Source organism: Rousettus aegyptiacus, unplaced genomic scaffold, assembly GCF_014176215.1.
Source record: "Rousettus aegyptiacus isolate mRouAeg1 unplaced genomic scaffold, mRouAeg1.p scaffold_m13_p_11, whole genome shotgun sequence".
NCBI classification, from domain to species: Eukaryota; Metazoa; Chordata; class Mammalia; order Chiroptera; family Pteropodidae; genus Rousettus; species Rousettus aegyptiacus.
The window spans coordinates 8,586,262-8,658,350 of NW_023416286.1; the positions used below are offsets into that span (position 1 = coordinate 8,586,262).

The 72,089-nt window shown below is 41.9% G+C and overlaps 1 protein-coding gene and 1 pseudogene across 1 annotated transcript; both read left to right on the plus strand.

Annotated features, from left to right (window-relative positions):
• The first annotated feature begins 16,709 nt into the window (after positions 1–16,709).
• On the plus strand, positions 16,710–58,072 carry KL (klotho). Its single transcript, XM_016118939.2, has 5 exons — positions 16,710–17,529; positions 49,632–50,142; positions 50,890–51,158; positions 54,633–55,734; positions 56,285–58,072. The coding sequence occupies exons 1-5, from the start codon at positions 16,717–16,719 to the stop codon at positions 56,626–56,628; spliced, it is 3,039 nt and encodes a 1,012-aa protein (XP_015974425.2). The 5' UTR covers positions 16,710–16,716; the 3' UTR covers positions 56,629–58,072.
• LOC118609894 lies at positions 35,697–35,815 on the plus strand (annotated as a pseudogene).
• Positions 58,073–72,089: the final 14,017 nt, after the last annotated feature.

A 72,089-nucleotide genomic window follows, 5' to 3' on the forward strand; every position in this document is an offset into this window, starting at 1 on the left:
TTGCTATTTAACCATTAGGAATATTTTGTTAGTATGACATGCATTCAAAATCTTAACTTTTTTCCCAAATGAATGGCCATATACTTTTTAAAAAACTTACTTTCCCCACGTTTTAGCTTATGTTGAAGTACTATTTCTATCTTTCATATCTATTTATCCATCCATCCACCCAGAGTTATTTTATACATTACTATATATTTTATTGCTTTTTCACTATTCTCATTCCAGTCATACATTACTTTGATTATATTAGCGTAAATTTTTCTCTTATTTTTCTTTTTGCAATCTTCTTAACTACTCTTGTATCATTTACATTTCTTCTATAAAAATGATATTGAATATTTTTCACATTTATACTGAATCTGCATTGTTCTCACATGAATTCTTTGTGTTTGTGTGCTATGCCAATTTAAGCATGTTGACTTTGGGATGGAAGCATGACATTTCCCTGTGGAAGAGCCAGGCAGGCACCGAAGGTGTGATGTGAGAGGTGTGATGTGAGAGGGCGGCGGGGGGAGGTCGTAGCGGAGGGATTGGACTTCATGAACCACTCTCAGAGCTAAAAACAGGGAGCAGTCTAGCTCTCAGAGGAAAGATGTCAGGAGACATGCATAGAGGGCCGAGGACTAAGAGACAGGGATAGGAAGCAAGGGGACTAGGAACTAAGCTAGAATCACAGAAATCACTTAAGAAAGCAAGCTATAAAGATCGAAACATTGGGGCCACATAGGAGGCTCTTGAGATATATATATATATAAAGACCTGCAGGCTTTCTGTTTAGAGAGAGATGACTGGAACCTTGAGTGCATAACATCAACACCGTTGGTGCGAGGATTTGTGGCAACCCTGATATCACCAAAGTCAAGGGCTCAGACCCTACCCCCAAAATTTTATCAGGCACACATGGAAAGTGGTCCATTTTGTGTCATTTTCCTATGCTGGTCATATATTCCAACTAATTAATTCACTTTCTGCTTCGAACTATGTCCTGATGACTCTGGAGACCAATATGGAACCTGTGGCCAGGAGCGGGGTGGCAGTCTGCGAGAGTGGGCCAGAGGGATGTTAACTGGGCCACCCAGGCTCTGAACTGCTGACTTTGGTTCTAATCAACCAAAAAGACTGACCGTATCCACAGAAACAGCAAGCCTAATTGTGTATTACATAACAGTACAACTGTGTTGTTATCTCAGTGAAAAATAGGTCACAAAGTTGTGTATTTTAAACATAGGCATATAAACAACCTGAAATACTGCAGCGTGTTTGACATACACGTGGTTTATAATACATACTGTAAAAATGCATGTGGTGTATCTTCAATCTTGCTGTTCAGCGATGTTTTAATCACCTTTTGCCGACTATCCAGGAAATTCACTACAGTGGTTCTTTTACTTTTTTCATACTCACCCAGTTTGCTTACTCTCAGCAGTTGATTTAAACTTCTATTCTACTAGAAGGTATAAACCATTAGTTTTAAGTTTTATGTCATTCCCCTGATGGTTCTCAGCCTGTCACTCCAAAATATATTTGTTCACACTTTCATCTTTTCTTCCAAATGTCTCTGTAGCCCCACCCACCTCTCTTTCTCTGCTTAACAATGTACAATCTTTTCTCACTTTGGACCAAAATTTATTGACATGCACTTCCTTTATTTGCACACAAGTTAAAAAGTCAAATAATGTTGAATGGTTTTATTCAAAAATCATCAGTCTCATGATTTTATTCCTCTCAATTCTTTCAGCTATTTTCTTCCCTGAAATTTCACTTCTGCATTTAAAAATAATATGCACATACCATCTCTTTCTCTTGAATCACTTACACATTGCCCAGTAGAGTTATAATCATAATCATTTATTCCATTCATATTAAGTGTGAATTTGTAAAGTTCATTCACAGCTGAGCCAAGTAGTACACTTTGAGAACACTTGTGTTATTATACAATTCTTTCCACTCTGCCAGTCCCCCCCGGAGAAGCGATTACTTCATTTTTGATTTCTTTGAGTCTGGTTCTAATGCTTGATTTATCTCTTTAGACTGTGTTTTTTTTTTTTTTTTTTTTTTTTTTTTTTTTTTATCATGCTCTGTAATTTTTGTTGAAAGCTGGACGTGATGTATCAGGTGGAAGGAACTGAGGCGAACAAGCCTTTATTGTGAGACGCTATGTCTATCCGGTTAGGAGTTAGGCTGTGTTTAGTAGTTGTTACAGCCGTGGTATTAGAGGCTAAAATCTCCTGTTCTTGTTTCTTGTCTCTCCTGTTGTCTTCAGATTTCCCTAGAGACCTCTTCTTCAATGGGGTCTGCGGCTTGCAGTTCTTTCAGCCGTAACCCCGTTGTTACACAGGTGCGCTCTCGACGTGATGATGCGTGGGTAAGGGGCATCATTCCATAGTCCCGCGATTGCGTCTCAGTCTGTCAGTGAACCTGAGTGGGGTATCTCTCTTCTTCCACGTCAAAGCTTGAAAGGACCTGGAGTTGGGTATTTCCTGTTCTCTGGATGGGTTAGGGTTAAGTTTTAGTAAAAACCCGGTTGGTCAGGCTCTGGTACCACAGTTTCCGCTGATGGAACAGGGAGCTTCTGAGGAGAACAGAGTGCTATGGGCATATTTCAGAATGGTTACTTTTCTCTTTCTCCTGCCAGGATGACAGGAGGCTTTTTCTCCCATCTTCGATGCGAGAATCTGGCAGGGCTCATGGAAGTAAAATTCACAAATGTGTGGGTGCCTCCTCAGGCTGGACCCCCTCATTTTTAACTCTCGGGCTCATCCACACTGAATCTCCAGCTGTGGGCTTCCACTCCAGGTAAACTGTGCTTCTCTGTGCTGCTCTCTGCCTGTCTTTTCAGTTTTGGGGGCCAGCAATTTACCCTATGACTTCACTTCTTTGACGAAGCTAAGAAGAAGTTTTGATTTGAAGTTTGTTCAATTTATCTTAGTTGTGAGGATGCAAGTGATGACAGAAAACCTGAAATGCTTCGCTTCGAATCTGTAGCTAAGCCTTCTTATTGCTAAAGTCCTGTAAAATCTCCCTCAGTGGAGTCGATGGGATATCTACCTGCTCCTTCCGTGTGTGTGTGTGTGTGTGTGTGTGTGTGTGTGTGTGTGTGTGTGTTTTGTTGCCTAGAGACATCGCTCCTGAAGCCCCTTCTCCTCCTGTCCCATCTGGATTACTCGTGCTCGAAATTGGCTGCATCCTGAGGCTTCCTTTTGCTACGATGCTGTGAATTCCCTTTATATTTCTTCTGCCTCTATCCTCCATTTCACGCAACCCATGTTTTATCTTTTTTTTGTTTATCTTCTCTTTTTCGTGGCACGCTTTTTTTTATAGGTTCAGAAAAAGTGCACGGAAATCATTTTTAAAAAATCTTTAATGTCTGAAAATGTCTAGTTCGCTATCGCACTTAACTGTTTGGTGGAATACAGAATTCTGGGTTGAAAATAATTTTCCGTCAGAATACTAAAGGCATGGTTTCACTGTTCTCTAATTTTCAATGTTACTTTTGAGAAGCTCAGTGCTACTTTGGTTCTTGTTTTTGGGGAGGGGTTAATTTTTTTTTTCCTTCTGAAAGCTTTAGAATTTTATCTTTATATGTGAGATTCTGAAATTCACAATGCTGTGCCTTACTTTGGATCTTTTATTATTATTGTGCTACTTAGATCTGTTTATCTGGAAATGCATGTCCTTCAATTGTGAATTTTCTTTTTTCCTTTCCCTCCCTCTCGTGAATTCCTATGAATTGGATATTTAATCTCCTAAATTTTTCTTAACCTTTATCTCCTATTTTTTAATGCTTTATTTTTTTACTAGTTGTTGGGAGCCATTTTGAGGCACTGAAGAAGTCACATAGCTGATAGCCATGGAGCAGCTGCTGAGACTGCTTAAACAATGGTTCTAGGAAGCAGGGTGTGGAGTTAAATGGTACTGACCCTGGAGGGGAGGTTTGCCTCCTAAAGAAATCCTTTTAAGATAGTGGATGTTCGTGCCCTGAGGGAAGGCTATATAGGAACTTATGTAAATGTCAGCATTCCTATGGTAATGTACATTGTGCTTTGCCATTGTACTGCGTACTTTGCTATTGTACTCTGCTATTGTATCCAAAAACTTATATAAAGTCTGTGCTAAATGAACTCGGGGCTGCAGCAGTGACTGTATGCCCTCCCGAAGCACTTTCCATCGTCGTCTTTTTTCTGAGGCTTCACCCCCACTTTTTTAGGGGCTGTTCGATCTCTGCTGGTGGGCTCCAGCAAGTGGCGCCCGAACAGGGACCTGAAAGCTGGGGACGGAACTTCGACAAACAAACGTTGAGGTGAAGACCGTCACAGCAGGAGAAAGGGCTCCCCCGCCCCTCCCAACCCCCCCCCCCCAAGTATAAAGCCGAGTAATTGGCAGAGGTGAGTGCGGTGGAACAGTCCGGGAGTAAGAAAGACACCGCGTGAAGTGAGCGCTCAGGAAAGTAAGGGTTGCGGTGTTTGTAAATACATAGAAAGAGAAGAAAGTCGACTTAAATAAAGAAAAATGGGAAATGGAAACGGCCACATGCTTTTTGTACATATGCTTAAGAATATGCTCCGGGCTAGAGGAGCTAAGGTAGGGCATCAACAGTTGTATGATTTCTTAGGTTTTTATAGAGGAAGTCTGGCCTTGGTTTCCTGAGGGGGGAACAGTGTACATAGGAACATGGAAAAAGGTGGGAGAAAAACTACAAGATTATTATGCTGTGCACGGACTGGCAAGGCACCTGTAGATATTTTTAGCTTGTGGACTTTAATTAGAGATAGTCTAGATCCCAGGCATGAGAGGGAAAAGGTGAATGAACATAGTCAGGCAACTGGGAAAGAAAATGAAACTACGCCTTCCGTGCCGCTGGCAGAGCCTGAGCCTTCCGTTAAGTTTTTCTTTTCTAAACACAGAGAAGGGCCTTTAGACCCTGGAGACGCAAAAACAATTAGAGGAAGAAGCCACGCGGTATCATAATGGAGGGGGTTATATCCCCTTCATGGCGGCCGTTAGTTCTGATCATAAAACTAAGACTTAGACAAAGTTGTTCAGGGATTGCAAAGTGCAGTGCAACAATTGACTTTGCAACTGGGAAATCAGGAGGAAAAACTTAATACCTAGTAGAGACCCCTGTAAGATAGACACCCCCTCCCCCCCCCCACCTCCATTTGTGGAGCCGCAACTGGTCATCGCTGTTGTTAAGCAACCTCGGGGGCCTAAACCTCTTTCGCCTTTACAAACTACGTTACATCAGGCAATAGAGAGAGGTGTTGATACACAGGGATTTCATTTACTGTACCTGTCACAGAACAGGAGGCTCAAGATGCGGAGGGTCAGCCAGTTCGTCTGAAACGGCATAACCCCATCCCTTTTAAATCTATTAAAGAACTGAAATTGGCTTGTGCACAATATGGCCCCATATTGGGCACACGTCCACGTGGATCTTAGGTTTGATCGAACCACAACAAAAAAGTCAGGAAAATGGAGAATGTTAACAAATTTACGAAGAATTAATACTGTCATTCGGCCTATGGGGACTTTGCAACCTGGACTTTCTAACCTAGCCTTAATTCCCTGAAACTGGTTTTTAAAGATCATAGATTTATAAGATTGTTTTTATACTATTCCTTTACAGCCTTAGGATGGAGAAAAATTTGCATTTTCAATTCCTATTCTAAACAATGCTCAGCCTACTTAGCAATATCTATGGAAAGTATTACCCCAAGGCATGCTTAATAGTCCTACCATGTGCCTAGCATTTGTGAATATGTCTCTGCAAGAAGGGAAAAGTTACCTCAGGGACTTGTGTATCAATACATGGGTGATATTCTTTTTAGAGGTTCTGCCAGTTAGATTAGCCCACATTTGGAACAGGGTGGCCATCAGAGGGGTCACTCGACCTACAAACAGCCTTTCAGATGAAGAAACTGAGGTACAAGGAGTTTAAATAATTTCCCAGTGATAGAAGTGAGTTTGTTTTTAATATTAAAAATACAAGAGTTAAAAAGGGGCCTGTTAAAGTAATCCTTTATATTTTATATTAGAGCAGGGAAAAGCAGTAGGAAAATGGTTGTGTAAGTAGAGACTGGAAGTGAGGATGTCATTGAAGGATAGTGGAGAGACGGTTGCGCATTTGTATTGGAGGTTTGAGTCTAGAGAGTAACTGAATGTGAATTTGATTAGAGAAGGTTCACAGAGTGTAGAGTCTCCTTTCTAACTGGTTCTTCGGTTTGGGTTGGAGTTTATATTTATGGAAAGGTGGATTTGCGGAAGAGCTCTGCTTTGGTTGGTTTAGAGAGAGATAAACACTTATAGATAAATTAAGTCTTCCTAAAATTGTCAGAAAAATAGAAGCTAATCCAAGTGTTTTGTTTTATCAAGTCTATATGATCTGAGATAATCTTTGGTAATAAAGATAGTTTAATGTTGTAGGTTGAGTGGGGATGGGTGTGTCTTCGGGTTGTAAGACACACAATTTTATTCTACCTGTGTTTATTGGTCAAATAAGTTTATGCTATTTCTACTAGTTGTTTAAATTTATAAAATTATAAATTCAACCTAAAAGCTTATAAATGACTCTTGATGTTTAAAAATAGTTTCCAAAATCTTTTTGGCAAAATACTTAGTTAAGTCTAATGATAGATATTCATTGACACTCTAGAGCATTTCCAAATAAGAAAAATATACTGAAACATAAATTTATCTACTTTTGGACTCTTATTACAGAATGCGTTCATAAATATATTCTTTTACCATATTTTTATAATTTTTGATAAATTCTATTATAAAAATATGCATTTAAAAATTATAAAATTAGCATATTCATAAATTGCTAATCTATTGAATGCTGATATATAAAACACAGTTTACAATTGCCTACTTCATTGTTTTCTCTAGGAATTAAGGCTACTAAGAGTTATGAATCCTAGTATATGTAAATAACTTATAGGAATAATTCAAGTAAAGGAAAAAATTCTGTATGCAGAGTATGTAAGAAAAATAAGATGCGTTTTGAGATATAAAGGAGGTGTTTTTAAGAAAAAGGGGAGTAATTTTATCCTATAATAGTTTCAGGTTATTTAAGTGTCGTTTGAGGCACAAAAGAAGGTATAAAGTGTGGAGATTTATTTTGAAGGGAGTTGAAGGAAAGGTGTTTGTCTTAAAGTGGTTATTTCTGAGTGAATGAGAAGAGGCAAACGGAAGGAATGAGAAAAGTAGTAGGTTTGTGAAGAGAAATCCTGAGAAGAAAGTAAAGGACAAGAACATAAGTCACATGGGTCAAGCTTCTTCCAGACTCGCTCCTCTGCAGTGTCTAATAATTTTCAAAAATTATTGAAAGACATTAATTGGCTCTGTTCTTCCCTTGATATCCTCACATGTGCTTTAACTAATTTGTTCTCTATTTTAGAAGGGCCCACTGCATTGGATAGTCCTTGGAAACTATCACCATTGGGGGAAAAAGAATTTTAAATACTGTATTTTTGAAAGACACTCTTGTAGTCACAAACTTGCATTGCTTAGGTTTCATTATTGTGTGGTAAAAGGGTCTTTTTCTAACTTAAAATTTAAAAACTATTAATGATTTCCTTTTTCTTTTATTAATTAGTCTAAAACTTAGGACATTTTAGCATGGAGTCAACAATGAAGATAACAGGATTTTGTATTAGAGATAAGAAAAGTAATGACTAAACTACTAATTCCAGTGCTTTTTAAAGGTACCTTTCTGCTTCTGTTTTTGTTGACCGGTCACCAGGGGTCCGTGGAGAGACTGGACGCAGTCATATCTCCCGGACCATGGCCAGGCTGCGGGACGCTGCCTCCTGTGCCCTGTTGTCAAAGTCTGTTTATTGCCTTTGGTCTTGTCTAGGATGTAGGTAGCAAACTTTTCTGGGTCCACCTACACCCCAGTAATTGTACTTCTCTGAGTGTCTGTTTTGTTTTCTCTGTTTTGTGTTCTCTGCGCAAGCGAAGGGGAGAAACCAGAGTTCACAAAAGACACCCTTGGGGTTTCTCCTGCGACATTTCCAAAAAAAAAAAAAAAAAAAAGCTTATACAACAAAAATGGGGAATATAAAATACCCCAAGACAAAGGCTTAATAAAGCATTATATACTTTTTAAATTTTTTAAATCAAGATGAACAAGGTAGCACAGCAGTTCATCGGCATTGGGTGAAACAGACCAGTGAGCCTTTGCAGCGGCCAGTATACTACAAGGTATAACAGGATTGGGTGCCTGCTGAGGTACTAAAATGGGGCCGAGGTTTTGCTTATATCTCTACAGGAACAGAGAAAGCTGCTCCTGATGATGATGCTGATAGGCCATCGTCTGATGGTTGGAGGAGAGCTGTATTGGGCCTATGTACCTGATCCACCAATTTTGCGTCCGTCCATTTGGGAAGGCCCAGAAATTGTGGTGAGAGTAAATGACACACAGCTGTTAGATCAGCCACCTTTGGGGCGGATGCGAGGAGTAAATGAACCAAGATTTATTATGCCGGAACGGGAGAAGGATTGCCCATCTGCTTTAGCAAGAACAACACAAATCCTGGATTGGTCAGGAGGAACCAACGGACACATTGGAGGTTATAGGTTAAACACCAGTTGGACAGTGGGACTATGGTGGACTGATGAGGAGTTTCCTCAAACTTATGTGTGGAAGTTGGGCGCAGCTATGGGTGAACTGCGTCCTGGGGGAGGGGCTCTAAGGGGAACGCCACGCACAAATGTAACAGCATGTGTTAATAGTTGGTAAAATTAATATCAACATAGAAGGAAGGAGATTTAATGTTACATGTTATAACTGTAATATAACTAACTGTATTTCTTTTGTTCCGGAAGGAACTACTGTAATGGTTTTTCATCAAACCTCTTTTGTGATGATTCCTGTTTATGTTACTGGACCTTGGTATGCTGACCAGAGTCTCCAGGCGTTAGAAGAAATCAATAAGGCTTTGAGTAGGCAGAAAAGAGTAATAGGGCTGATTATTGCTGGAATTGCCGCCCTTGTATCGCTTATTGCTACTACTGCTGCTGCTATTGCTTTGTCTCAAACTGTTCAAATTGCTCATTATGTTAATAATTTGTCTAAAGTTAACGATGGTTTTAGGGACCCTGGAAAATATTGATAACAAGTTAGAACAGAAGTTTGATGCATTATACAGTTTAGTTATGTATTTAGGAGTTGAAATTCAAGGTCTAAAAGTAAGATCTCATTTGGAATGCCATGCAGCATATCAGTGGATTTGTGTCACCTCAAAAATTTATAATGAAAGCCAACATGGATGGGATCGCGTGCGCTCTCATCTCCAGGGTGTCTGGCATGATGCTAACATGTCCTTAGATTTAATACAATTGCATAGAGAAATTCAGGGGCTGCAGGAAGTGGGACCCCTTCAGTTTGATGCAGCTGAAGAGGCTTCAAAATTTTTACATCTAAAAAGCTTTTTACCATCCTGGTCTCCTTTGTGTCATTTGCTTATTTCTGTTTTAGCCTGGGCCTTTGCATAACTATGGGCCTATGTCTGCTTCCACCTTTGAAATACTTATTCAATTCCCTGGTAATGATTCAGGCAGAGATGCATGGTCTCAGACTCCAGGCTCAGGCTCGAGCCAGTTATATGTTGCATCTCCCATTTGCAGAGGCTGGTAGTCAAAGACGGGTAAGAATCCTTCAGGGTTGGGACCAACCTAAGACAGGGCATGACTGCAAGACTTTCATGTGCCAATGATGGGTAAGGGCCAGACCTGTGGAGGGCCGCCTAAGACAGGCACAGTCGATCTGCGCCATAGCGGGGAAAGCTTTGGCATTTTAAATAATAAAAACGGGAGAGATGTTGGGAACCATTCTGAGGCACTGAAGAAGTCACGTAGCTGATAGCCATGGAGCAGCTGCTGAGACTGCTTAAACAATGGTTCTAGGAAGCAGGGTGTGGAGTTAAATGGTACTGACCCTGGAGGGGAGGTTTGCCTCCTAAAGAAATCCTTTTAAGATAGTGGAATGTTTTACAGCCCAGAAAAGGATGTTTGTACCCTGAGGGAAGGCTATATAGGAACTTATGTAAATGTCAGCATTCCTATGGTAATGTACATTGTGTTTTGCCATTGTACTGCGTACTTTGCTATTGTACTCTGCTATTGTATCCAAAAACTTATATAAAGGCTGTGCTAAATGAACTCGGGGCTGCAGCATTGACTGTATGCCCTCCCGAAGCGCTTTCCTGTCTTCTTTTTTCTGAGGCTTCACCCCCCTCTTTCAGGTGCTGTTCGATCTCTGCCGGCGGGCTCCGGCAACTAGTTTCTAACATTTTTTCTTATTTTCCAATACTTTCACCATTTCAAAAATATTTTATTTGTTATCATACCCTTGATTTCCAAGAATTCTTTTTTGGCTCTGTATTGTTCCTATTTTTATTCTTATCCTGTTCTTGTATTTTAGATGCAATACCATCTTTTACTTGAAAATATAATGACAGTTTTTGTACTCTTTCATGAGGGCATTCCCTTCATATATTTGGTGCTCCTTGGCTGCTCCTTTATATTTAAGAATGTCACTAAGAAGCTGCCTGGAAGCCTCATGTGCACAGACACGGCTTGAGTCAGGAGGGGCTCTCTGCCAGGTACTCGGTGCAGTCCCCGCGCTGGCCTGGGGGAGAGTTGGGGGTCCCGCTGCTTGCTTTGTGCAATTTTAGTTTCTCTCCCAATTTTTAGTCCCTGACTCACCCATATTCTCCACTTCTGCTGTCCCCAAAGCTCCAGAGAGAAGAGATTCCCCATGGAGCCAGGGGCGGGTAGCTCCAGACTGCGCCGAAGGCAGAAGATTGAGATGCACCCGCTCCTGTGTTCAGGCCGCCAGCCGCCTCTCCCTTTTCGCTATATCTCAGGTCTCGAGCCTTTCCGGAGGGATGCCAGGCAAAGCATCTTGCTTCTCCGCGCCTGTCTCCCTCCACCGACTCACCAGTCAGGCCTTCATCTTCCTTTCCTTTCTGCGTACTAACCCCTCTCAGTTTCATTGAAAATAGATGTGGCTCTCGTTCTCCTTGCTGTATTGGCAATAGTTTTGAAAGAAAAGGGAGTAGAGGCGTCTTGACCCCAGCATCTCCGTGCCAGGTGCCTGACAGAGCTCCCCGCTCCTGGGTGTGAGCCTCTCTAGTCAGCGCGCAGGTCCACTTTGGGCCGTGGAGGCAACTGTGTTCTGAAGGAGGATACCGTAAGGACTGAGAAGTGCAGGGTCCAAGCCCTCAGTGTCCAGAGCTCAGTGGGGCCGAAGCTTCCTAAGAAACCATTTGCCTGTCTCGAAGGCTTTCGGGACCTCCCGTCTGTCACCTTTCTAGTAGCTTTGGTCCACCACCCCAAAGCGCTTGCTTTGCTCCCCTTCTCACCATTATGGCTTTCCAGCTGCACGCCCTTTGTTTTTCTGGTCCTACTTTCTCCATGTTTAATATGCTGGGACTTACATGTCTCCAGTCAGCTGGTGCTGTGTGCCATCTTGCTTCACGGTTTCCCCCAAACTCCCAATTCTCCTCCTTAAACGTTCTTTCCTGGAGCACAAGTATGTGCAGGGTTCCTTGTCTTGAAACATTTTCTCTGAACTGTGCTAATCCGTCAGATGACCATCCCTTCTCACTCCTTCTCCTGGCCAACTTCTCAGAAGAGTGTACAGTGAGGCCTGCATCTCCTCACCTCACACAGACTCTCATGAGCACCTTCCTTATACTGTAATCTGGATTAAGCCCCTATTAAAGGATCTGTCTCCAAAGTCACCAGATGATCTAATTTCCAGACCAGTCCTCTTTTCTCATCGTTTGATCATTCCTCCTTTTCAAAATACGTATCTTTGTCTTGAAGAACGCATTGTCCCTGGGCTCCTGGCACCCACTCACCTGAGGGTTCCTCTCCTTTCCTTTTATGCCTCCCTTCCACCTGACCTCCCCCAGAGACAGAGACTTAAGCAAGGCTCAGCCCTTGGCTTTAGTTGTTTCTTTTGAATGCCGTCATCTTATCCACTGTCCTCGTCCACTATTTCTCCAATTTGCCTTCTGAGCTTCAAAATTGTGTGTCCAATTATTTGCTTAATGCTCTCACTTTTATCTTTTATGGGCGTTTCAAGTAACATAGTACTGAATTCATCTTTCATCAAAAATTGGCTATGCCTCCTGATGCACCTACGCCTGTCCCAGGTGCTATCGTTTTTATTTAAAACCATCACTTCGTTTTCCCTCTCTTACCTCCCGTGTTTAACCAGTCTTTTTAGTCCTGCCGCACATTGTTCCCTTGTTTTACTTTCCACTTTTCCTTAACGAATTATCCAGGTTCCTACAGTTGCTTTCAAGGAGCTCTTCCAGCCAAGTTCCATGATCCGCCCCTCCGTTTGTGTTCCTGACAAATGAATTGATTGGTTGATTAATATTGCCCCTTTCTTAAAACAAGTTCAGGCAGCCAGCCTGTTGTTCGCCCTTGTGACTCCGCTACGCAAAAACTTTCAGAGCCCCCTGAGTTGGGCTGGACCACAAAGGCCCTTATGGATTTGAAGGTCAACTCCAGGATTATAAATTAGTCCCTCCCCCTCTGCCCCTCCTGTCCACACCCATCCCCCCCCTTTTTTTTTTGCTGGCAACTAAGCAGAACGAGGACACCAGCGGGTGGGAACGAATCTTTGACGCCTTCGTAATTTTTCGTGAGGGCGCACCTGATACTTAGTGGCTCTGAAAACCTCTGTGGAGCGAGGACTTTGCTAGGTCAGAGACGTGCCAGCCCCTAATGTCGCCGCCTTTTCAATCTTTTCGGGCTTGTCAGGTGTGTAGTAGGTGTACTAGGGGAACAGGGGAGTGTCCGCACTTAAACACAGTGACATAGTTTTGTGTTCTAGTTCTTGTTGTAGCTTCAGACCTACCTGAGGTTCGAGCAGAGTAGGCTTGGGGCATGGCTGCCGCAGCACATATGCAGGATGTCAAATAAGGCACTATTGTGACCACTTCTCTTTCTCGTGCTCAGGGAAGATATTACTAATGAATCGTAACCTCCTTTAGAAGTTAGGATGTGGCTTCACAATTCTCAACAATGTGCTTTGGCCATTTCTTACCCATTCATTCATTCATTCATTCCACAAATATGTGTGGAACACCTACAATATGCAGGCGCTATTCTAGGTGTCAGAGATACAGCAAAGAAAAAGCCAGATGCCTGTTCTCATGGAACGTACATTCTAGCTGTGGATAAAGGAAGTAAATAAATAAACAACAGGATAAACTGAGATGGTCATAAGCCTTGTGTGGAAAATAATGGAGTGACTAGGGGTGACCGCTTTGGATGGAGAGGTCAAAGGATGCTGTTCTCAGAATGCAGCTTTTGCTCTGAGACCTGACTGAGGAGAAGCAGGCGGTCTTGGGAACAGCATTCCAGAGAAGGCAAACAGCCAGTCGGAGGCCGGAGGCTGGGAGCCAGTTGGGCTTTTTCCAAGGATGACCAGGAGGCAGTGTGGCTGGAGCAAAGAGTGGAAAATGGTATAAGAGGAGGTTCGGGGTCCTTCGCCTACTTCATTAAACAGCTGCCTTCACAGTGCCTAGATAGTTCTGATGAGTAAATGAAGGTAGAGGCTCTGACGCAATATGATGATAAAACCTATGAAAGACTCTTTATGTCTGATCCCTAGCTACCTTTTCAGTCCACTATTTCTTTGCACGAGTAGACTTTTATTTTATTTTATTTTACCACAGAAACACTGCAAACATTTTTTTCTTCCATGTTTTGCTTCTCTATTATCCTTGCCTCCAGGCCCCCTTGCAACTTGTACTCTTTAAACCCCAGATATTGTCACATCTTCTCCATGAAACTTTTCCAGCCCACTGAAAACGAGATGATTTCTCCTTGCCCAGAATTCTTCTAACAGCTAGCACGTGTCATTTGTTAACGTTCAATACAATAAACTAAAAAAAAAAAAATGTGTTTATTGTCAACTTTCTTTATCCTATTTCGTGACTCCAGTGTTGTCTTTGAGGGCTGCCGTCTATGTTTTGAAGTCTTAAGCGCCTCGGGGTTGCTCTGCCCGTGGGTGTTGCTCGGAGCGTTGCCGGTGACACCAGCGAGACTGAATTGTCCGTAGTTGGTAAGGTGAATCCCTGCGAGGTTGGGGCTGTGTTCGAGCCCAGGTGGGTCAGGAAGCCTCGTTCTGTTGTCTTGGCCAGGGAGACCTGTGCGGGTCCCAGGTACACACAGAAGGAGAACTGGTCAGAAGAGCATGTGTCAAGCAAAGGTCAGCTTGATGACCAAATTTAGGTTGTTGAAAATCATCGCCATGACAAAAGTCAGTAAGTTAAAAAATCTCCTTCTCTTTAATGCACCAATAACTTCGAATTCAAAGCACAAGTAATAAAACTCCTATGTGTAGGAGAACAAAGCATCGAATGAGACCCATATTTTAGATGTTTGAAAGTGGCTGTGAAAGGTAAGAATAAACCCAGACAAACGAGAAGCAGCAGTGGCAGTTAGTCACAATTCAAGAATCCAGATCATAATAACCATGAACAGAGCCTTGACAAACACCGAGTTCTGGAAAGAAAGTTTAATTATCTTGAAATCTTTATCATTGATTGAGCTGAATTAACCATCACCTCGGAACATGTCTGCAAATGCCAAAAGCTTTGATGTCCAACTTAGGGCATATATGTTCCCTTCAGAGAGAGATGAACTTCAAATGTGAAGCATTTGGTCAGCTTGTTCTTCCTTTTTCATCCATAACAATAACAACAACAAAAACTTGAATTTTTTTTTTTTTTTTTTTTTACTGTTGGTTAAATACAAGTGGCAATAGGTACAATCTGCCCTAAGCAAACAGACCATAGTGAACACTTAGCCTGAGCTATTTTCCATGAGGTCCATTGAAACTTAACAAGCTACAAGGCAGCAAGCCCTCCAATCTCTGGCTTTAGAAGGGAAATGTGATCCTGCATGCAGACACAGGAGCTTTTTAATTTAGCTTGAAGAAGGTGTGACTACGCAGTTGTGTGGCATAATTTTTTTAATTGCTCAAGTGTCATTGTTGTTTTATTTCACAATTATGAAAAATGTAAATGCCACATGTGACAGAATAGCAATAAGTCTTGTTCCGGTCTGATGGCTTAGTCTTGCTAATCATGATAATATATGCTAGCTGGAGCTGGGAATATTTAATAAAGTACTGGAATAAATTTGTCATGCTTACATTTTAAGGGGATTAACAAAAGCACCTTCATCTGTAACACTGAAAACGTTATTGATTTTAAATTTGTAAGAAACAGCCACGATGATCACTCGATGAGAATGGATGCAGCTCCGCGAGCATCTTCGTCATTCAACACAATGGCAAGTGTGCCAGGGCGCACGTACTGGAAAGGGAAGTAAAGATATTAGCAGCCTCTCACATTTGGGCTTTTCAGGTGTGAGTCATCTGCGTGCACATCTTTTCATTGGAGCTTCACAAGCCTCTGAGGTGGCAGAGCCGACAGGCATCTGCATATGCTGCAGGAGGATCCGGGGCTTGTCCACTGATCACAGCAGGCTTCATGTGTGCGCACATTCAGATGGACACCGTGTCCCCCAAGACTTCTGTCAAAGGGGCTCTGGCAACTGGAGAAACGTCATGACTATTGTGTTGCAAAGGAAGTGGTTGCTTGGGCTAAATCCCTCCTCCCCTTTCTCTTCACAGCCTAGGTGATATTGGTGGGACTCTGGGACCGCTGCCTCCAGCACAGCTGCGTGCGCGACTTTGCACAGATAAGTTACTTGCTAAGCCAGAATCGACAGCTAAAACGTGTGATTATTCCTAAAACGGATGAAAAAGGATAATAAATGTGAATGACACTTACTTCAAGTGGAAACCTTGATCTTTTTCTTTTTCTTCTGCCTCTCTCTCTCTGTCTCTCTCTGTCTCTCTGTCTGTCTCTCTCTCCCCTTCCCTCCCTCCCTCTCATCTCTCAAAAGAACAATCAACAACTGCCATTTGAAGCTCACCACTTATCTTGCAAGATTTAATTAAAGAACAGGCACGGTTTCAAATGGTTAAGAGGTAACAGTAAGAGGGAGAGTAAGAAGGTCCCAAGGCAACCCTCACATCTCCTTGAAGACACTTCGCTGGGGTCCGGAGGACCGCCGTCCGGCCCCGTGCGCGCAGGGCGCTCTGCGCGAGCATCTTGCCTAAAGACTTGGAGGACGGTCCGCCCCTAGTCCTCGGGCAACGAAATCGCGACCCAGCTCTCCCCACCTTGCCCTCCCAATACGACCCCAGCCAGTTCCTGCTCAGCTCTGGTCACGTCAGTCGCACGCTTCCTTCGACCTCCGAGGGCGAGAGGAGAGAGAGCAGGTGCTCACGGCCCGCGGGCCCGCCAGACCCGGCATGGACCCCGCGCCCGGCCCGGGGCCGCGGTCGCCCGCGGACCAGAAGCGCGCACTGACGGGCGAGCGAAGGCGGCACGCGGGGACCTCGCGTCGCCGGGGCGCCCTCCGCGGCCCTCGGGCGCCGCGAGGAGCAGGTGCCTTCCGCCCGACGCCCCTCGCCCGCCGCGCGGCCCCCGCCCCGGGCGCCGCTCGCCCTTTGCGCCCCGGCTCGCGGCTCGCGGCGGGGGAGGCGCGGGCTCGCGGGTAATCATTGCCAGCCGGGCCCGCCGGCGAAGCGGGGGTGGGCGCGCGGCGGGGGGCGGGCGCGGGCATAAAGGGACGGCGCGGGGCGCCGGCGGCCCGCTCCCGCGCAGCATGCCCGCCCGCGCCGCGGCCCGTCGCCCGCGGCCGCCGCCGCTGCCGCTGCTGCTGCTGCTGTGGGCCCTGGGCGGCGGCCGCCTGCGCGCCGAGCCCGGCGACGGCGCCCAGACCTGGGCCCGCTTCGCGCGACCTCCGGCCCCCGAGGCCGCGGGCCTCCTCCACGACACCTTCCCCGACGGCTTCCTCTGGGCGGTGGGCACCGCCGCCTACCAGACGGAGGGCGGCTGGCGGCAGCACGGCAAGGGCGCGTCCATCTGGGACGCGTTCACCCACCTGCCCGCCGCGCCCCCCGAGGACCCCCCGGGGGCCGGCCCGCCGTCGGGTTTTCCGCCGCGGTCCCCGCCCGCGACTGGGGACGTGGCCAGCGACAGCTACAACAACGTCTTGCGCGACACGGAGGGGCTGCGCGAGCTCGGGGTCACCCACTACCGCTTCTCCATCTCGTGGGCGCGGGTGCTCCCCAATGGCAGCGCGGGCGCCCCCAACCGCGAAGGGCTGCGCTACTACGGACACCTGCTGCAGCGGCTGCGGGAGCTGGGCGTGGAGCCCGTGGTCACCCTGTACCACTGGGACCTGCCCCAGCGCCTGCAGGACGCCTACGGCGGCTGGGCCGACCGCGCCTTGGCTGACCACTTCAGGGACTACGCTGAGCTCTGCTTCCGCCACTTCGGCGGCCAGGTCAAGTACTGGATCACCATCGACAACCCCTACGCGGTGGCCTGGCACGGCTACGCCACCGGGCGCCTGGCCCCCGGCGTCCGGGGCGGCGCGCGGCTCGCGTACCTGGTGGCGCACAATCTCCTCCTGGTGAGTTCGCGGGGCCAGGCGGAGGGCCACGCCGGGGACAGGGCCTCCGGAGACGCCGCGGGCCAGAGGGGTGCCTGAGCGAGGGGCTCAGACGAGGCTCCATTTGAAGCCATTTGTGAGGTCCCCTGGGATTCGCACAGGGGGTCGTGGCGGGTACGGAGCAGCCTGGGCTTCACTCGGAGGGCGTGGGGCTGGGACCGGGAGCGAACCGAACTCCCGCGGTGGGCGGGCGAGTGAGTGCCCCGTGGAGCCCGTTTGTCAGAAGGAGACCGGAATCAGTTCTCCGGTGAGAAAGGGGGGCTCCTTTCTCGGGGGCAGAGGAAACCCCGGAGGTAAGGCTGAGGGAGTCACTAGTAGCTCCGGGAGAATGAGGAGGGTGGGTGAAAGAAACAAGTTGGTGCGGAAACCGCGCAGACCGCGCTACTGTCTGCCAGAGTTAGTGGAGATGGCAAGAGTTCGATGCTAATCCAGTAGGATCTGTCTTGCTGTGGCTCAAGTTCACACTGCGGCAAATGCAAAGGTGTCGAAACCACGTCTACTGGAGAGCAGGTTGAAACTGTCTTTGGTAGTTCTTTCTGTGCAACCTACTTAATTGTCAGAGGTCTGAAGACCCCTAAAATCTCGAACAAAGCTAACCATAAAAATCCATGAACACCTACAGCGTGAGACAGATTGTGTTAACAAGCGTATTTCCACGATACTCTCTCCACTTGGAAGGATTCCTCAGGGAAGACATTCTTAGCCTGACACCTGTAATAAAAAAAAAAAAAAAAAAAAAAAAAAAAAAAAAAAAAGCTGAACACACTTTGACATCAGGAAGTGTTGCTAGGCCATGATGAAATTGTCTCCCAAATAATTCTTCCTCCTTTTTCTCCTTGACTTAGTGTTGGAGATTAGGTCCCATTGACTGGAGATCTCATTTATAGTGATGGCAGTTGTTGGTACACTTTGTACAGTGTTGTATCACAGAATACTTTATGTACATATGTAAACATTTTAATAAAAGTGTTTAAATGTATAAATTTTAATATTGTATTCTTGTGACTTGTGGGCCCACTGGAAGACCTATTTTTAAATTTAGAATTAAGTCACATATTTTGAACAACTTTAAGACAGAGACCACTTCTGCATGCTTTTTAATCGAAGCCATAGATAACTGAGGTGGAACAGTGTTGGATTATTGAGTTGACTTAGTGCTCTGAGCTGCTAGTCATGTGATAATGGCTAGGTAGATTGTATGTCAGCTCCACAAAACCTGTTTGCTACCACAGATCCTAAAAGAATGTTGGATTTGTTTGAAAAAAAAAATTTTTAGTGACTTCATATTGATATACACCTTATCATTAAGCTACTTTAGAGCAATGGTAATAAACTTTTTCAGACTGACAGTCGTTTTAAGGAATCAAAAGACCCTGAGCACCACCTCTTTATGGTTGGTGAAAAAAAAAAAAAAAAACTGTGTGAAGAGCTGGGCCCTCTTTTGAAGAAAACATGAGCAAATTTCAGTTCAGACCAGGAAAAAAAAAAATTCACAGGCCAGCTGAAAGACCTAATAGACCACTTCTGAAAAATCACTACTTCAAATTTTGCATGCAATACACTATATACGAGAGTCATCAGTTGCTATTTTAGCAACTTACATGGTCATTTCATTTCAAAGATGAGAAATTGGGACAGCAGGAATTTTCTAGTACTCTCTACTTTAAAGAGTTAACATGCTTGGATTCTTGTGCCCACTCTCAGCCCTCTGATTAACTTTTTGGTTACATTTTTGTATCCTTACACAAAAAAATTTGCCAAACACTAACCATTCTGCCCAGACATGCAGTGGACTTTGTAGTCATAAGAAATTATTGACAGGCAGACCCTTGGTTTTGCTGAGGCTGCAAAGTGCTAGTTGCTGTAAAATATTAATTTTGTTTTCAGATGTCTTTGGTTTGGAATTTAGTCATTTTTGTATCTTATGAAGTAAGTTGTCATTATCAAAGACAGTGTCTTAATTTTTTCATGAGATATTTTCATTCTGTTTCCAATGTTCTTGGTGTATGCATTGCGGAAAAGGGGATAGGGAAGCTTTGATCTTATTGGAAAAGATAAAACATTCTGCAGGTTTTGTTAATAAAACATTTCAGCTAGGGCTTAGATATTGCTGTTAGGGGCCACTGAGACCCTCTTGTATATTCCATTTGCACGTGGGGCTCTGATGCTGGTGAAGGATAAAGGTGGCCAGTGCCCCTCCCCTGCCAGGAGGGAGACCATCTGAGGACACTGGAAATTTGAACCACCCCAGAGGTTTAAGGAGCATTTTCCTATGGCCTGGAGGACAGACAAGAGGCGTGCCAGGCAAACTGCAGGATGAATAATGGGGGCTCTGCTCAGAATGGGGATCTCCGTGTTCTTTTGTGGGTTGCCGGTACTGGGATAACCCTTGACAAAAATAGCGTGTGTGTGATTGTGTGTGTGTGTGTGTGTGTGATTGTGTGTGCACGTGCATATGCTCATGCACCATAGAGAGAGAGGGATAAAGAGGTTTTTCCTGCAGAGCCCTGGAAGGCTGGGCTGCTTTGCTCACCTGAGTATAACCTAGAAGGAGAACATACCTTCTCTCTCTGACTAAAAGAGGGACTGCTATGCCTTCACAGCCCTCGAAAGATGGCTCTTAATGTCCCCTGAAAAACCAGCATTGAGGCTGGTCGTTGGGGGTCCAGCCCCAGTGGTGCCTTGGAGTGTGCATTCTGCCTATGAGTTTCCCAGAGGACCAGTACTGAGTTGAAGATGCAGTGGATCTTCCAAGGAGTCTCAACAGGGGTTCTGTGGGGAACCTGTGGGAAAAGACAACTTCTCTCACTCAGGGAGGCAGGACTAAGACACCCTTTGGGCACAGGCGTATAGCACAGACGTGACTGGTGCTGGGCCGGCCACGCGGTGAGATCCTCGTTTACCTCCAGCTGCTCTTCTGTCTTAACACACCTCCTCAGCTTAGCTTCCAGGACCCCGCCATCTCTTGCTTCTCCAGTGAGCTCACTGGCCAGTCCTTCTCAGTCCCCTTTGCTTATTTCTCCTCACCTTGCCTCTAAATATTGGTGCCCGGGACTTCATCCTCGGGCCTCTTCTGTAGATTCACTCCAAGTGATCTCTTTGAATAGTCTCTATATCCCAATGTCTCCAAATTTCGAGTCTCCAACCAGACAGATGAGTGCCTAGTCCATGTAGACGTCCAGTGGGCATGTCACTTTAACACACCCAAAAGCAAACTCCCATGTTTCCCATCTCTGTTATGGCAACTTTGCTCTTTCGGTTGGTCGAGCCCAAACCTTAATTCCCCTCGTTCTCTCACATCTTAGTTTCACCCCAGCAACAAATCCTACAGCTCCACCTACCTTCGAAAGGTATCCAGAACCCAACCACTTCTCCCCCTATCTACAGCTACAGCTCCAAGCCCCCAACGGAGTCTGCCTGGATAGTTGGAAGAGCTTCCTAGCCGACCTCCTAGCCTCTCCCCTCATTCCCCGCAGTGTGCCATGATGAATAGTCTCAACGTTATGGCGCTATGTGAACGAGATAAAGTCCGTTGTCCATTAAAATCCCACCTTTTCTTCAACGACCAGCTAATTTGCTCCCTTTAGCCTCGAGCCATCTCTTCCTTCTATGGAACCCCACAATGCTTCATTTCGATGACCTTTGCCACACTCTTCCTTTATGTAACTACTTGCCATCTTGCAACCACTCCACTTGCCAGGCGATTGCTTAAGGGAGGAAGCCGTGTTTACTTCATCTGTCCCACATGCCAGCTTGTCCTCGGTAGGTGCTCATTAAATGGCTTCTGGCTGTTTAATAGCCTGACTCTGCCTTTATAAACGGATGCTCCTGGGATTTGCTCTCTTTGCCAATCTTTCTAGCTGCTTTCTGATGGGACAGAAAGTAACCAAATCCTAACTAGATAGGAAAATCAGTAAACACGATGGGATGGAATCTGACATTTCGGGTAAAAAATATAAGATTCATCATCAAATTTATGACTCCATTGTAAAAATTTCCAAATTCTTAAAAACTATATGGTTCCTATGCAACACCGAAGTAGTTTTCAGATGAAGGTAGGAGACGGTCCTGCTGGCTTTAGGAGCAGGTGTTGGAAATGACTTCGTTCATGGGTTGAATTTTCATGCCCAAAGTGATAATGCAGGCAATTTATTTACTGGATGCATGTTCAAATTATATATGCGATGTGTACCAGCTTTCTTCTCACTAAAGTGTATTTGGTATGTGGATGGAATAATAAACTGGGCTGCAAGTTAATGTATTTTATAGAATACTACTGAATTCAATTATGTGTGTAATCAGAAATAGTCAAAATATCTCCCAAAGAGCCTGACTCACTCCTCTTTGAATATCTGTTTGAACACAGTGTTTTTTTTTTTTTGAAGGTTACAGTCAAGTTCAAGAAAAAGAATAGAAAAAGAACTCATAAAATTATTTTAAAATAATAACAATGTTTAACAATGCCATTTATTTTGAGTTGTAGAAAAGAGGGAACATACAGACCACTAAGCATTCAAATAATGTCAATGTGCACTTTTTAAGTACAAAATGAGTGAAGGCACGACTGTGTCACCTGGATATGTAGTCAGCCATGGCTTTTGCACATAGATGTCTTCTGAGTTATCTTAAATTTTCAAACAATGTGATTACTCTAAGCCAGAATTTTATTATAATCAATTTGTACAAAAGGTGCCTTTCTTTCAATAAATGTTATTTTTTAAGACACAAAGGAGATTTTAACTGTAGGAGGAGAACAGAATGCATATCTATCGGGAAGACAAGAAATAAAGAGTGAGTGAATAAAAATACACACTGTCACTGAATTCTCCAAGATGAAATCTCAGGAAACTCCAGAGTTACACCTGGAGACTATACTTAAATGGATAGGCATAACCTACCTTTTATAAACTCCATCTTGATGTGTTGTGGGTCGAGAGTTAATTGGAAGGATTACTAGATCTCTTCTCCCCTCTGTCATGGGGTAAACTCTTATTTATCCTCCAAAGACTTGACTCGAATATTCCATTTTGTGATAACAGGCAGAGTGGATCACTTACTCATTTGTGACTCCTTGAGGTCAGAGATTACGTATCATATTTACTTACAAATTTTTTGTGTTTATTTCAGCCCTCGGAGCAGAGGAAATGTTCAATATGATTTTTAATGAAAGAATATAAACATAGAATAACCTCTGCTTGTTTCAGTAATGCCCTTTCCCTTTCTTCTAAATTGGATACTTATGGTCTGCTTTGTCACACAATATCTGGGAAGGAGTTTTAAAGAGTGAGGAAGAACGGGAAAAAAATTCCTGCCTAGATAGGTATATGACCTTTGTACATTTCCAGGCAAATAATATCCCAGTCTCATCCAGTGCACAGGGAAAGGGGAAGGAGAAGAACATGGCCTGGTACGTACCTGACCTGGAGGCTGCCCATTCCTTCTACACGCATCCTGTTGGCAAAGCTCGATCACGTGGTATAAGGAGCTTGGGAATTGTTCTGTTACATTAAAATCAGGTAGGAAAAGTTCATTCAGGACAACCAGTGTTCTCTGTCACACTACCTACATCTCAGATATATTTTGAGGATTAAAACAACATCACATACGGCGACAGCTTTTGAAAAATGTAGAAAGCTCTACGAAGGTGAGATGTGAATTTATTGTTAATGATAATAATATAAGCAAAAGTATTTGAGACGTGGTCCTTTTGAGCTGTTTAGAAGAAAGGAATTAGACACATGCTTTAGAAATTGTTGGCTCATTTAACTTCTTCATTTGCAACCTGTAGCACTGAATGGAATGAAGACTGCAATTATTTTAGCAGCTTTGACCAATGTTTTAAAATTATTTTGAAATAACCTATTTTACATAAGACATAGTGTTACCAAGTAACTTTTCTGGCCACAGCTTGATGTTTAAAAGTGTACTCAAGTGGCCCACTCAATTTGATCTTTTATGTTAAGGGGAAACCTGCCTGATCCCTGGCTGTCTCTTGTTTTCTGAATCTCAAAGAATAAAATGAATTGCTTTTTTATGAGACAGCTTTTCAAATATCTGAAGAGGCCACCACAGTCTTCAGGTGTGCCGTTGAATGGTGAGAAAGCAGCTGTGACCCTTGAAAAGCCTCTTTGTCTTCTGACCCTTGAGGACGAGGTGGGGAAACAGAGACGGAGAACGTGACCTCTCTCTCTTCCCGGTATGGTGGGTCATACTCTACCCAGCCACCAAGCAGCCTCAGGCTGGCAGTGGGACCCGCTTTTGTCCCGTCATTCTTAACAAGGGCTGCAGGTTGGTGTAGATGACCGAGGATGAGGGATCCCCAGTTTCTGGGCTCTGGACCCTGCAGCGAATTGGGGCTCCAGGCTTCTAAAGAGCATTTAGAGGTTCTTTCTGGAAGAGTCCAGGGGGCGGTTCCATAGCCACAGAGGAGGACGGGGGTGGGGAGTGCACGTGGCCTTTGGGGGAGCCCTCCTCTTCCACGACTCCCCGTGCTCTCTGTATTCCTCATCACATGGGCCTTTCCCTCCTACACTCCCCGCCTCGGTGACCCCCGTTCTTCTGCAGTATCAATGTCATCAGGCCTTCCTGCTGGCTCTGCAAAGGTGGGGGCAGCGGCGGGAGGAGTCTGTCACTCTGGGCCCAGGTACGTCCCCCCTGATGTTGTCTGAGGTCAAACATAACTCATGGCATGGTTATTTCCTTACTAAAAGCACACTATTCAGGCTTCATAAACCAGACTTCCCCACTCATCTTCTTTTGTCATTTATTTTTGAATTTTTAATCTTACGAATTTCATCTTCAGTGTGCCAAGAGTTCACACAAATGGTGGGTGATGGTTAAAAATGGGAAATTACCTAAATATATTAAGGGGGTCAGTTAAGGAGCAGTGGGTACATACGTACAGCGGAATAGTATTTGGCTTTAAAAATGTTGATGTACGGTGATTACAAAGTTGCACATGGTATGCGGTTAAGAGAAAGACACCATTTACATTAAGCTTCTTCTGTAGCTCTGCCGTGGGAATCAGTGTGATAAGTGGTCATCACTTTGCTGCTGTGCTGGGCTCTCTCTATCCCTTGTCCTCGCCCCCAAGGCCCATTTTCTGATACACCAAGTCTTGGTTTGATATTTCTGCTTTCTGCTCCCGAAAAATCCCATCCTACCCTTCTTAGCACATTTTCTGAAATGATTAGTTTGTCCTCCACCAGCCGCCCTCAGCTTTGAGATGCTAAGAGCCACATTTGTCTTGCTTTCCATTCTATATCCAGAGCCTTCTAGGGCCTGGAAAGGGAGTAAGCAGGTTTTTTTTTTTTTTTCCATGATTGAAAGAATATGCATCCTCCCCTCCCCCCTCCCCCCATCACACCCTGAGGTAAAAAGAGAAACAGAAAATGGTAACAGTTAATTATTTCTGGATGGTGGAATTAAAGGTGATTTTTTTTTTCCTGTTTATCCAGGTTTTCTAATTTTTTTTTTTTAATAAGCAGAATGTACTCTTTTTGCAATGGGATATAGTAATTAGCGTTTCTGAGAAAAGAGGGCAGATTGATATGCACCTAATTTTTTTCTCTCTCGAACCCCCATTAAACTGTGGTAAAGGAATTGTTAAAGTGAAGAGAGAAAGAGGGAGGAGGAAGGGAGGGAAAGAGAAAAGAAAGGAAGGGGACAGAGGAAAGAGCCATGAAGATGGAGAGAGCAGAGCAGCAGCGACATTTCGGAAGCTGAAACGCAGATGGCGAGTTATTGACTTAGCAGACCCAAGAAAGCTGATTGCTAAGACACGGGAGGAGAAGCCACAAACCAATCCTACGACTGCAGGATCTTCCAGGGGCTCAGAGAGCAGCAAGACCCGGAACTAGCGGGGAGGGAGTGAGTGTGAAATGAGGAGAATCCTTGACAGCTGTTTAAGAGACAACTAGATTCCTAGATCCCGACCCCCAATCCTCACTGCCAGGCCTCTGCCCCCTCCCCACTCAGAGAGAACACTAGAAGTTAGTATTTTGGGAGGTGTTGTCGGATCTGCGAGCATGAGCACATATGGAAAATAAGGATTAAGTACAAAGGTGTAACTGAAAGCCGAGGAGCGCTCCCGCTTCCTGAACCCCGCACCAGCCCTCTCAAACTGCCAGGGTTTCGGAATGATGGCAGTGTGACATTTCCTCTCCAGGCGGGGGGGGGGGGGGGGGGGGGGGGGGGTGGGGGGGGGGGGGGGGGGGGGGGGGGGGGGGGTGGGGGGGGGATCGGAAGAGCCTTCCCCAGGGAATATTGCTGGACTCCAGAGGAAAGACCTAAGAAGCTGATAATGGTAGAGGCTGCACAACAAATAGCCCAAACAGATCACTCTCCAGTGAAGCTCAAAGTTACTTCTCATTCTTAAATATGAGGAGATAATCAAGGATCCACAGGCATCTGATGAATGCCTCTGACATGGAAGATTGAGACCCACACAAAGAAACCACAGAATGCAACTAATTTACAGGAAACAGAGATTATGCAGGGAGAAAAATAAGCTAAAAAAAAAAAAAAAAAGCTAACCCAGGCTAAAGGTACAAATTTCTAGTTATAAAATAAATAAGCCATGCAATGTAATATACAGCATGGTGACATAGTTAATAATTTCGTAATGTGTATTCGAAAATTGCGAAGAGTAAATCGTAAAAGTTCTCATCATGAGAAAAAAAATTCATAGCTATGGTGGTGGATGCTAATTAGACTTATGGTGGTGATCATTTCACAATATATACAAATATAAATCATTATACCGTATACCCCAAACTAATACAATGTTATATATCCATATATCAGTAAAAATAATTTTAAAAACCTAGTGAATGTTTAAAGAGATAAGATACTGCATCTAGAAAATAAGAATAGGGTAATATAACAAAATGGGGAGAACGATTGGAGTTTAAATACATTATAGCAGAAATAAAATAATAGAAGTTTTGGAAAATAAGGCGATAAAATCTAATAGTGCAAGAAGGCAAAGAGATGGAAAAGAGTAATAAAACAAGGTTAGAAAATGGGGTGGACCAGCCAAGGCACCGACGTTCAAATAGCAGGGAGTTCTAGAAAGAGAGAATAGGGGGGTGCAGCAGAGTCTATGCCAGCGGCCCCCCTTGAACCATGCCTCTCAGTATTCATGCCCCATGACGTGCCTCCCGTGCAAACTGTGGGCTTGACTGTGTGACCTGTTTTGTTCAATGGGACAGCAGCAAGTATGATGCAAGCAGAAGCCAGATAAGCACATTCACATCGGGACGTTCTTTCCAGATCATGCCTTCTTAAAAGCCAGCTTCAGTCCCCGGACTAGACTCCTAAAAGATGAGAGGCCCTGTGGAGAGAGGGTTCAGAGGTTCGAAGACTGTCCTGGACATTCTTGCCCCCCGGCTGAGGTCCCAGCTGAATGCGGCCATCCGAGTGACCTCTTTGAAAGTATATGGTGTAGAAGAACTGCCCGGCTAAGCCCAGATAACCCACAAAGTCAAGAGGAATAATAAATCCTCGTTACTTGAGTCTCCTAATTGGGGTGGTTAGTTTCACAGCGATAGAAAGCTGAAATAGAACGGAAATAAAGAAGGAACTCAAAGTCACGTTCTAGAAATGGGGGGCACGAACACGAAGTACTGGGGGAAACGAATACCGGACAAACTGTCGGGTCCCTCCTCCTGTGGACGCGGCCCCCTCTTCAGCCGTCTATATCTTCTTTGGGTTACAGGTCTGAAAACTGGCTCTGTGGGAACTGAACAAGACGTCGCAACTTTTTATTTTGGCTCACTCTCTCTGTCTGTCTTAGTAGCCCATCTGACTATCTTTTAGGTGTGAGAACTCTTTAGTTTAGGGAATTACTGTCCCTTACCAGGGAAGGGACGGCCACCTCTCTAAGCCCCAAAGGTTCTGAGGGGTCTGAAGGGCCGGGCTCCTCAGGGCAACTACCTCCCAGTTTCCCAGCCAGGACCCTGACTCCGGCACAACGACCTGCCTGGGCCAAGCACCGAGACATCTGTGGAGCTCTGTGGCTCTATCAGGTCTTAGGTCCGACGCTAAGCCACTGTGGGAGATGAGGGCCTCTTTGGGAGCTGTGATCTCCTCTGGCCCTCATCTGACTGCTCGTTCAAGGCCCTTGGTTTCTCACGATCTCTGCCTAGGGTCTCACCACAATACGGCGGGAAGCGGGTCATGCCCCTCTTCCTGTGGGCATTGGGATGCCTGAATCATTTCAGCACTGGTGAAAAATTTTAGCAGTCGGGGCACCATCTGTGTCAGGGGACTCTGTGCCCTACATATCACTCAGAATGGTTTTCTCTCTGCCTTCCAGGGAGTGGAATCTCACTTGCATTTTTTGGGGCCTCCCGAGAAGTAAATGTCAAGGCATTATGAGGCGTGCCGGACATTAATTGAGGGAAATGACTGTGAAGGGTAAAGATGAAGGAGCCAGAGAAGGCAGATGAGCCCTTAGACCACAAAGCATGCGGGACACCTGCGGAGGACAGGGCGCAGGAAGGAGGGCTGGGTGAGGAGAGGGTCGCTGGCAGTACAGGTGCAGGAAAGATCTGGGCCAGTGAGGACTCCTTGAGCCCACGTTGCCCATGAGAAGCTTCCACGGCTCGCAGGAAGGGGTCTGCACTGGTACCCCTGCCCTGTTCAGTCACAGGGGAGTAGCCCAGGAGAAGCTTGGCCTCAGGGGGTCCAAAGGGGTAGCAACTGATACCATCCATCAATTATGCTCCTTATAGCAGGAGAAATGAGTGGCGTATCCTCCATAGAGACTGATGAGAAATGCCATTCAGAATAAGGGCATGAAATGGATTTCCAACCGGAACTTGATGTTTATCATTTATGAGGACAGAACGGTGAGAGTTTAAGATAGTCGAAGTCTCAAAAAAGAAATCTTTTAAGAACACTTCATCAGGAAGTTGTTGGGAGATAAGCTCCACTGCACGTGATGGAGATGAGCAGGAGGAAGTTGAGGGAAGGCCTCGTCAGCGGCTCCAGCGCAGGAACGTGACAACGAACTGCAGACCCAGGAAGCCGGCTGTGCTGCAGGCCTACAAGCGACCGATCCACAAGTGGGGAAGGAAGATTCCAGAAGCGTGTCTCCAGGAAGAACCCTGGACGCTGATGTGACCTCGTAGAAGCTTGTGCTGAGAGGTCGTCGGAAAATGTGGGAAGAATTAGCCGCGGGCATAAAGAAAACTGTGGAAATGAAAGAGCAGTGCAATGATTAACTGCAAGGAAAACAAAAATAAGGATAAAAACATAGTCTTAATTACCACATTATAATGCCCAGCTGAGAGTAACAGTCATGTTGGCAGAATAGTGTCAGTACTGAATATTAATTATTCGAACCAAATCCCGTTGTGCAAGTAAATTAGCTATAAGAGCGCTAAAGCCTCATCTATCATAACAGGTGGTCAATGGATACTGCTCAAAGTACAGTGGTATGGAAGTGTGAAATTTCAAAAGAAAAAGTCATAAGGATCCAAGGTCATTGCCTCTGGGGAGAAGATCTGGGGATAGAAGAGCATGGAATTATCGTTTTTGTTACACGTTGCATAAACATAAAAAAATATATTTTTATCAACACATTAAAACTTAATTTTACTACTTGGAGCACATATTTATAGCATTTCAGCCCGTAGAACTCTTTCTGAGCCAAGCTGGGGAGCATTTCCAAATTGTCACATTAATGCCTTGTGAGCTTTCATCCTTTTGATGATAAAGCTGTAAAAAGGAAATAAACCAGTAGAATATTGTAAGTCACTTGTTCTCAAGTGGACGCTTTTCATTCATCAATGTTTCAAACATTCACCAGTGTTTGACACTTAATAAGCAAACAGTAAATTTTTGTTTAATCAATGAATAATCTGAAACTACAGTCCTTTAGCATCAATTATTCAAGTCCCAATAATACGTTTCCTATATATCCTACTTTTCTTCTTCTTGACCTAAACAGCATCACGAGAACATCTGTCAATTGTCAAAATTATTCCATACAGAGATATGTCTACTGTGTTCCCAAGTAAGCTATGCAATATTATAAAAAACTATTTGGGGCTTATTCGGCAGACTTATTTTATTAATCCATTGCCTCCTCATTATCTCCTCTTCCTCAATACTGGTGTAATTATCAAGCCATTATATGCTTAGTTCATGGGTCTATTATTGCACTTTATTCTCTGTGATCCCTGATCATAACCGCATGATCATATCTGCAAATGATCATTAACTGCACCTTCTTTGGCCGGGCCTGCCTTGGAGATGAACTTGGAACGGTGTGCAGACTCTTGATGTACTTTCCTCCTCCAAGGTTAAGGGTGTAGCATGAGGACAGATCCTAAGGGAGGGCAAGAGGAAATGGAATCGAAAATGCTGGTGACAGTAGTTGAAATGATGCCTCAAGATAGAGAATCCGAGAAAGGCCTGCAACATGAGCCGGATGCTTTTCAGGAGACCCAACAGGTGTAGTGGATTAAGAGAGTCAGAGAATTGAAACAACCAGCATTTATGACCTCAGAATGCAACGTGGACATTCAAATCTATGATGTTGGGTCACAAACTGGTTTTAGAAATACCTCTCTTCTATATAAGTAAGTTCAATCAATCAAATATTCTTGAGCGCCTGTACCTATGACACAAGTACCATACTGTGTACAGTTCGTAATCCTGGATTTTATTGAAGTGAACAGGTCTGCTGACGAAGCTGAGAGTAACACGTGGGTTGATATCTTCTCGGTAAATTCGCGATCTGCTGGGTGACTTGCTGCGAAGCGTAACGCTTACCAGAGGCAAACACTTCGTTTGAACTGAGTGACGTGGCAGGGAAGGGGGAGTGTGGCCTTTGATGAGCTTTCACCCCCAAATAACTCCCTGTCAGAAGAGATGAGGTGTGATTCTCTGATTTCAAAAGGAGCTAGAAACTCAGAATTTCATGTGACATTTTCTGATTTTTAATGATTATCTGTAAAATGTTTTTAAGTTTGATAAAGGCCAAACACATCTTCTCTGTGGATTTTGACCTTACAACCCCCGACCTACAGCCTCCGGCTCATCTGACAGCAGCATGACTCCAAACCGTCCAGTGTGCCTTGTCTGTCATGATCTGTCTGAGGTTCAAGGCCAAGGTTGTGGCCCTCTCCTGGCGTCACCTCCCGCGTGAGTGGTGCATACAGACAAAGGAGTTTCCCCAAATCGAATGGTGATGTGTGTTGGAGAATGTGGAATTTTGAACATACATCTCCTTAACGTATGGATCAAGTGGTGCCAGGTGTTCGACCCCGCACTGTTACATACATCATGGATATTCATTTAAACTCTTTTTATTTGATGGGATAAACAGGCCTATGCCGAATCATTAGGCGGTCTACTTAATTACAGGGAACGTCACACCCTGCCTGCACTCCCAGGCCTGAGACTGGAGGGTTTTTTTTGGGGAGGAATTCAAAGAGAGGGAAGTGCAATTTTGGGGTGCTGCATAGACAGAAGGGCAAGGGATGAGACACGGGTTCAGGTGGAATTGTACTTACAAACTTCCCATCGCCCCTACAGAACCTTGTCACTCTGTAAGCAGAGAGCATCTATCTCTCTGGCAAGAAAAAGGAAGATTTTCTTTTCCTGTCTGAAGACCTTAAATGGCTCCAAAGTAAAGATGTCACCCACAGACGTCTGGGGATGGGTCTCCCAATGAAATGACAGGCTTCCTGGCCAATCGACACAGGGCGAGCTTGCTCTCTAAAGGTGTCCCCGTGCCTACAATTTTTGACCAGTTTTTATGTTCTTTTAAGTATGAGTGGATGGGCAAACTCCTCAATCTATTTAAGGAAAGTGCTCAACATAAACCAGAGAAAATAAAATAAACAGAAAAGCAAACTAGGAAAACAAATCATGCAGAAAATTAATCACACGCAAACCGAGAAGGGAACGATCAGAAAATTTTAAACTGTTCTTGAATATTAACAATAAGATTGTCAAAATAAAATGTTTAGCAAAAAGTTTGAAAAGTAAAGAAATGCTCCCAAAGTAGTACAAAACAACAAAGAAATGGAAATATTAAAGAAAGGGTAAAAAGATTGAAAAGATCAAGCACGAAAGTCCAACATCAGACTAACAGGAGTTCTGGGAAGAAAATAAGGAAATGGAGGGCAGGCAATTATTAAAGAAATAACACAAGATAATGTCCCAGCACAGAAGAAAACAAGCCTTCAGCTGTAATATCTTCCCGAGTTCAGAGCGCAATGAAAGCAGTTACGTAGGGACTGAGAAACCTTCCCTTCGATGTCATCCTTCCAAAGACGCTAATGGAAGGTACACGCCAGCAAATAAAGAAGAAGTGGGACCTGGAACAGTGTGGCTCCAATTTATAAGAAATAAAGCAGAATCTAGGATGAGGGCAGCTCCGGACAGCATCTAGTCTGGATGGAACCGGAGGGTGGAAGGTTCTGGAGGAGAAGGTTCTAGAGTGAAGTAATATCCACAGACTTGGTGATTTAAATAACAATTTTATTTTGCTTGCACGTTGTGGGTCAGAGTTGAGACTGGCCAGCCTAGGGCAGTTTTCCCTTGGGCTGCAATCGATTCAGCTTCTGCGGGGCTGGGTGTCCGAGATGGTGCCATGTGCATGATTGGCAGATGATGCTGGATGTTGACCAGACGGTGGTCTCAGGCTAGCCAGACTCCTTACGTGGAAGCCATCTCCTCCCCAGCAAGCATCCCAGGAGAACTAGGAAAGAGTGATGGAGACTTTTGACTTAGCCTCCGTGTCACGTGGCTTCATTTGTGCCAGAGCTGTCACAACCCCGGACTCAAGGGGAGGAGGAGTGGCAGGGTCACATTATAGAGGACCGCGGGGGGCTGTGCTGTCTTTGGAAAATAAGTTGTGCCATGATGTCTCAGGCTCTATGGCCTGGGACGCCTTTTTCCACCTCCCCGGAACCGCTCCATCTTTCAATATCAGTTTAGCAGCTACTTCCTGTGTGAAGATTTCCTTTCTCTGAATCTCCGTTGTATTTTTTTAAAAATCCTTCCTACGGCACTTTCGCTTGCAACCTGTGTCGTCATCATCTGAGCTTTCATCCCTCACTATACCCTGCATAATAATTTGCCTATTGAGTGAATATTTGCTTAGCAAGCTGATTACACGATAACTCAAACGACAGTCATGAGAACGTGTATCCCAATTCAGATCTTTTATTTTTATTTCTCCCCTCACAATTCTCATTTCTGGAAAATGAAAGAAACCAGACAATCTCTTGCGAGGAGTTCCGGCAGAAACTGCATGTGGCCGTTTAATGTGGTTTTTTTGCCACTTTGTGAGAAATAAAGGACATGGGAGAGTGACTGACAACCAAGTCTTTATGATTTGACTAAAAAGTTTTTTTCTTTTCTGGTTTAAGCCCTGCGGTTTTGACTTTTGCCTTCGGTCATGGGGTAGACAGAGCACGCAGGCCCCGGCCTCGTCTGCCTCCTGCCCCCTCACCCCTGCCCTCCAGCCTGCCGTCCTGCTATTGGCTCTTGAGGTCTTTTCTTCTGACTCTTTCCTCAGACTGGAATGTTCCCCCCACCCCACCCTTCCACCAAACCCACACAACCAGCTCCCTCACCGCATTTAAGCCTAAGCTCAGAAGCCACCTTCTCAAACGAGGCCCCTCCACCCCTCCACCAGCACCCCACTTCCCACTGCTGCTCCCAGCCAGCAGGCCTTACGGGGCACGCTGAGGACCGCTTCTTGTTCGAGAAGCACTTCCTGGGGCCCTGGAGGAGAGAAGACTTCTCCAAATGTGTAGGTACTGCAGAGGAAATGTGTAAAGATGAATTTCTTGAGTTTGGTTTGTAGCTTCAGAATAGAAGACGCTGTGAGAGCGACTGAAAAACAAAACAAAACAAAACAATAACAAACAAGTAAAACCCTCCGGCATAGTAGTGGCTGTTGAAAATGCAATCTGCCAGGCCTCAGGCAATCCCCAGACAGAAGCCAGATCTTTGGATTTGGGGGTGCTCGTTACCTGAGGGCTGAGGGCTTATATGTGTTAACACCCCTGGATGACTTTTGTAAATGAATCCTACCAAAGCTTTTGTGTGTGTGTGTGTGTGTGTGTGTGTGTGTGTGTGTGAGAGAGAGAGAGAGAGATAAAGAATAATCTTTGGAGATATCTTAGGATCCCAAAGGGAGGCTGCGTGGGACAGTTTTCCTGGACTTGGAAATAGCCGTTCTCTGATACTGATTCTGGTGGGGGAAGGGATGTGTCTTTGTTTGATTTGCACTTTGCTGTGGATTAGGGTATTTTATATTCCGTAAGGGTAGATGTTAACAGACATGATTCTTGCCTCATAAAAACACATATTTATTTTGTCCAAACATCTCCACAGAAATGTGAGATAACAAGATGGAAACCACAAATTATTTCATGAAAGAAATAAAGATTATTGTGAGTGCCACCAAAAAAAGAAAAGAAAAAATGCCTCTCCTCGCCTTGGTACCCAGGCCTCCCTTATTTTGTTCTGTATGTTGCACACGACTTATCGCCTAATATTCTTTAGAGTTAACGTTTATCACGTTTGCTGTTCATTTCTCTCTTCCTGCTAAAACGGACTCTCCCAGAGGGCAGAGATTCTTGTCTGTTGCTTTCACTGCTGTGTCCCAAAGTTCTAGCGCTGTCCCAGGCACGTAGTAGGTGTCTAATAAACACTCATGGAATGAAAATATCTCTTCTCGTGGATCAGCGACTTTCAAACATTTTTGACCTTGACACACAGTAAGAAAGACATTTTACATGTCAACACAGACACAATTGAAACCAAAGTTTCATGATGCAATACTTACCCACACCGCACACAGGGCACTCTGCTGTTTTTTAATCAGTTCTATTTTATTTCGATTTCTAAAAGGCCGTGGCTCCGCGTAACTTGATTTCACAATTGGAATCTGTAGTATGAAAAACTTTGACTTAAGATCGTGCAGAAACTATTACCACAAAAAAGGCAAAAGAAAAAGAGAAGGGAGAAAGGGCAGGCGGATTACTTTCTGCTATCAGCTGCTCCATAAAACATATTTCACATTCCTGTAATCTTATCCTGCCTGATAATGTAGAAACCCTCACGTGTTCACATGTCACTTTTTCTTTAGGTGAAAAGCGTCCTCCACTGCAAGGGGAATTGAGTGATTTCAAAAGCAAAGAGCTATAAATGAGCTTGTGAACTGATAAGTGATCTCAGAGTTTCGGCATCTGCTGCTATTACAAAGCAGGAGAATTAGGTGCGCAGGCAGAGGTAAAACACTTAGAAAGCAAAGGTGACTAATATGGAAGAAAAACATTTTTCTCAATTTTGTGGACATCAGAAAGTAGCTGTTTCATGAGGGTATTACAGAATTACTCTGGTGATTGTAATACTAGATGTTTACTGAAAAGACTTCAGTTGACTAATGAGCCACTGGACGCTTTTGCTGACCTGGTGAATGTCTCTGCGATCTGAATCCTTTATCTTCTTGTCTCTTTTTCTCATCTAGCCTGATGTCTCTCTGTTCCTTACAGTTCTCATTTTGCGGCTACTAGAAAAGCAGATGCAAAAACCAGGAATTGAAACTCCTCTGTGTCTCTGATAATGTTGTGATCAGTGGACTAGACAGATTCTGGTCACGGGCCAGATGTTTTGTGGACAACCTAACATCAATGATTTGAAAGGATTTTGGAGGCAGCGTGATTTTGTATTAAATGGAATGATTTAACTGATTTTTATTAGTTCTGTACAGATAAATTAACAAGGCCAGAAACCTAATCTCTGATTTATTGACGTACTATCCAAAGTGAGTTATAAAATGATTTTACTTCATTTGAAGGAAGTTTCTCTTTAAAAACAAATGAATAAGGCTTTTTTTTTTTAATGTAACCTACTTTGAAAAAATCCAGACAAAATGATCCTAAGTAAAAAAATCTCTAAGATTATTCCGTAATTTTAAAAATCTACCTTGGCCTTTATCTTGCCTAGTTGTAAAAGCATGCTTTTTAACTGAGTGTGTTCTTTTGGAATCTCAATTGTGGTTATATGTGTATTAAAAAATTCTATCTATATTTGCAAATGGCCAACCCCAACTAATTAAGGAGTAAAAAGACCTTTATTAGAAGGACACAGGAGTCTACAGCCATGCTATCCTGAACAAGCCCTATTCCATCTGATCGCAAAAGCTAAACAGGGATGAGCCTGGTTAGTACTTGGATGGGAGACCACTTAGGAAGACCAGGTGCTGTAGGCATAAAAAATAAAAAATAAATAAGAGATTGTAAACTGACAAGGTCCTTGTAATCCGTGAGGTCAACCAAGGGTTGCCTTGCCTAAACAAATAATTAATTAATTAATTAATTAATAAAAAGCAGGATACTGGGATAATTTAGCTCTATGGACTTTAGGAATTGGACTTGCAAGTAATCATTACCGTCAAGGAGGGCAGTCTTTCCCACTCACTGGGTGCACATGCGCGCGCACACACACACACACACACGTGCGTGCAAGTGCTCAGGTCAGTGGCAGAGGGTCTCTTCCCGCGTAAACAACTCTACATGCACTTTCTTCTACTCCAGACTTAGAAGAGAGCCTTGCCTTCACTCCAGCAGAACAGTCTCGGGGAAGATGTCTCATTAAATACAAATAATTTTACATTCAAAATTGGTCATATTTTGGTCCCATATTATTGTAAACTTATTTTCCCAAAGCCACAAACTATTAACACTTTTCTCTGATTAGCTGGTAGCATGGTTTTCACAACATTGAGGAAATTGTTACAACTGTGTCTTTAAACATAATTTCCATGCTTAGATACTCCATTGGTCTCCCCAGTACCAACCAAATTCCACTATGAAGGCTGTCTTAAAGGATCTTTGCTTCCTACCCCATCTACCCCATGTGTGGGACAGGCTAGAAAAGAGATCTCAACTGTTCGGCTTAATACATGGATTTATAATGTTTGTTTTTGCTTTTGTTTTTGTTTTGAGAGGTCCAGGTGACTTGATGAAATGCGACTTAGTTAAAAAGATTTTGGTGGAGAATAATTTTGTCAGCTAGACCATTTGGTTGAAAAATCAATCTCAGTTACTAGACTTTTAATATTAATAATTTTGGTTTTCCAGGAGTCTTTTAAGCAGTTCTAATATCATTTTCATAAATTATCAAGTTAAAATATAAGAACCTATTCTTTCTTATTTGAGAAATTTTGAAGCAACTGAAATGTGTAACAATAGAAGATGAGTAAATCAGTAAATAATTTTTGAATAGTGAGGGACTGAATTAGTTGGAACAATCTGTGTCATCCATCCTTGTGCGAAAGGTGAAAAGTAGCTAAATAAGCATGGTGAACATCATCAGCTTAGAAAAATAACGTAGTAAATAATTTGAAGGAGAAAATTCCTCAAACTTGATAATTCCAGTTACTTTTATTTATTCGTTATTTTTTCTTATTATAAAAGCAATGCATGCTTATTACATGAAAGTCAGACAATCAGAGGAGTGGAACAACATAAAAAATGTCCATAGTCCCACTCAGTAGAGACAACTACTGTTATCCTTTTGGTACAAATTCTTCAAAAGCCTGTCCTATGTATATTTATTTTATATGTATACAGGTATAAATATATATATATATATATGTATATATACATACACATATGATTCCATATATTTGGTAATACTGCCCATGATTATCTGTAGCTAACTATAATTTGTTAAGGTGATTGATGATCATTTGTAGCTAGTGATTTTTTCCATTTAATCCCTTATTCCTGAGTTATTTCAACTAATACCTATAGTTGGCCTTTTAGATTATTTCAACTAATCTAAGAACTAGGACTGACACATAGTAGCTACTCAAAAATTTGTTACCTAAAAGAATAAATAAATGAATAAGCTCGTGTTAGATGTTCAGGTTGTTTATATTCATCTCTGTCATTGATGGAGAGTGTACAGTATTGGCGAAAAACCACCAATTTACGAAGAACTATGAAGAACTATGACATCCACCCCCCACCCTGCATATGTGCACAGAATGTCTAAATGTGTCTGGGGAGCCAAACAAAGTTCACAGGGGAGATGAGAATTGAGCTGAATTTAAAAGGAGTGAGCATTTCTCAGTGAATAACTGGGGGGAAATAGCGCTAAGAGTAAGCGAGGTTACTTAGGGACCGCTTCTTGGAGGAGCCAAGTCCAAAATGGCAGAGAGCGTTGTCGATAACAGAAGCAGAGCGGAATGCTTTTTCGGGGTTGATAGGTTGTCATCCAAGGTCGGTACCATCTTGTGAGGGATAATGAGAAATTGTCCTGCTAATGACATCTGGGCTGGGCAGTGATGAGATAGACATCGATGTGGAAAGTGTCCTTGTCCTTCCTGTTAATTCGTGGGAGGCCGCATGACTTGGAACAAGAGCTAAAAATCATTCTACTTATTTCATTTGCTAAGAACGGCAAAGGTAGGCAGGCCCAGGTGCTGCCTATTTCCATCTATTTAGCTGGCAAGGCGTCGGGGACTGTAGACATGAGGCCGGGCACAGAGTAGCTCCTGGGTCACAACAGCAGGTCTCAAGCAAGCTTTAAGGAACTGCACACAGAAAGTACTGGTCATTTTTGTGGATAGAAGTTATAGATGGCTATTTTTGGGAAATCATCATGTGCTCTATTAGATGGTTATTTTGTGTGAGGCTGCCTGAAATTCTATCTGGAGGAACTGCAGTGTATAATCCATGAATCTATGCTGATAGAAATAATAGGAATAATTTGGTCTTCAAACACAGGTATTAGACTAGTTGGAACAGTTGGCTGACAACACAGGGTAGCAGTGACTTTTAAGAAAGTCCTTAGACATGTAATTGTGATACTTGAACTTGTAAGAGGATGCCAAGAAGAGAATGAAAAAGCAATTCTCCAGCACTCTCTGGAATTTGTCTAGTCCTGTGACCTTTATTGAAATAGTGCACCTTTAATTTAGAACTAAAACAACATCTCGGGTTGCTTCTTGGCTAGGGAGTATATGCGAATGAGTTGTTGAACTATTTTCTGTTTATGGGCTGTATTTCAGTTGTTTAATCATTGGTCTCAGTCAATTTAATTAAGATTATTTGTAGGATTAAATTAATCCTTTAAGAATTATTCCATTTTGATTTTTTAAAAATCCAAGAAATGATAGCAAAAAACAATCCATTCAGTATTACCTCTGAAATTTATTTTAATGATTAACACCATTCACGTGTTCTCCAACTTTAGAATCCTACGCCCAGCTGCAGACTAGGCATCTTCATAGAGATATCAAAGTCATGATGACCTAAACATAGTTTGATCTTGTTTCTTCCCTAATCCCTTACTTTGTACTTTCTCTGTTGTCCTTGATTGTTTCCACCCTCCCCCTCACAAATCTATCAGCAGGAAATGATTTTTGAACTTTACGTAAATGTAATCATGCAACCATATGCATGCATTCTTTGTGTCTTGGTTCTTTTGCTCTACGTGATATTTTAGAGGTTAATTCATTTTGTTATGTGAAACACTAGTCCATTCTTTTTATTGAGGAGTACTATTACGTCATACACACAGTCTGCAGTGTTTATGCATCCTCCTGTTGATGGACATTTGTGTTGTTTTCAGTATTTTGCTATTGTGAATAAAGCTGCTATAAGGATCCTTGAGCAAATCATTTTTTTAAGTTTTCATCTTGATGTCATACAAGTCTTTTTGTGTACTTACCTTGCCGTTTCTCTTGTGTGTGGAATTGCTGAGAAGTAGAGAAGGCCTCTGTTTAGTTTATAAGAAACTGCCGGCGAGTTTTCCTAAGTGGTTTATACTCCCACAAGCAACGTATAGAGTTCCAGTTGCTTTTCCTCCATGTCAGATTTTACCATCGGTCTTTTTAATTGTAGGCATTCTAGTGGGTGTGATGGCTTCTTGTGGTGGTTTTCATTGGCATTTCCCTAACAATGTTGATGTTTGGCATTGGTATAGATGCTTTTATGAAAAATCTGTTTGAATCTTTTGTTTGGGGCAGGGAGGGGTGTGGTTTCTCTTTTATTATTGATTGGTAGGATTACTGTATTTATTTTTAATATAATCCTTTTGTCAGATACACATATTTTTAACATTCCCTCAGTGATTTGTCTTTTCATATTGTTACCTTTGAAGAGCAGATTTTAATTTTAGTTAAGTCTAATTAAGCATTTTTTTCTTTTACAATTAGGGTTTTCTGTGACTTGAGAAATCTTCTTACTCTAAAATCAAGAGGCTATGTTTTGTTCTATAAGCTTTGTAGTTTTTGCTTTTTACGTTTGGATATGCAATCTGTCTCAAATGAATTTTTATGCAAGGTGTAAGGCTGGGTTCAATTTTTTTCTCATACATTTTCCAAATGCAAGACAATTTTTTGAGAAAGCTTTCCTTTTGCCATATAGATGCCCTGATGCATTTTTGGAAAATCAATTGGCCATGGATTTATTTTTGAATTCTTTATGCTTTCCTTTTAATCTATTTGTCTATCATAATGCCAATATCACATTATATTATTATAACTTTATAGTAAGCCTTGAAATCAGGTAGTATGAATTTTTCGACTTTGTTCTTCCCTTTTCAAGTTATTTTAGCTGTTCTATGTCCTTGGAATGGTCACATCCATTTTAGAATCAACCTGCCAATTTCTACAAAAAAAAAAATTGTCAAGATGTTGGATAGGATGTTGTCGAATCTATAGATTAATTTGGGGAGAATGGATAACGTAATGCTATTGAGTATTCCAATCCATAAAAATGGTTTCTTTCTTGATTTATTTAGGTTTTCTTTAAATTTTCTTAGTAATGATATGTAGATGTCATTAGCACAAATTTTGTTAATTTTGTTAAATTATTCCTAGGTATTTTATGATTTTGGTGTAATCGTAAGTGGTATTATATTTAAATTTTGTTTCCAAATGTTTATAGCTCATATATAAAAATATAGTGATTTTTGCATATCGACGTTGTATTCTATTAACTTGTATTCTATTAACTTGTATTCTAATAACTAAATTCATTTATTACTTCTAATAATTTATTTTTAGATTCATTGGGACTTCTATATGAACAATTATGTTTTCTGTGAATAATAAATAGAGTTGTCTATTTTCTTTTCCAATCAACATGCCTTACTACACTGGCAAGGATCTCCAGTATAATGTAAATAAAAGTTGTGAGAGTTGTTAAATTTATTCTTAAGTATTTTATTTTTTGTTGAACATATTATAAGTGGAAATAGTTTCTTATTTTTCTTTTTGGATTGTTCATTACTATTGTATGAAAATACAATGGATTTTTGAGTTTTGATATTGTACCTGGCAATTTTTCTGTATTTATTAGCTGTAATAGTTTTTTTTTTTTGTAGGGAGATTCTTTAGCATTTTTCTTATGTAAAATCATTTCATCTGAAAATAGAGGTAATTTGACTTCTTTTGCAATTCAGGTGTCTTTTCTTTTCTTTCCTGCTTGATCTGGTTGAGCATCGGTGCACTGAGGAAGAAAACAGTGAAAGCAGCATCCCTAGCTTGATCCTTATCTTAGAGGGAAAAGCATTCAGGCTTTCACCATTGAGTACATGTTAGCTATGGGTTTTTTTAAAAAAATGTCTCTTATTGTGTTAAGAAAGTTTCCTTCTACTCCTAGTTTTTCTTTTCTTCTTTCTTTCTTTCTTTCTTTCTTTCTTTCTTTCTTTCTTTCTTTCTTCTTTCTTTCTTCTTTCCTTCTTTCTTTCTTCTTTCTTTCTTCTTTCTTTCTTTCTTTCTTTCTTTCTTTCTTTCTTTCTTTCTTTCACGTTTTTGTCATGCAAGACTTTTAGACCCTTTCAAATGCTTTTTCTGCATTAATTCTGATGATCATGTATGGTTTTGCCCCTTTCATTCTACTAATGTGATTGTGAGATAATAGAAACTGTATATATTGGTCTCTGCCCCAAGTTCCTGGCATAGAGTTGCTGAAACTCTTGCAATTCTCTAAACAATAACTACACTAGGAGCATCTCTTGTTCTAATATTTGTCTTTGACCCCCATTCCTGGCACAGGACTCTTAAAACTCATAAATTCCTAAGTGACAAGGACACTGGGAGCCTCTTTTGTTCTAATGAAGTAACTCTGGGTGGGCACCTGGATGGGGGCTTGTCACCACAAGGACCAAGCCATAATTAGAAGCTTGGAACTGGTATCTCATTGTGGTTTTGATTTGCATTTCCCTAAAAGCTAATGATGTTGAACATCTTTTCATATATTTGTTGGCCATTTGTACGTCCTCTAGGGAGAAGTATTTATTCAGGTCCTCCGCCCATTTTTGATTGGATTATTTGTTTTGTTGTTGTTGTTATTGAGTTGTATGAGTTCTTTGTATATTTTGGATATTAGGCTGTTATGGGAGGCGTTGCTTGCAAATATATTTTCCCATTCAGATGGTTATCTCTTTACCTTGTTGATAGTTTCTTTTGCTGAGCAGAAGCTTTTTAGTTTGATGTAGTTCCATTCATTTATTTTAGCTTTTACTTACTTCCCTTGCCTTTGAGGTCAAATTCATAAAATCCTCTTTAAGTCCAAGGTCCTTGAGTTTAGTTCTTATGTTTTCTTCCATGCATTTTATTGTTTCAGGTCTCATATTCAGGTCCTTAATCCATTTTGAGTTAATTTTGGTGTGTGGTGATAGACAAGACCAACAACAAATATTAAAAAAAAAAAAAGCAGCAGCAGCAGCTCGGAGCTTTCAGCCTCACATTCCCATCATCCAGAGAGAGGAGAGGGTCTGGAAATGGAGTTAATAACTAATCATGACTACAAGAGGAAGCCTCCATAAAACCCGAAAGTAGGGGCTTGGGGGAGTTTCTAGGCTGGCGAACACTGGGAGGGTGACGCACCCCAACTGGGGACAGAAGCTCTTGTGCTTAAGACCTCATCCTGTGTATCTCTTCATCTGACTGTTCATCCGTGTCCTTTATTACATTTATCTTTAATAAACTGGTAAGTGTAAGTAAGCGTTTCCTTTAGTTCTGTGAGCTGCTCTAGCAAATTAGGTGAACCCGAGGAGGGAGTCATGGGAACCTCTGTTCCGTAGCTTGTTGGTCAGAAGCACAGGTGAGATAACCTGGGCTTGTGACTAGCATCTGGGGCGTGTGTGTGTGTGGAAAAAAATCTTACAGGACTGAGACCTTAATCTGTTGGATCTGATGCTATCTCTTAATAGACAGTATCAGAATTGAGTTAAGTCGTAGGACACCCAGCGGGTGTCACATAGAATTGCTTGCTGTGGGAAAAACTTCCATACATTCGGTGACCTGAAAGGTCAGATGTGAAGTGTTTTGTGGGAGTAGTAAGAGACTCACTGGGAAGAAATACATAGTAGGGAAGAACTGGGTTTTTCTTTACGCAGTAAGAAAAACTTGGAATTTTTCTTTTATAGTGACGTATTACATTGATTGATTTTTCATATGTTGAACCATCCTTTCAAACCTGGGGTAAATCCCACCTGATTGTGGTACATAGTCCTTTTAATATACTGCTAGATTCGTTTTGTTAGTATTTTTGGAGGTTTTTTGTGTGTCTATATTTATAAGAGATATTAGTCTGCAGCTTTGTGTGAGAGAGATTGGTGTTAACTCTTCTTTGCTTGTTTGGGATAATTTATTATTAAGGCCGCTTACCTTGGGTTTTTCTTATTTGGGGAGGTTTTTTCATTACTGATTCAATCTCTTGAAATTCATTTTATGCTCCAGGATGTGGTTTATATTCATAAACATTTCATGTACGACTTGAGAGTATTGTTCAGTATAGTGTTGACTTAAGTGTCAATTAGGTCAACTTGGTTTATTGAATTAGTCAATTTATATACTTAGTAATTTTTTTTTCTTTTTTCTTTTTTGCTATTTCTTTAGTCAGTTACTGGGAGGGGAGTTAAAATCTCCAACTTGAATTGTCAGTTTGTCCACTTTTTAAAAATTCTGTAAATTTTTTGCTTTATGTATTTTAAAGCTCTGATATCATTATATTTAGAATATGGCTTCTTGATGACTTGGCCCTCTTATCATTAAGAATTATCCATCTTTACCTCTGGTAACATTTCTTGTTTTGAAGTCTATTTTGTTATTAATATGCCCATGTCAACTTTTTTATGCTTATCACATGTCTGATCTATTTCTTTCCATCTTTTTTCTTCAGTCTAGCTGACATTTTATGTTTAAAGTGTATTTCATGTACACAGAATGTAATCGAAGCTTACTTTTTCAAAATCTAGTTTGAGAGTATCTATCTTTTACCTCGAGCATTTAGTGCATTTTTATTTGTGTAATTATTGATATAATTGGGTTTATGTTTACTATCTTGCTATTTGTTTTCTATTTGTCCTATCAGTTTTTTGTTTCTTTATGAATACTTTTTAGTGAATCAAATATTTCTTAGTATTTTATTTTTATTATTCTGCTGGCTTTTTAAATATAACTTTTATTATATTTTTATGGTTTCTTTAGAGATTATATTATTTATTCTTATCACATATTTTGCATAGAATTAATATAGTTAATCCCATTCAATAAAATTTTCATTTTATATATTTTACTTTTCAGTTCTATAATTTTCATGTATTCTTTTGTTTCCCTTTCTCTGTTGTTATTTCCCCTATGTTCACTCTTTATATCTATCTTTTCCTTGAAGTCCTCGAACATACTTGTAAAAACTATCTTAAAATCCTAAGTCATCTTAGCTTTGGTTTCTGTTTCTTTAGAATGCTATTTTTTTTTATTTTAAATTAAGGTTTTCATTTTTCTTCTTTTATATATAGAAAACAATGTACAGTTTTTCATTTCCTTCCTTTTCAATGTCTAGCAATTTTTTTTTATTATCCCCTGGACAATATAAATGACACATGATAGGGAGTCTGGTTTACGTTGTTTTCCTTTAAAGGATATGCTATTTTGTTCTGCCAGGCAGTTTAATTACCAGAGGATTCTTTTAAACATGCCAGGCTTGAATCTAGTCTTTGTTAGAGCTGGTCTATTTCAGTTTTGTCCTTCTTTTCCAGGTGTGACCTTCTTGAGTTTCAGCTGAATATCTCAAGTGCTCAACCATGCATGTTTCTCTACTGTGGCTATCCTAAATTGCAATGTTTCCCAGCCCTGCAAAACCTTTGGTTTTCATCTCAGACCTGTGGCCGGTGCTCTTTGTTAAACCTCAAAGAGTCTCACCTTGTGCCTATTTAGCCAATGACCCTCAGGAAATCCCCATGCCGAGTTCTGGGTCCTTCCTTCACACAGCTGTCTTCTCTTCAAGTTGTGGACATGCTTCAGCTCTTACTTCTGATCTCTGCCATAGCTCAGCCATACTGCTGTGTGCTGTTTGGGCTTCATTTCCCTTACCCAGGTCTTAAACATGGGCCACGCAGAAAGCCAAAACAGACATGGAGCTCGCTTTGCTGTTTTTAAATGCCTTATTTGTGAGAAACTTTGTGTCTGGCTCTGGGAAGGATACAAATAGGTAAATGAGATGGAGCTTACAATTCGGACAGAATGAAAATGGGCTATGAAATTCAGACTATTTTGCCTGACTTCCAAAATTCGGTGATACTAGCTGATTGGTAGAAAGACATATAAGACCCATATATATTTTTTAGACTATTTAGATCCTAGGTTTCAAAAATCTGCATTGAGGCTGTGAAGGAAGTGAGGAAAACATAATGTACCAGAGTGTCTTATGCCCCAAACTGGATCATTAGTGTATTTTGAGGCAACACACTATTATTCTCAGAGGCCAATCATGCTTAATTCCTTCTAATTATTTTTTTAATGATGTGTGCCTGAAAGTTCTCTGTTTAAGGTCTCATAAATGAAATACAACCAGAGAGAGTTTTGCTGCTCTATCTCAGAACACTGCTTCTATATCTGACTTTCTGATATGGTTCTTAATGGCAGCCTTCATTCCTCCATGTCTGCTTACTGAATACTTACTCTGCCCCCAGACACTTTGATGGAATCTGAGGAGAGAGAAAAGTCCTAGTCAATGCCTTCAAAACACCTGCAATCTAGACAAATAAATGCAATATAATATAGTTAAGGTCTTCGATAGAGGCCAGCTGTAGAGACACATGAAACAAGACATTTAAGTGTGGAGAGAGGGAAGATGTCAGGGAAGACTTCCTGGAGGCAGTGATGTCTGAGCTGAGTTTTGAAGGGGGTGAGGCTGGGTGAAACATGAGAGAGCCACATCTGTGAAAGTATTGCAGCTTCAAAGATCTCAGAACTTCACATAGCGTTCACTGTGCCTAGGAGGCAGGATTTGAGGTGGAGACTGTAGGGCAGGTTAGAGGACAGTCTGGCAGGGATTAATTAGATGATAGCTTTCAAATAACCATCATAGACAGGTTGAGCAGGGCCTGGCATCCAACTCATATGAGCTATTTTTCTGTTTTGAATTTTAAGTGTTTTTCTTCTAAAGCAATACATGTGTATGGTAGGAAACGAAAAAAATATATAGAGAGATAAGTAAAATGAAGAGAATTATGTCACTTGCAATCCTACAAAACCTCTTTTAGCAGGTGGGGGTGAGGAGACCTCCTGGAGAATGGAATGACCTCTATCTGGGGCCGCCATGGACAGATCCAGGGGAGGGTCTGGAGTAGGGCGAGTGGTTAAGCCAAACATTAACTAAGATGCTTTCTATATTAGTCAGTGTTCTCCAGAGAAACAGAACTGATAGGATAAATATAGATAAATAGAAAGAGGCTTATTATGGGGTATTGGCTCATGTGGTTATGGAGACCAAGAAGTCCCATGAGCTGCTGTCTGCAAGCTGGAGGCCCAGGAAAGCTGCTGGTGTAGTTCTTGTCTACACCTGAAGGCCCAAAGACCAGGGAAGCCAATGGTATAAGTCTGGGTCTGAGTTAAAAGACCAGAGAACCAGGAGTGCCAGTGTCCAGAGGCCACAGAAGATGGGTGACCCAACCCAGTCAGAGAGCAGGTTCATCCTTCCTTCATCTTTCAATTCTATTCAGGTCCTTGCTTTGAAGATACCCACCCACTCCCGGGAGGGTGATCTTTAGTCTACCAATTCAAATGCAAATCTTTTTCAGGAACACCCTTATAAACATACCCAGAAATCACTCTGCAGTGGTTTTGTTAAATTAGCATTTGTTGAATGAAGCACTGGGTGCTGCACTGAGCCTGGGTTTAAAAGACCGCAAGGGAAATTGAGACAGAGAAGTTAGTCACTCCTAGGTTCTAGAGGAAGTACACGACATGCCTCATGGGGCCACACTGGAATGTCAAAGCAGAGACAGAGAGAGGGACAGGACCTGGGACGTGAGCCTTTATTAGGGTCTGTGGATAGAGTGCTTTGAGGTTCCTGGGCTAGGGCCGAATTGGTCAATTCAAACAAAGACGGGGGTTTGGGTAAACCCCACGAGGGTCTTATCTAAAGGGTGCATAAGGGATGCAGGTGCTGGGAGGCAGGGGTGGCTGTTGATGACAGGGCTGTTGGGAAAGTCGCATCAGGAACTTGCATTTGCTTATGATTCTGCAGGCTGCTATCTAGGGTACCCACTTGTGTGGGGACTGGTCTGCAGTTTAAGGTCCCTACTGGCTACCTGGCCAGACAAAATGGATTCTGAGGCAGCGCCACCATGAAGTAGCTTAGCTGAACGCCGGACAAATGTTTTACCAGCTATCTGTGGTTCCCTTAGCCCACTCGAGTTGACACATAAAATTAACCATACTTTCCAATGCTGCAAATTTATACTTCTCTAAAATAATCAACAACTTGATAGACACTTTTGCTTGCATTATGTGTTTTAATCCCCGCAACATCCTTACAAGAGAATAGATGCTATTCCCACTTGTACAGAGAAATAATTGAGGCTTATCCTAATAAAGGATGGAAGATTTGGGATCTAAACTCATCTCTTGTAATCTAAACCCCAGGTCATATCACTACATCACATTATTGCTATGGGCTGAATTCCTTATGGGGGTCTTTCTTTACCCGCAATGTCTTCCTTTGCTGTCTGCTCAGACCCCAAGGAATAAACATTAATGGAGACTCTACCATATACAAACTCTGTGTTAGATGTTTTACATAAATTATCTCATTAAATCCGCATGACAGCCCTGTGAAAGACACAAGAAGGTTAGTCTTACCTGCCCGGGTTAAGTAATGTGATCAAAGGCACACAACTAAAAATGATGGGGCAGGAATTTTATCTGATTTCAAAGATCACATGTGCATTTCCCTATTGACCAGGCCATTCATTTCCTTGCCCAACCTTCTCTCAGCCATGTTGACACTCTCAAACTCAAGGTTAAAAGAGTAGTACGTGATTGTAGACAATTCTATCGTATGACTTGGATTTCAATTACCTGGAAAACTAACCCAGATTATGAAGTTCTCAGTTGCTGCCGCTCCTGTTTGCCCCCTCCCCTTATCCATCACAGCACTTGTCCGTAGAGGGTGTGTCTGTTAGATTTAGGACAGGACTGTCCTAGGCTTCCACTGGGCCAAATTAGGAAAGTCCTCTGGTCTGGCGTCCTGAGTCCCAGCATGAACTGCTCCCTTTCTTTTCTATTAAATGACAGGATGATATTTCTTGTCAGTTGAGATTGGGAAGATGTGGGGTGGCAAAGGAAAGGAAGACAGAGAAGGGTGGGAGACGTCGCGAAGCCAGTGGAGTCTCACGACTCGGCCCCAATTTCTTATTCACATGGGCAGATGTCACTATTCTTTAGATCAACATTTTATTCTCCATTTCCTTGTTGGCATATAGATAACCATTTTAGGTCATGAAAAAAATGCATTTGGTGAAATTAAACAATAGATATTTACTAAGGAACTAAAATTTAAATATCAACTATTTTATTCTGTTGAAATGTTTGGCCGAACTCATAAGAATAATGATGAGGCCATTCTTGGACAAATACACTAAAATGAACCACGGAACAATATTTAGGAAAAATGAAGAGTATATTAGGCATACTGAGCAAAAGAGCTTGCTCTGGCCCAGGGAGTGGAGTGGAAATTGGCATGATCATTTTGGAGGAGATGAGTCAAACAGAGAATTAGAACCAAGTTTTTAAAGAGAATATATGGGGCGAGTAAAAGGCTAATAAAACAGCACTTGCATTCTTAGAAAAATGGAGAGAAAAAATCAAGGAATGCAAAAGTAAAGAGAAACCTAATTCATTAAGGGAGGAAAAACCCTGTCATCCTCACGTTTCTTTGTAAACAAAAGAGAAACATGAAAATAAAATAACAGAAATCAGTAAGATTTTACAGGACCGTAACATTGGTTTTATGGAAGCAAAGCCCATTTCATTGCTGTAGAAAACTCTGGACCGAGTGCTGACTAAGTGTGGACATCAGATCTCTTTAAAGCTGTATTTGGGTGTGTGTGGGTTTTTTTCTCTTGGCTTGTACCTTGAATCCTGGGTCCTGTGAGAAGTGAGCTCTGTCCCAAAGTTCTGGAGGGTAGGCCAAGGTTAGATACTGGAGTTAGTCCTTTCATTTATTGCAGATTCTTCTTAGGGAAGAACAAAGATTGCGAGAACATGGGTTAGAATATTAACTATGAGAGATGAATACAAAATATTAAATTGACTCTCAACAACTTGAGTCAACTTGAAAACTCCCAGTCTCTTAGGATAAAAAACATATAATCCTATTTCAAAGTTCCTGGTGTGATCACATATTTGGGATTGGTTCTTTTCATTAATTAAAAAGTACACAATCCAAAGTCAATTAAGTAGTAAAATAGTATAACAAATTCTTATTTCATTAATTTTTCAAAGTATGAATAATAACTACAAGTTCAATGCCAGAAATCCCGAGTTTTTCACTGGCTGCCGAAAAACGATGGAAATAATTCCAGTCATGGTAGCAGCTCGCTTGGGGCTGACCTACCTCTGAAATAGTTTATTGGTTCCAGGTGACTTTTACATTGTGGGGTTAGTCATTAGGGAGGTTTGATGAGAAACAGGTACAACTAGGGTTGGGAATTCAAATATGTATTATATTTCTCCTCACGATCAGAAATTAATTTGCCATGTTTTTTCCTCTTTATAGGCTCATGCCAAAACCTGGCATCTATACAATACTTCTTTCCGTGCAACTCAGGGGGGCCAGGTGTCCATCTCCCTAAGTTCCCACTGGGTCAATCCTCGAAGAATGACAAACCACAGCATCAAAGAATGTCAGAAATCTCTTGACTTCGTACTAGGCTGGTTTGCCAAACCCATATTCATTGATGGCGACTACCCAGAGAGCATGAAGAATAATCTTTCGTCTCTTCTACCTACTTTTACCGAATCTGAGAAAAAGTTCATCAAGGGAACAGCGGACTTTTTTGCTCTTTCCTTTGGCCCAATCTTGAGTTTTCAACTATTGGACCCTCGCATGAAGTTCCGCCAATTAGAATCTTCTAGCCTGAGGCAACTGCTTTCCTGGATTGACCTGGAATATAACCACCCTCAAATATTTATTGTGGAAAATGGCTGGTTTGTCTCAGAGACCACTAAGACAGATGACGCTAAATATATGTATTACCTCAAAAGATTCATAATGGAAACTTTAAAAGGTAGGATTGGGGATAAAATTCTAATTTCCTGACCAATTCCACTGGTAAAACAATCTTTAAGATGATCTGTAACAAACTATGTAAATTTATAGTTTTTAATCGTAATGTAGAATTTCATTTCTGCAACGGTAGGAATGCATTTATGAACACCTTTCTCATTTGGGGACTTGAGTAACTTAAATTAATTTTTAAACTCATTTTTGTAAATGAAAAAACTGGGTTATAATGTGTGAAATTACTTGAGTTTCAGAATTATTACTCAAGATTTTTAGATTACATTAAGGACTAAGTAAATCCCAGGATAGCTCGTTTTCTGTACTTGTTTTTGGATTCTTATTACTTGTACTGAATGAAATAATTTTAAAGAAAAATGAATATCAACCTTTTCACAGAAAATAGTAAATAGTTCATGCTTTTGAAGACTTTATTCATTTATTGCGTCAGGCACAATGTCAGGAGCCTAGGATAGAAAGTGGAACATCGTCCCCCACCTGAAGAATACCCACTGGAAATAAGAAAAATCTAAATAAAAAATATTGAAGATAAGCGTATTTGGGAAGACATTTATTTGTAGAGTTATCTAAGGTTGATTAGAGCCATTTGTCCATAAGAAAGGCCATTGGTTTGCCAAACAATAAGCGTACTTAATTCATTTCCTTAAGTAGTAAAACCCTCAAATGCTCGTGAATCTTGAGGCGAGAGTCCAGCGATGGGTCACTTTGCTCTTGTCCTCTCTTCCCTTTGCAGCCATCAGGCTGGACGGGGTGGACGTCATCGGGTACACAGTGTGGTCCCTCATGGACGGCTTTGAGTGGCACAGAGGCTATAGCATCAGGCGCGGACTCTTCTACGTGGACTTTCTAAGCCAGGATAAGAAGTTGTTGCCGAAGTCTTCAGCCTTGTTCTACCAACAGCTGATAGAGAAAAATGGCTTCCCTCCTTTACCTGAAAATCAGCCCCTAGAAGGGACATTTCCCTGTGCCTTTGCTTGGGGGATTGTTGACAACTACATTCAAGTAAGTCAGCTGACAAAACCAATCAGCAGTCTCACCAAGCCCTGTCACTAGTAAGTAGCGCTTCCTTCTTAGGCTGCCATGCCGTGTGGTCACCATGGCTGGCCAAACACTGTCCCTTAAGGGTGTAATTTGGAACGCTGCGCCTTTCTCTCCCAGACTCTTCCTAGCTTCGCCTTGCACTTTAAACCAGCTCCCGAAGGAGAACGAATTTAAAACATGAATATTTAGGATCTGATCAGATAAAATACTCTAATACAGTGGTTTTCAAGCAAGCCTTTTTTTTTTTTTTAAAGCAGTTGAGTTCTTCCATAAATGAGATATAACTCAAAAGTCCAAATTATCTGAGACTTCAGTACAGCTGCTGAGATTGAGACAGGGCTTTAGGCAGAGGCCTCTTGAGACATAGCTGTGGACCCCCCCCCCCCAAGCTTGCCGAAATACACGGAGGATGAAAACCCTCACTCCAGTGGGTCACTGATCAGAATGCCATTCCTAGCCACAGCCATTGAGCTGGTAAGGAAGTTCTTCTAAAGAATCGTCCAATATTTATCAAGCACCTGCTATGTGGTTGGCCCTCAATATTATTTTTAATTTAATTGTAAAATAAGAATGTAATTATTTAAAATTTAAATATTGTTAATTTCATTTTCCATTAAGTTAAAGGAATTTGTTTTCTAGGGTTTGATTGGAGATTTTAGTAAGTATTTTCTCCTTCCCCCTCAGCCCACTGCTGTGTGGAACCTCCCATCCTAATTTCTCTCCTGCAAGTGGGGTACACAGTGAGGTTCAAGTAGGACCCAAAGGGGCAAGAGAGATGCCGGGAGGAGAGAGGGAGAGCGACAAGGGAGGAAGACCTCTACGGTCCCTCCTTCACCCGTCCCTTCGATGAGGTTGGGGTGCAGGGGGGCGGTCCCTGTTCCTCGTTCCAGCTCTTGGCCTTGCGCTATACCCCATTCCCTGCTGGGCCTGGCGCCCCTTGGCATTGCGGGCTCATGTTCTGCCCTGACCTCTGACCGCAGCCTGAGCCTGCGCAGGTGATTCCCAGTTTGGTCCTTTGGGAAGGGAGACCCCTGCCAGCATCTCTGGAGACAGTGTGACCTCAGGGCAGAGCGAGACGTTGAAGGGAGTCCTTTCCCTGTGCCCTGGTTGGTCCCCACCCCAGGCCGGTGCTTGCCTTGAGGACTGGTAAAGAGTAAGACAGTCTTGAAGACACATCCTATTTCCTCAAGAGAGAAGAGGAACTCTGGCGGGATGTAGCAGCAAAACAGTGAAGAGGAAGGGAGATGGGGACAGAATCGCCTTTTCTACTCCTCAGAAGCAATTGCTTTAGAGTTTGATCTAATGCCAGCCACTCATCAGCCCGGGACCTTCCCTCTCAGGCTGCCTTCCCTTTCCAGTCATCAGCTCAGGGGCACAAGCCCCCCACCCCCACGCCCGTGTCTCCTATGCAGAACCAGCCAAACACAGAACAAAGGCACACTCCAACAGACGCTGGACTTGAACTTCTCCAGAAGCTCTCTAGTGGGAAAAGGCTGCAATTACTGTTTTATTCTTTCTGCTTTCACCGTGAGCTGTGTATAATTTTGATAGTGTACTTCCCAAGCCAACTTCCTAATTGAAAAAGTCAAAACAAGGGAGTTTTTGTTTGTTTGTTTGTTTGTTTTTAGGGCAGTTCTGAGACGTGTGCACATACATTTTCACTTACAAACAGTACTCTATACTTTTATTACATTATATTAAAGTTCTGAGAAGTGACTTTTAAACCATTGAAATTTATCTTTTCCCTCCTGGAAAATATTAATGAGGCATGCATCTTACTTGAAAATCTTCAAAAATAATATCCCATTAAGCACACAATGAGTCTGAAATCTGACCTTGGGCTTCTTCATATGGATTGTCACTGAACTTGGACCTAATTTCCCAGCAGACACTGTTTCTCCATAACCACTAATGCTCAAGGGAATTGGGTCCAGAACCTGCTATATACTGGGACATGGGTTTCTTTAACACTGGTCGTGTGAGGAGAAAGTTTCTTCCATACACACTAAATACATACTTTATACCCATTCTTTCTGATTCAGCTTTATTATTTTACTTTTTTATTAACAAGTCGACCAATCGATGGAGGTTAGTTAGAATTTCGCCTCGACACTCATCTCTAAATGTCCTGTACTTTTTAAGAAATAGATCCCCTCCCCCAGAAATTACACCTAGTCTCTCACGTTTGTTTTCACATGGACTAAATTATGCTACAAAAGTTAGGGATTTAGTCAACTCAGAGTTCTATAAAAACAATTTAAAAAATTCCTTCAAGCTATGGACACTTACACTTCCAAATGGCATACAAATATTTTCTCTCGCAAAGCTGCGAACACGCGATTTGTGGGTGCATCACAGTGGAAAAATACTTTTCGGCATTCCCTCAGTATTATAAGAAATGCATGGGAAGGTGACCTATAAGGGACGATCCTCCAGAAAAGGCGATTTCCCTCTGATACACTGTAGTTTACTACTTTCCTTGATGAACACAGCACTGACCCCTCCGGAGGGTCAAGAGCTTGCTGGCAACAGGCAGGTAAAACGGGGCTCGTCTGACCCCTGCTTTTACAGAGGGTCAACCCACATCACCTGCTCGGAGGCAGCGGCTCCTGGGGTGGCCTTTCAGTTTGCTCCCTCCCTGGCTTACAAGCGGATGGGGGATTTTGTCCACTTTACCTAAAGACCTGGGTTCATTTTGTAAGCTTCTGTGTCAGATGTTGAGAACCATATTGTCCTGATCGTCACAGAAAACTTATTAGGGGAAATTTTTTAAAATCCCGTTATCGGTGGATGACAATATTGTTCCCAAGGTCTCCGTCACTTTCCACCATCAGTCAGACTGAATTTGTTAAGCTCAAGACAGGCTAATAAAAGGCCAGTTGTGCGTAGTTAGCACCTTCTCAACCTAGAGCAAACCCCGGTGCCGAATGTGATTTCAAGAAGCACAGTTTAATTTTATGATTCCGAGAAGCACACTTTAATTTTAAACGCCATTTAATTTTCTGACTCTCACTCAGGCTTTAAGGATTATCTTTGTCAAGTTTTTTTTTTTTTAATTTGAAAGTTTCATTTCATTAGTGATTTCTTATAATAAAAGAAGTCCAAAAATACTCTGCTTACTTAAAACAGACAGGAGATGTGTGAGAATCGTTAATGTTTGCCATCTGAAGTGAGGGGGGAAAAATCCAGATTTTTTTAACATTAAATAAAGTAACACTCCAAGGGTTAGACAGAAGTACAGGTAAAACAAATACGCATAGAAGTGGAATGTTTTCTTCTTCGGGAGCTCGCTATTTACAAAAAACTGTTTCCGTTTTCAGCTAGAGCGGTTTCTGGTTTTGCTCGCTTGCTCACTAGCTGTCGAATTGCACTGAATTACTTTTCCAGGCCTGTTCCGGGGAAGTCACAGAATTGTGGTCACTCTGCTCCTCCTAGGTCGACACCACTCTGTCTCAGTTTACCGACCCGAGCGTCTACCTGTGGGACGTCCACCGCAGCAAGGGGCTCATTAAGGTGCAGGGCCTCGTGACCCAGATGAGGAAATCCTACTGTGCCGACTTCGCTGCCATCAGGCCTCTGGTCTCCCTGCTCCAGGAAACGCACGCGACACATTTCCACTTCTCCCTGGACTGGGCCCTGATCCTCCCGCTGGGCAACCGGTCCCAGGTGAACCACACGGCCCTGCACTTCTACCGCTGCGTGGCCAGCGAACTGGTGCGCGCCAACATCACCCCGGTGGTGGCCCTGTGGCGACCCGCGGCCCTGCGCCCAGGGCTGCCCGCGCCCCTGGCGGCGCACGGCGCCTGGGAGAACCCCCACATCGCCCCGGCTTTCGCGGAGTACGCCGGGCTGTGCTTTAAAGCGCTGGGCTCGCACGTCAAGCTCTGGGTGACGGCGAGCGAGCCTTACACGCGGAACCTCACCTACAGGGCCGGCCACAACCTCCTGCGGGCGCACGCGCTGGCCTGGCGCCTGTACGACCAGCAGTTCCGGCGCTCGCAGGGAGGGCGAGTCTCCATCGCCCTGCAGGCCGACTGGGTGGAACCCGCCTGCCCTCTCTCCCCGAGGGACAAAGAGGTGGCCGAGAGAGTTTTGGAATTTGACATCGGCTGGCTCGCCGAGCCCATTTTCGGCTCTGGGGATTATCCACGTGTGATGAGGGACTGGCTGAGACAAAGAAACGATTACCTGCTGCCGTATTTCACTGAAGATGAGAAAAGGCTAATCCGGGGTTCCTTTGACTTTCTGGCCGTAAGCCATTACACCACCATCCTTGTAGGCTGGGAGAAAGAAGATCCAGGAAAATACAATGATTACCTGGAAGTGCAAGAAATGACCGACAGCACCTGGCTTAGCTCCCCCGGTCAGGTGGCAGTAGTGCCCTGGGGCCTGCGCAAAGTCCTGAACTGGCTGAAGCTCAAGTACGGAGACCTCCCCACGTACATCATCTCCAACGGCGTGGATGACGACCTGCACGCAGCCCAGGACGACGTGAGGGTGTACTACATGCAGAATTATGTAAATGAAGCTCTGAAAGGTAAGGCCGCCCAAAAAGCAGCCTCCTGGAGGGTGCGTCACCCAAGGCCATGATAACCTGTTAGACACTCTCAACTATAAGCACTGTCACCTTCCCAGAGAGAGGTGCTGTCCATATCTAGCCACACCTAAAATGTCCTACAGAGAGTTAGTATTTTCCCCAGGGATAAAGGAGTTTAGCTAAAAGCAGAAGACCAAAAGTCCTTGTCACCTCCTCTGGACCTGTGATAGCCTGGTCTCCCCCTTTCCCCCTTCCTCAGATGGCCTCACGGAAGTCTGACCTGCTTCACATACATGAAGATTTAACCCAAGTACCTCATCAGAGGTTTAATTATATAAAACCCACTTTGTTAAATGTAGCTCAGTATCTGTCTTGATATTTACCTATTTGTCTTCCGGTAAAAGAAGCCTTTTCTGATTAAGTGTAATTTAGTCTTAAGTTCTATTAAATGGTATTGAAATTTTCCCTGATGCCCCAAGGCCATGTAAAAGTAAAGTGTTGTATGCGAAATATTTTAACCACAATTCCCCTGTCCTTTTGTTTTTTCTAGCCTATGTATTGGATGGGATCAAACTTTGTGGATACTTTGCATACTCGTTTAATGATCGCACAGCTCCGAAATTTGGCCTCTATCGTTACGCTGCCAATCAGTTTGAGCCCAAACCATCCATGAAACATTACAGGAAAATTATTGACGACAATGGCTTCCCAGGTCCCGAGACTCTGGGAGGGTTTTGTCCAGAAGAATTCACCCTGTGTGCCAACTGCAGCTTTCTTCACACGCGAAAGTCGTTGCTGGCCTTCATAGCTTTTCTCTGTTTAGCTTTTATTATTTCTCTTTCTCTTATTTTTTACTACTCTAAGAAAGGCAGAAGAAGTTACAAACGGCCCTGAACATTTTCCCGTTCATTTATTTTGAAATAATTATGCACACACATTAGCTGTTGACCATTGCATCTCTCAGTGTTGTGAAACTGTAGATTTCATATAACTGATTGCTAGAAAACCTCTTTGTGGCGTATGACAGAGGTTTTGAAACGAGCATGAGTGATTGTAAAATCTTGAATAATGTCAATAGTGCCTGAATTTGTTCCTTTAACGGGGGGTGGGAGGAGGGATCAAAAAACCCGACAAGGGCTGTCATTACTGCAACACATTCTGTAACAAAAGCATGACAAATTGAAACAGCTCTGTAACATTTTTACAGAAATTGAGTGACAAGATTAGGATACTTTTTTATGTGCCCATTCTTAAATGTAATGCTTAAAGTAATAGCCGCAAATGTCGGCGTACAAAGTGAGTCTCAAGTAACTAGCTCTCGACTGCCTGATATGCCCGCTGGTGTCTGCTGAAACACGTTCCCCTTGAAAAGGAAGATGTTGGCATGTAGGAGAGATGACAAAGGGCCCTAAGCCGAAACGTTCCTTTTAAAAGCAGTGCTTCTGTCAAATGCTGCTAATATTAATTTAGATATCTAGTTAATGATATACTTAGCAGAGCAGTTACAGAACTTTATATATTCATGTGACTTTCGAGACACTCTGTATGTAAAGCCTGGGTCCTTAAGGGCTCTGTGTCACTGGGGCCTTGTGCAGGGCCTGCTTATTGTGGACTTTCACTAAATGTTTGCAGAAAAATAAACATGACCGTGAGATGCTGGGCCCTTCAGGAAGTGCCAACTGATTGTGAAATGCATTGGCTCTGGGAGGAGGGAAGGAGAGAAAAGTATGTATTATGAGCCATATTATGAGCCATCTTATGATTAATTTGATTATAAACTCTTTCATTTTGGAGCAGACCTTGGAATGAATGAGATGACCTTTCCAGAGAGAATAAGGAGGAAATAATAACTCATCTTGTGAACAGCGGTTCCTCTTTCTGTTCTTTAGAATGTGCCATAATTTCTTTGAGTTGAGTTTTAAAAATTCTCAATAGGTCCAAATGCATTCTGTCTGATAACACTGGAAAATTTGTTTTTGAGATTGCTGAGGGCCAGTTTATAGCTTTGCTGCTACTTCTGTGGAACTAGCTTTGAACTGATTTTGATTTGAACTTTCACACTGAAACATGCTATCGATTGCCAAAAAGGGTTAAGTCTTGTCTTTTAACGCCCCTTAAATAAGTTTTGCTAATTTTCAGACAGGCAAACCTATTACACTAGAGTTGCAGAAGATCCTGATGTTTGTTTTATAGATGAGCCAACATTGTATTGGGAAAGATAAACCAACATCATGTCGGACACAACTAATTTTGCTGATACGGGGCTACGAAGTATAAGAAACACTGTACTGTATTATGTATCATCTTTAGAGGTGGTATGATTTTTTTTTCCATGAAAGATAAGCTTTTAGTGGTACTCTTAAAAATTGAACTTATCAAAATCGGAAACTGGAGAATCATAGTTTATGTTATGTATATATTTTTTTCTGATTATAATAGTAATATATATTCATTGTAAAAAAATTAAAACAGATATTATATGTAAAAAGAAATTACCTGTTATTTCACCACCCTGAGATAGCCATTATTATCATATTCTATGTATTTCATTTTATGTAAGGATCAGATCATATTGTAAATAGTTACATATCTTTATTAAATTTTATTGTGCGCATTTTCTTTGTCGGTCTTCAAAAGCATGATTTTTAATAGTTGTAATTTCACTACATGGATTTATCATAATGTATGTAACCATTCCTATTTGTTGAACTAGTTTCTTCTTATTGTTAATTACTGTTAAATAATGAATGTTGTTTGAAAATGATTTTCTTGCTGCAATAATTTTCTTGGGTGTAGAGAGAGGTAATTCTGTCCCTTGATAAAGTAGTATAATAAATCTACCTACAGCTTTGCCTCCTTTCATAACCATTTGACTGATCTCCAGATAAATTTCTTAAAGATACATATTTTTCTAATTGTCTAAACTACAGAGAAAATGATCCAACTGGTGAAGAAATGCATCTGACAGCAAGAAAAGCGAACTGCAAGGTAGGTTGGTGACCCAGGCTCGTCCCTGGGAGAGAATTTCAGACACCGGGAGAGCAAAATAGAGGAAGAGCTGAAACAGACAAAACAGAGAAGCCAAAGTACCAAAGAGAAATGACATCTCACAGCCATTCAAAATCACAAAGAGAGCATCATGCTAACTCTGAGTCCCCACAGGCCTTAGGGGAGGGCGCTGGCTCACCAGTCACCCTGGAGGAAAAGAGGGCGCCACTCACTTCAGTCCGGGATGCGGGGGAGGGGCCGGGGCTGCAAAGGCGAAACTTTCCCGTCCAGCGGGCGAAACGCGCTCATTTCTTAACCCTCCCACTGATTGATGCTCCACTCTCAGGAATCCTTGGCTTTTCACCAGTTTAAGATGTAGAGATCATTCCCCTGAACTCCCGCAGCTCTTAGTACCCTGTGAGGCCACCTCTGCAGTAGAGTTGAGCACTCAGCTGTGGCTACCTGAGGCTCTTGGCTACTTTCTGACACATTTGCCTTTGCCCAGCACATACAGTCCCTGCCCCAAACCCAGGAGGGTTGCTCACGCGAATGCTCAGTCCTTTTGTATTGGTTTAGAAGGACCGGTTTTCAGATTTCTTAAGGACATTTTTCTTTTTTCTTTTCTTTTCTTTTCTTTTCTTTTCTTTTCTTTTCTTTCTTTTCTTTTTCTTTTTTCTTTTTTTTGGTCTTCCACAGACATTCAGAATCTACAAATGCTTCGGAAACTTTCCTTTATATTATTTATAACAGTGCTCGCCAACAGAGAGATAATGCAAGCCACATAGTTTAAATTTTCTAGTAGTCACATTAAAAAAACTAAAAGGCACAGAAAAAAAATAAAGCTTAATACTATATTGTATTTTTTTCCATCCTACCCAATATATTGTAATTTCAACATGCAATCAATATAAAAATTTGATTTTTACGTACTTTTCTTGTACTGAGTCCTAGGAATTCAGTGTGAGTTTTACACACACAGTGTGTCTTGTGCTGAGTTTGGATGAGCTACACTGCAAGCGCTCAACAGCCACTATGTCTAATGGCTACCGTACTGGACAGTGTAGATCTAAAAGGAAGCCTAGCTCTGCTAAGTCACTGTACAGCATAATCAATATATCTAAAATATTTAACAACTTAGAAGTCTAAACTTTTTTCGAGCATCTTCTAAGTTCTGAAATCCAAGGAAATGTAAATCGGCATGTAAATTTACAATTAAGCTACAATATTGATTATAACAAATATTTTAAAGACATCTATGTGGACACAAGCATTTTACAATTCTGAATACCATAATTCAGGCGGTGAATTAGACTGCTTTCCTTTCCACATAGGCTGTAATTTGGTCTTTTCTCTAGTTCAAATCACCCTTTTGCAAATTAATAGAGCAATTACATCATTCTATAGCATCTCCATTTAATAATGTGAACAATGCTGCTCAAAATTTTGGCCTGGGAAGAGAAAGGTGATCTGGATGATATAGACTAACCTTGACAGAAGGACCTTGATTCTAGAGGGGGAAACAGAGGTCTCTTTGTTCGTTTAGTATTTATCGGTGTTTTATACAAAATATGGTTCGCTAAATGCTTTTCAGTTGACTATGTATAGGGATGGATGCTGGGGTAAATGAATGAACAGAATAGCTCGCTGGCATCACCTTTGTGCAGAGACTGATTTACCAGAGACCATCTGTCAGGAATCAGAAATTGCTCTGTTCTATGCTGCGCACCTCACTTCTGTGTATTCAAAGGAACAGTAAGCTTGTGCCACCCTGTCTTTTTAGGTGGCAAACCAGTAACACTGCTGTCCGAAGTCATCGCCTCTAGACTAACCACTCAGAGGACCGTAACTTTTTTTCTTCCGTTATCCACAGTCCCTCAACTAGTCAAGCTTTTTGCTTGCAAGACTCGTTATAGGGTTAAGTTCTTTATCTGAAACTATAAACAGGAAACTCATCTTTGAAAAGGAATCCTGTTACGTCATCTGCAAATACTTATAATTTCCTAGAACGTGTGACTTTAAGCTCAGATCCGTTACATTTTCCCATTTTTACGACCATTAAATAGTGTTGGAGTTTGTTTCTTGCAGTGTATTTCCTGGAATAGTTTTGTTTCATACATTCCTGGTAAATGCACAGCGTGATGTTAAGGAGAAAGAGGTCCAGAAAAAACACACAGGACCTTGATTCAAGGGTGAAAGTGCCACTAGCGATGGTGATGGGACCCCTTAAAGACGTGAAACCCTGTTTCACTCCATGGTTGCTACACACCATTAAAGATTTGGTGACCGACATTCCAGCACCCATCCTCCCTTTTTTTTTTTTTTGGTTAGAGAAGAAAAACATTTCAACCTACACACTAATTAAGTCAGGGAGGCATAAGGAAAGAGCCAGCAAGACCCACCTTCAAAATGTCACTGAGCCTCAATTTCCTCATATTCCACTTATCCTTTAAGTGCATGTGATTTTTTTTTTGTTGTCGTTAATCAGATATTTAGAACTCAGTAACGAAAAAACAAGGACTGTTACAGTCCGTGTGATTCACCACAAATCTCTTTAGTTATTTTATCTGAGACTTAGAATCTACAACTTCATAGAATGCCCTTGGTAAAACTAAACTAACAAAATCGATCTGCACGGTCACTTAACAATACCAGATTATTTTCTTGGATCCGAATTTTACAAATGTTGGATCGATTGAAGCCTGAAGTTAATTTGGCAGAAGATGTGTCTATATCAGTATGTCGTATCGGCTGCTCTTTTGAAATGATCTAATGACACAGACAAAACACTGAAATTTGTGTATTTGTTATTTAGTCGATAAATATTTGAAGGCTCATTAACTACCTTTTTATGTGATTCGAAATTTCTGGTGGAGTATCTGATTTTGGTTATAATCTTTCAATATGCTTATTTTATGGAAAAACTAATTTTCAATGATCTTATTTATTTCATGTAAATTATTTTCAGCTGAAATGTTGTCCCTAAATAAATTGCTAGAATAGGCTGATGATTCTTCTTTTTTGAATCTCAATTGATTAGCTTGGAAATTTTCCTTTCCATATCACAGCGGTTGTTGTCTCAATGTTGCCTCAGGCACTCCAGCCTGTTTTGATCTCCAACTGCATGCGAATCACAGCTTTGGCTAATTTAGTTCCGATTTATTAGAACACAAGCTCTATCCTGCTTCCAGGCCATGCTGTTGCATTCAGGGCATGAGATTTTATATCTATTTTTATTTTCTCTTTAAATTGTGGATAGTATGAGTCTCTGGTAGGTAACCTAAAGGCTCCAAAATATAACATTTGAACTGGCAGGGGCAGTAGTGGTGAGCTGCTGAATGAGATCTAATTAGAGAAAGATTGACGGATCGGGTGAAAATATACATTAGTAAAAGACAAAGATGAAAAATGAGCAAGATTTTATTCCAAATTGGCACCATGCTGAAACGTCCTTATTTTACCTGAGCCTGTCATGAACCTAACGGCCACAGTGGGGTCGCATGGGACTGACGGTGCCAGCACTGTCGGGGACTCTGCCAGCAGCAGTGGCTCCCCGGAGCGGAAGGGGGGAGGGAAGCGGGCAGGCTCGCGAGGGCTTGCAGGAGAAGGGGAGCCTATATATGGAGTAAGGCCTCTGGATCTGGGGGTCTGGGGTACGCTTTCCAAATGCAGATGGCCAGGCCTTTTCCTCACAGTCCGCACTTTGTGAAGTGCCCTTAGAGAAATGGCTGCAGGCCCCAGAGTTTGGTGAGAGGCTCTCCCGAGGGATTCTCACGGAGCGTTCAGAATCTCGGGTGACATGGAAGAGTGTGGCCAAGGACAGATTGAGTGGAAGCAAAAAGATGTAAGGGCTAAGAGCTGAGCGGCACAGCGCTCTTGGTCTATGTCCGGAGGGCCGTGTGGACGGGGTAACGCTGTTGGAGGTCGTGATGTGTAGAGTCCAGGGTCCTGGGAAGAGCGTTTGCAGAGGCTGGAAAGGCTGAGAATGGTTTCAGGGCTTTTGACGGTGAGCCCAGCGGAGAGGGGAGAGAAGCAAAGTACTACAGATGAGAAAGAACCGCAAGAGAGACATCAAAGAATGACCAGAAAAAAGTCAAAACAGTCCTAAAATGAAAAACAAGAGCAGGTAAATGGAGATGGCTCTGGGGAGGAAGGACCCTGTCAGCTCTGCCAAGCAAGGGCCAGAGTTTAGGAAGGAACGAGCCAGACTGAGACCTTCTGATGCCTAATTCTAATCTCAAACTTGCTTTATAACCTGAAGCAAAACCCACTGAGCCAAGTCGTTTTTGTCTCTAGAGAGAGGGAGTAAATCCAGACCAGCAGGTTTCAGCCTTGGTTACAGGTTAGAATCACATGGGAGCTTTTAAAAAGTCTCCAGGCCAATTAAATCAGATTCTCTCTAGGGCTGGGATCCAGGTATTGGTACTTTCTAAAGCTACTAGCTAGTCACAGTGGGAAGCTAAAACCGAGAGCCGGTGATCTAAATCGGCCGTCCACGTTTCCTGGGCACACAAGTCACCTGAGGGGGGGGGGGGTCCTGGTGAAGTCCCAGTTCCAAGTCTGAGTCTGGAGGTCTAGGGGGGCCTGAGATCTTGCGTTTCAACACTCCCCTGCCACCAGGGGTGCCCAGGATGCTGCTGTTCTGTGGACCACACTTTGAGGAGCAAGAGGCTAAGGGCCGTGGATGATTGGTTGAAGGATGGATATAGTTTGTTCTACCAAGAAATAGAGAGATAAGAATTACTAGTCTGTTTCTACCAGAATGGGAGAAAGAGTCAGAACAAAACAGAGTGGCTCTTAACAGGTACCAATTTAAGGCTGTCATAATCAGAACTTTAAGATACAGTTAATGTCTAATAATAAGTTCTCACCTTAAATGCACAATCATTTTTGAAACAGAACTTCTAGATCTAAATAACTATACTTTTTTTAAAATAAAAAATAACTTAATATGAAAAAATTATGAAAAAAAATGGGGCAGATTTTCTCTCTGCATTTTTAACATTTTAGGAGAGTAACTGAGTCAACGGCCTCAGGATATAAACATCGTATAAGCTCAAGGATCTGTGATGATGTATGTTCAAGATAAGATGATAAAAAAAAGGTTTCATATTAGTTATAACTACGTAAAATTATCATGTATATATTTACTGATGATACAGATAAAATGTGAATCTTGAGGTATAAAAGTTTTAAGCTTATTGGAATTTTTCATTATTAAGAATATATCTAAAAATACACATCGAATGAAGAGCAAATGAATCTACGTCTTAAAGGCAGATTGCTGAGTTGGGCAGCTTTAAGTCCGAAAAAAAAGAGCTCTGGAAAGAACTTTTTGGAGCCTGTGATAGACTAACCTTTTTCTACCTGGAGGAGTCACAGAGCCTGAGTTTCATTACTCACCTCTTCTTTCCAGAGCTTGGTGCATCTGTTATGAAGCTTAACTGCGTTAATGTCTAACGAGAAAGTAATTAGTAAATGTCAAAGCATTATCCAGATTAAGTCGTTATTATTGTCTGGCTCTCTCTCCCACTGAATCCACTCCCATCACCTTTCAAGATGAGGTATAACTTCTTCCTTAAATATTCGAATTCACCAGTGAACCCATCTGGGCCTGGTGCTTTCTGTTTTGAAAGGTTATTGATTCAATTTTTAAAATCAATACAGGCTTACTGATTGTATATGTCTTCTTAAGTGAGTTTTGGTGAATTGTGTCTTTTGAAGAATGGGTCCATTTCATCTAAATTATCAAATTTATGGGTATAGAGTTATAGTATTTCTTTATCATCCCTTTAATGTCCTTGAGACATGTAGCGATGTCCCTCCTTTCGTTTTTCAATATTAATAATTTGTGTCCTCTTTCTTTTTTTCTTAGTTAGCCTAGCTACAGGCTTATTGATTTTACTTATCTCTCAAAGAGCAAGGTTTTTTTTTTTTTTCTCTGTTGATTTCCTGTTTTCAGTTTCATGGATACATGCTTTAATTCTTATTTCTTTTCTTCTGCTTACTTTAGATTTGATTTGCTCTTATGTTTCTAATTTTTACCTAAGGTGGAAACATAGATTATTGATTTTAGATTTCTTCTTTTCTAATATATCTATTCAATGCTAGAAATTTCCTTTTAAACATTGCTTTTACTGTTTCCCACAGATTTTGATAAGTTATGTTTTCATTTTCATTTCGTTCAAAATATTTTTAAATTTCTCTTATGCATACGTTACATTTCTTTGATGCATACATTATTTAGAAATGTATTGTTTATTGTCCACATACTTGAGTATTTTAAAGTTATTTTTCTGTTATTGATTTCTGGTTTAATTTTATTGTGGTCTGACAGCAATTATTAAATGACTACTATTTAAAAAAATGTATTAGGGTATGTTTTATGGTCCAGATATGATCTATCTTGGTGAGTGTTTCATGTGACCTTGAAAAGAATATATATTCTGCTGTCGTTGGATGACACAGTCTATAGATGTTGATTATATCCAGTTGATTGATGGTATTGAGTAATTTAATTATGACCTTACTGATCTTCTTCCTGCTGGATCTGTCCATTTCTGATAAAGAGGTGTCAAAGTTTCCAACTATAATGGTAGATTTATGTTTCTCCTTGCAGTTCTATCAATTTTTGCCTCACATAGTTTGATACTCTTTTGTGAGAACCATACATGTTAACTGTTGTTATGGCTTCGTGAGGAATTGACCCCTTTATTATTATGCAATGTCCTTCTTTATGTCTGATATCTTTCCTTGCCATGAAGACTGCTCTGTTTGAAATTCATATAGATGATTCTACTCTCTTTTGGTTAGTGTTAGCATGGTATTTTTTCCATCATTTATTTATAAGTACATTTACATTTAAAGTGAATTTCTTGTAGACAATGTACGTTGTTTTTTGATCCATTCTGACAATCTCTTTCCTTTAATTGGTGCATTTAGACCGTTGATTTTCAAAGTGCTTACTGCTGTAGTTTGATTAATATCTCCCACATTCGTCATTGTTTTCTATTTGTCGCCCTTGTTCTTTATTCCTATTTTTTATTTTCTGTTCTTTTCTGCCTTTTGTGGTTTTACCTGAGCATTTTATTTGATTCCACTTCTCCCCTTTCTTAGCATACCAGCTATATTTCTTTTTATTGCTTCTTTTAGTGGTTGCACTTAAGTTTACAATATATGTTTACAGCTAAGACAAGTTCATTTTCAGATAACACTATACCACTTCGCAGGGAATGTGAATACTTTATAATAACAAAATAATCCTAATTCCTCCCTCTCATCCCTTGTATGATTGCTGTTATTCACTTACTTCACTTATATATTTGCAGACATAAGCATATAAATATGCATAACTCATTTTATTGAGCTTTGCTTTACTGCACTTCACAGATGTTGCGTTTTTTACAAATTGAAGGCAAGACCCTCTACCAGCAAAAAGATGGCAACTCAGTTTGTTGCAATACTTATTTTTATTATAGTGGTCTGGAACTGAATCTGCCAGATCTCTGAGCTATGCTGATAGATGATAGATAGATAGATAGATAGATAGATAGATAGATAGATAGATAGATAAATGATAGATAGAAAATAGATAGATAGACTTACATATGTATAAACACAAAGATATATACATAAGCATACGTAATTAAATACATTCTTGATATTATTTCGAACGAGTGGTTATTGGTTAGAACAATTAAAGATAAGGAAAATGAAAGTTTTTTTATTTTGCCTTCTTTGATGCTCTTCCTTTATCTGAATTTCTGACCTACATTATTTTCTTTCACCTTAAACAAATTGTTTTAATATTTCTTACAAGATGAGTCTAATGGCAACAAATTCTCCCAATTTTTATTTGTCTTAGTCTTTATTATTTTTCACTTTTGAAGGACAGTTTCATGAATTACATAATTCTGGGTCTGTGATTGTTTTTTTCTCTCAGCACTTTAACTATTTCACTCCATTCTCTTCTCATTTGTGGAGTTTCTGAGAAGTTGGATGTAATTCTTATCTTTGCTATCTTATAGGTATGTTGTTTTTTCCCCACTGGCTTATTTCAGGGTTTTTTCTTTATCTTTGAAAATGATATGCCTAGGTGTGGTTTTGTTTGTGGGGTTTTTATTTTTGTTTTTTGTTTTTTTTTTGTTTTTGTTTTTGTACTTATCTTTATTAGTGTTCTCTGAGCTCCCTGGATCTTTCGTTTTGTGTCTGACATTAATTTAGAAAAATTCTTAGTCATTGTTGTTTCAAATATTTTTTCTTTTCCTTTTTTTCTTTCTTCTCCTGCTGTTGTGCATGTGTTGTACCCATTGTAGTTGTCACATCATTGTTGAATATTCTGTTTTTTTCTTTTTCTTTTTTTATCTCTTTGTTATTTTTGTTGTTCATTTTTGAAGGGTTCTCTTGAGATCTCTTCAAACTCAGAGATTCTTTCCGTAGCTATGTCCAGTCTGCTTTCGAGCCCATCGGAGATATTCTATTTCCATTGCAGTGTGTCGATCTCCAGCATTTTCTTGTTGTTCTTAGGGTTTTCATTTCTATGCTTACATTGCCCTTCTTTCTTGTAACTGTAATGGGTGGACAATTTTCCAGTAAGCCAGCATTAAGGATTTACTTCTGATTCTGTTAACCAGGGTGTGGTAATCTGATCGGGGATGTGCTGGTGGCTATATAACTGCCTCTTCTGGGAGCTCGAGGCTGATCTCTTCTAACCCTGTGTGGTAGAGTCAGTCACCGGCTGGCTAAGAAAGGCTCACAATTAAGAAAGGCTCACGATTCATCTCAATTGGCTCCGTGAGTCTTGGATTTGATGGCACCACAACAGTAACCTGTCTACTTCATCCATTAGAATCCTTAACATATTAATCATTGTTGCCTTGAATTTCCAGATCGATAATTCCAAAATTTCTTCCATGTCTGGTTCTGATGCTTGCTCTGTCTCTTCAAACTGTGTTTTTGCCTTTTGGTCTACCTTGTAATTTTTCTTGAGGGTCCAGCAGAAAGTACTAGGCAACAGCAATCGCTGTAAGCAGGCCTTTAGTAAAGTGGTGGTGAGGCGTGGGGGGAGGGGAAGCGTTCTGTAGGCCTGTGATTAGGGCTCAGTCTTTTAATGAGCCTGTGCCTCTGGGCTGTAGGCTTCTCAGTTGTTTCTCTTTTTTCTCTCTCCCCTCAGGCAGAACAGAATGGCTAGATTTGGGCATTTCCTTTCTCCCACCTGGAGGCTGCTGACTCACTGGAGATGGGTATTTTCCTTCCCCAGGGCGCTTAGGCTCTGGTAATACCCAGCAGGTTTGGCTTTATTAACTAGCTTCTCCCGAGGGCAGGACTTGTTGAGCACAGAGGCCTCTGGTGTGTTTCAGAATGGTTCCTTTCCCCCTTCCCCTGATGGAAGCACAAGGGGATTTTTCCCTATTTACTGTGAACCTGGTAGACTCCTGAGGTAAATTTCACAAAATTGTGCCCCCTTCCACTCCCTGCCCATGATTCAGTCTCCTTGAAGTTTTTAACCACACTGGGCGTCTGGCAGTTCGTGAGTTATAGCTCAGGTTTCTGTACTTGGCACTGAGGTGGTTTCCACTCGCGCGTCTCTGCTTGGTCAGACATGGCTCCTTAGATTTTTCTGTTTGTCTCTCCAATTTGGGGGGCAACAGTTTGTCTCTTCTTACAGATCCAATAAGAGTTGATTTTTCAGTCCATTTGGCTTTTTATGGAGCGGCGACTTCCCTCCCATCACCTCTAAAGAGACAGAGAAAAAAAAGGTGAGAGTCGAGGAAATGGTGTCATGCTCACAAAGCAAACCGTGGGGCTGTTGTTGACTCAGTTTCAGTACAACTACAAGACACAGTCTCTGTCGCTGTAGTGGTCTCTCCAGGCCTGGCCAGTAGAGTTCAGATCTACGATGTGCACCAAAGACCATCACCGCTCATATGGTGGATGTGTGGTCGGTTGGATCTGTGTTCTTCACCAACCTAAAAGCCTGAATGATATCGTCATCACCGTCATGACTTTGTTAAAGGGAGGTAGAAACAGGACAGATGGGATACACATAAAGATGACTTGCAGTTTCTGGAAGCTTTTAAGAAGGTTGTATCAGAGGAATTTATATTCTTATTCACAATATTTTGGAATACAGGGGCCAGTGAGTGGTTTATTTCTTGATGTCGTTGCACAATGCAATATCATAATAAAATAACTTTGCAAACAGTGAGTGTTTTTAGTGCGTTCATAGTAAATGTCTCCTGTTAGATTTCTCTCTAGCCTTCAACTAGATATGTATGAAAGAGAATATCAATTATCTTTCCCTTCAAATTAGATCTTCTTCCTGTTTCCTTAATTTCCCCAACCATCCCTTGGAGATGTTCTAGCATGAAATTCTGTAGATTGTTTTTATTCTAATATTTCTAGAATCCACCCTTCATTTGGATACTTGCTGCAATCGTCCTCTTTGAAGCTTTTGCTTTGACTTTTCCAATAATCTCTACATGGTTATACTGGCTTGTGTTCTGCGCATCAAGTGCCATTTTGATTCAGTTCCTCTCTTGAGATGCTCTTAATGCCTGTTCTTGCTTCCCATGACTAGCGGGCGTTTGCTGTCAAATCTTTCTACTCATTTCCTCGGGCCTGGATGTTGTAATTGCACCTCCTGCCTCAAATTGCGACCTGTGTGATGATCTCACCTCTTCTATTAGATTATAAAGTGCTCAAATGCAAGGACCTCATCTTATCTCGTTTTGTAATTGCCGAGAACACATATTATTCACTTAGTCAACATTTCTCGTATAAATAGATGCTTAATGAAAAGAGGTAGAAACCTAGTGCAGGTGGTTCTTGAAAAAGAGTTAGCCATTTTTCCAGTCACCAGGACTCAGTTGAACTCTAACCTGGAGTTTTTCCAGTCGGATTTCTGTTTAACAATATTTATGATGAAAGTTAGTGTTCACAGTGATTATCCTAGGGCTGTACACAATCTTGAACTGCCTTCTCAGTCATTTGAAAGAAGAGCATATTAATATGTTTGCTTCTGGTTAATGAATTAATTATATGTATCATCATGGATTATTTATTTTTAAAGTATTAAAATACAATAGATCACAATAATATTACACTGAATGAATCTTCCTTTGATGTTTTGTTCGCTCAACAAATAATTAGCACACACTTAATATGTGCAACTTAACAGGGTTAACTAAGCAGAATATTCTACTCTAGTCAATTTATGTATATTTGAAATGCCTTTTGCATTAATTGTGCTAAATAGTGGTTTACTATGATTGACATAGGTATAATATTTAATGCATTTTTTCAATAAACAGTGAGCAATATATGGCTCTTTAAAAGAGAATGTTTTATAGAGCAATTACTAAAAACCTACCTGTGAAGCGAAGTTCTATGAATCGAATCCGGTTTTTAGATATTCCGTTCAAAGGTCGCAGAGCAGGTTGGCTGCCTGATCTGCTGGTGTCTTTGGTTTCTGCTTCTAGACCTGGAGTGCTGGGGTGTCAGCAGCTCTCTGCCCCACGTCTGCTCAGCCCGGGAGAGATGCAATCCTTGGAATGTTAATTCTGACTAGAGGCTATAAGCTGTGGTTCTCAAGCCTGGTCACGCAGTGGAGTCACTTGTAGAGTTTTGAAAATGACTGATGCCTAGTCCCGTCTGCAGAGATTCAGGCTTCATTGGTCTGCGATGTTGCCCTGTGTCTCTTTCATTGTTCCTGTACCCACTGGATGGGCCTGCCAGCCTCTCCCTGGTGACCATGGTCCCCGGGGCCTAGGAACAGCTCCTCCTTTATCCTGTAGCTCAGAGGAGGCAGTGGCTTCCTGCCGTCGCTGCTCTCTGAGTTTCCTCATCATCCCCTGTTGGCTTCTCAGCTCTTCTATTGCCCCGTGAGCAACTCTGTGTAATGTTCCCTCTGTCACGCAATCTCAAAGTGGTTCCTCTTCTCCTCTCTCAGGTTCTTATCGGATCTTGACGGAAATATCTGGCAGGGAAGACAGTGAGAAGTGAATCAGGGATAGTGTGGGGCGTCCTAGGACAGCCAACCCCGGTCCTGGCTCGGAGGGCAGACAAGGCTTGATGGGGAATGGAAAGGACACAGGTTGGTGACCATTCCCAGAGGCCATTCATTTAGCAGCAGAGGCACCTGAATGTATTCTATAAAGCAAATCTCATGGGAGAACTTAATATAATGTTCTAATTTGATCATTTTTGATCATTTCATTTCCTTGTGAAAAGTCCCATTTACATTTTATAAAGTTCATCAGGGAAGAAATCGACATTTTACATGATGCCAATCTATTGGTATATAGGTTTGATTAATTAACCCTGATTAACCTTTTAGTCCATACCAGTAAAGCTGAAGAAACCTAAATGTGAATTTCTTTTTAAATTTGGAATTTCTTTTACTCGCTGCTGGTTTATGCTTCAAATTCATGAGCAAACTTAAGGTAGATTTGAAAAGCTTCGCCCCATTAAAAAAAATCAGCTTCGGAAAATGCCTGCTCCTCGCCTCATGCAGGTAAGAGGAGGTGCTGTGTTCTGCATTGCTTTGCGGCGTTAGCCTGTGGAGCTCTGCCGACAGCTGCCAGGTGGGCGGGAGGAAGCAACCCCAGTCATCCAAGCAAAGCCTCGGGGAAGTGTGTGTGCACACAGACACTCGCGCCTGCCTTCAGGTAAGCACAGGGCTGATCCTACGCAGACCCAGAGACTTTTATTGACACACACACAAACACACACACTCACATGTATGCATACTCACACCCGCCCCACACACACACTCACACGTACCATCAGCAGCCTCTGCCCACCTGTCCTTTCCGAATGGCTGTACTGAGCTGGATTCTGTTTCTGCTCCTTTACAGATAGATGCCTTCAGAAAGCGTTAGTGAGCAACCCCTGCATATCGCACACAAAAAATTGTTAGTTGAAGCTAGCGTTTTTGTCTCGTTAGGAGCATCACTGCTATGAGCCGAGAGAATGAACCTCATTTATCTAGAATGGAATAAGAATAATAAACATTTGTCAAGCCCTGTCTTCAAAGGCTTGCTACTACCTCTGTTTTGCACATGAGAAAACTGGGGCTCATGAAGGCTCACGGAAGAACAAGGGGTAAAAGCGGGATTTGAACAGTCAGGATTGCTCCAGGCATGCAATCTGCACTATGCTACGGATTGAATTTATCTCTGCCCCATTTTAAATGATCGAACGAATCCAGAGCTTCTCTAGGCCTGTGCTAATCAATCCTAGAAAAATTAGGGGCTCAGAAAAACCCAGCCACTAATTTAAGTCATTAGTCATTAAGTTTTTAGAGTTAGGTTCACACTGGTTTCCTAGGGAGGTGACCAACTAATTTATAAGAAGGGAGACAATTGCTG

Coding starts and splice junctions, on each gene's coding strand:
- KL (XM_016118939.2), top strand. CDS start 16,717: ATGCCCGCCCGCGCCGCGGCCCGTCGCCCGCGGCCGCCGCCGCTGCCG. Junction 50,143..50,889: donor CATAATGGAAACTTTAAAAG/GTAGGATTGGGG, acceptor TTCCCTTTGCAG/CCATCAGGCTGGACGGGGTG. Junction 55,735..56,284: donor TGTAAATGAAGCTCTGAAAG/GTAAGGCCGCCC, acceptor TGTTTTTTCTAG/CCTATGTATTGGATGGGATC.